The sequence below is a fragment of the Morus notabilis genome, unplaced genomic scaffold, assembly GCF_000414095.1.
Source record: "Morus notabilis unplaced genomic scaffold, ASM41409v2 Scaffold1219, whole genome shotgun sequence".
Taxonomy (NCBI): Eukaryota; Viridiplantae; Streptophyta; class Magnoliopsida; order Rosales; family Moraceae; genus Morus; species Morus notabilis.
The window spans coordinates 95,765-163,566 of record NW_010360067.1 but is presented as its reverse complement, the minus strand read 5'-3'; the positions used below and the strand labels follow the sequence as shown (position 1 = coordinate 163,566).

The following is a 67,802-nucleotide window of genomic DNA, read 5'->3' as shown; positions in this document are numbered from 1 at the left end:
GAGGTCGTCGGAGCAGCGGAGGTCGAAGGCGGAGGAGGAGGAGAGGGAGAGGGCAAGGAGCTCCGACTGGGAGAGGGTGGCGATGTCGACGTGGGAGAGCGAGTCTGGCTGGAGAGAAGGTGGGTCGGTGGTGGCGATAACCGCCGCCGCCATTTTCGGACGGTGGAGGAAATCCGCAGATTGGGGAGATACCGAATCGTCACTGGTTGCTAAAAAGAACGACAAGGAATTCTGTTACCACTATTCTCAGTTCTCACTAGTCCACTAATACCTGTGAGTGCATTGGGCTAATGAGCTCTTTTCTTTTCTTTCTTTTTTTTTTTTTTTTGGCTCTAATATTTTTAGAGAATTTCTCGAGTCTTATCTCTTTTTTAAAAATATAGTATTTTTTATTTTTTTTATTCGTTAAATTTAATTAAAATTATATTAAATTAAATAATAAATAAAATAGATAAATTTTGATACAAATTTAATAGTTAAAAAATAAAAAATACCGATATTTTTAAAAAAAGAACATAAAAAAAAAGTCTTGTATTTTTAAGAACTAATTTTTTGATTGGGAAAGTTAGCCGCAAATTTTCTTCGCATGGACGAAAATATCAGTACTTTAGAGTCTGTTTGATTCATGCATTTAAATTAGTGATTCTTGATTTTGACATTTAAATTTTAAATTTTTTATGAGAGAAAAATACTATATTAGAATCAAAATTATGAGTTTAAACGCATGAAACAAACGAACCCTTAAATTTTTTTTTTTTAAAAAAGGGACGTAGGAGTTCCTCTAATAGGACTAGACAAATAGACCACCTGTAATTTCATACATTTTAGTCGTCAAATCTGTATTAAAAACTTTTTATTCTACATAGTTTTTTAATCTAAAATAATTTTGACCAAATCTAACAATTAAGAATGGCCTACCAAAAAAACTCTCAAAAAAATATACATAAAAATTTTCGACAGAAATACAAAAAAAAAAAAAAAAAGTATTAACTACAAAAATTTTCTTTGAACTATATGTCATCTAACATTTTATTCCTCGATTTTTAATTGTAATATCACGCTGTAAATATTTTTTTTTGTTAGTTTGAATGACGAAAAGTACACATGTCACACATTATTTACTGAAGTATCACGTTGAAATTACTAGTTTACGTATCTTTTGGTTTTAGGGAATTTTACCCATAACCTATTTTAATGCAGATTAAGGGATAAGAATCTCTTCTTCTTTTTTTCTCTCTCTCTTTTTTCTTGTTACAAGCTCTCTACTTTCAACAAAACATACAAATTCTCATAAAAAAATAATAAAAAAGTAAAGTAAAGTTCCCATATATCTACCAAAATCTTTATCTAACTTTGATGTGCCTCTTATTCCTATCATTGTTGTTGCATGCTTTCCATTAATAGAGCTCTCAAATGGTAACAAGGCAAAGAGGGAAGTTATATACATATATATATATATATATAATAAAAAGGACACAAATGGGGGAAATTGTTTTTTCATTTCTCTCTTTTAAATTTGGGGAGACGGATAATGCCAAAATAGAATTGGAAAAAAAAAAAAAAAAAAAAAAAAGGCTAGTCAGTTTATTAAAGAAGGTAGCTTATGAATCAGCTTATCCACACCAAATGAAAAATACTACAGAGCATTTTTGCTTTTCCTCTTGATTTATTACTCTCTAAACAATTAATCCAATAAAACAAGTATTCAAATATAGCATATTTAAAAAAAAAAATGTTCGTAGTGTGACAAATTAGGCAATAAATTACTTGGTATAATCAATGTTTTAGTTATTAAAGTCTAAAATGGAATTAATATAGATTAATAATGGTAGCTAAGATATTTTGAAGAATTTGTCAAGTCATTAGATTGTTTTCAAAACATAGGATACTTTGGACATTTGCACAATAACATAGATAAGTGTGGCATTTCGAATAAACACACGGGTATTCAAGGTTTTAAAGATAAAAGACGCAAAAAGAAAATAAAAGAAAGTGATATAAATTCATAAGGAAAAAAATTGAAAACTGATAAAAATGATTAAGAAACTTAAAAAAAAAATACACATACACATAAAAGCAGCTGGTGAAAATGGAGATAGAGACACGTTTAAGAAAGATAATTTCAACACAATTGGAAAAAAGAAATATTTATAAAGGTAACATTTGAAAAAAAAAAAAAAAAATTTGGGATACTGATAAAACAACATTTTTAGATGGTAAACCCTGTACGGCTGTACCACGCATACGATACTGACAAATCAACCTTTTGTAGTGATTTTGCACATTGATTCTCTCTTTCTCTCTCTCTTTCTCCCTCTCTACATTTTTTGATAGGGTTCATAAGATTGTTGTTATGCCACCCTCCTCCCTCCACTTCTTCCCTTAAGCCGAAGTCTCTCTTCGGCCTTGGCTTGGCCTTTGGATCTCTAGCCTGGGGTTTGGTCGCGCACAATTGAGATTTTCAACGGAGGAGATTGCGGCTGAAGAATTATCTACTAGGTAAGAGTGGTTTATGGTCTGCGATTTATTTGCTCTAGTGGGCCGAGATCGCAATTGGCCTAAAGGAGAATCGGGGAGCAAAGGACGGGAAGAAATCACAAAGCTCATGCCCTTAGAATGATTTACCAACTATGAGAAGCTACATCAGAATTATAAACTCATCCATACAACTGATCCAACTTTCATCCGGTTTGAAAATGGACGGTGAAAACTGTCTTTAAACTACCTGATGAAGGTTCCAGCATAACTCTGTCTATGATAATCAGACCAGTATCTACAGAAAAAGAAATTCATGTTGATTGCTTTACAACAGGTGGGTCTAAGATTTTCACAAACTAAGTTGATGGCCACTTCATAAGGGATACTGATCCCTCTGTGTGTGGTCCAGACTGTGATTGTTGGATGGACCTCGAAGATGAAGAAGATTATCGTTCAAGTAGTAGAAGGCTTCATCAGAAACAGAAGGTTCTTTAGTGATGGTCGTGTTTGCTTACATCGAGTCATGGCGATATCTCCACTTGTTAATTTTGCTTTTGTCCAATAAGTACGATGGGATCTCCGGTGCTTCAATGTCATGTAGTTTATTTTTCTTAAGGTTTTTCTAGCAAGAGTTGTTTCCTTGCAGTGTTTTTAATGGCTTGGGTATTATAAGTCCTTTCCTCCCGACCAATTAGAGTTTACTATTTTTTTTTGTTTTGTCATTTGTGGATTTTTGTAATCTTTATGTAGTAATATTGGTGGATTTTGTGTGTGTGTGTTGTTTTTTTTTTTTTTTTTTTGTGTATTTTTGTGATTTAGTTTCCCGGTTGGTCGCCAACAGTTTTCGATAAATTAGGGCAATATGGGCTGGTAACTCGGTGGTTACCAGTCGGTGACTCAATTGGTTACAACATCATCGCAAATATTAGTTGGTATCTCAGCCACATACTGGTATTGTTGGCGAATATTGACTAGTACCTCAAGGATATATTTGGTATTATAAATAGAATGTGATGATGTGGTCGTGTTGCTGCAAATATTTTTTTATCGCATAAGTTAATTCTAAGCCTAAATTTTGTGGTAATCCTATAAATCCCTCTTTCTTCCATTAGTATACCGAACATTAATTTGGATTGTGTTCATGGGTTCAATACCAAACGGTCTCTTAGTTGGGCATTTGTCTGCCTCTTGGGAGAGGGCAGAACGGAACGATGCCATTTCTCTATCCTCATCTTTCCTAAACTGAGAGCAGAACAATGTCTTCCGGCCTATCAAAATTCAGGTCTCGTTTTTTTCGTTGATTCGAGTTTTATTACAGTAAAAAACTCTCAGAAACAGTCACATTTAACTTTTTTATTACAGTAATAAGTTCTCACACAATATCACATCTCAACTCAAATTAAAAACTTAAATTAGCGAACCTAACGGCCATGCCCGCAAATGTGCTCTCCGAAACAGTAGCCTGGTCTCAAGACAACAACTTCTAATCCAGTTTCCGCAATTTTTTTGGTTTTTATTTCGTCCTGTATCGTTGTCTATTGAGCTTTTTCCTTTCTGGTAGTTTTCTGCTGCTCAGTTGTTGGTCTTTTTTTTTTTTTTTTTTTTTTTTTTTTCCCTTTTTTTTTTGGTTTTTTTTTTTTTTTTTTTTTTTTTTTTTTCCAGTTTCTTCATGGTTTATTTGTCTCTAGTTCATCGTTTTCCTACAAAATTGCCTTTCTTGGGAAGAAAAGCTTTAGGCCACGAGCTTTAACCAATAAAGCTGGTTTATGGAGAAAAAAGCTACTAATTAAAGAAATTTTTTAGCACGAAATTTTCGTGGAAAAAAAAAACACCAATTGATAGTAGACTAGTAGGGTCCGTTTAGTTCGCTGATTCGAGTTGAAACGTAATTTTATGTGAGAACTTTTTACTGTAATAAAAAAATTAAATGTGACTTTTTTTAAAAAATTTTTACTGTAACAAAATTCGAATCGATAAAATGAACGGACCGTGATTCACGTGGCTATATTTTGATTAAATAAATAAAGAAATATGAGTTAAGTCAACTGTAGACGCCTGATTAGGTGTCCATATTCTATAGACCCAGTCTAATTAACAATTTCTTTAAGTAACTTCACTTGTCATAATTGCAATTACGTAACGACTCAACTGAATGGGAAGGAAAAAAAAAAAAAAAAAAAGCTTATTTTCTCATTTGAAAATGACGTTCAAATTTTCCACGATACAACTAGAATAAATAGGTATCTTTTCTAAACCTAACAAAGTTAATGAGATCTTATAATATTACTAAGGTATAGAAATTTAATTACCTAATCAATAATGTCGGCATAATTTGACCCGTTAAACATTATTTCAATACATTTTAGGCTCCGTTCACTTTATCGATTCGAGTTTAGAATTTGAGTTTTGCTACAGTAAAAAGTTCTTAAAAACAGTCACATCTAACTTTTTTACTACAGTAAAAAGCTCTCACATAAAATTACATCTCAACTCGAATCAGCAAAGTGAACGAGTCCTAAAATTAGACAAGTGATTTGAATATGCTCTCTTTTAAGATGCGGCTGAAATAAGTAGGGCGCTATTAAGCAGTACGTACATGGGATTTGTGGTAGCCCTTTGGCGCCTTACATATCTGGTTATCTGTCACGTCCAGTAGTTATTATGGCAGATATATGTGTACGCTCTGAAATATGAGGATATCTGATGCTGCATGCAGAAGCTTAAATTGGAGGCGGGTACGTATGTCTACCAATGTGAAAAACGTTTATCAGGAAAAGAAGAAAAATTCACAAACAAGGGACGTTTAAACAATACTATCAATGCTTATGGAATGAGAACCACACACTGTGGTACCTGCATCGACCACCATTAGTAATGTTGAACGGAGGACAATTTTTCAATTTCTCTTTCCTTGTATTGATTATGACATATCTTTAATTAACCCGACATGCCAAAGTCCGATTGGATGTTGGTTAACCTTTGAATTTTTGCTCGCATGTAAACCTGAAACACATGGTGCGATCCATTCATGCATGTGCTTTTATTTTTTGCTAGAAAATGAGTCTGAGAAGGGGGCTTGGCATACCTGATCTCTAGATGTTATCAGCGGGGTTGTGTTCATATCTGATAAGAATACTCGCTGAAAGTTCCCATTTGATGGGAAATGTGTCGCCTCAGTTGTACTGAATGTGCTAACAATTTAAATACGTAGAGGCGTAGGTAGAAGCAGAGAAAGAAAATTGAGCAGAGGCAGGTATATAGGGCGGTGCGTTTAGAACTCGTTTTTAAATGATTTTATTTTTTAAAACGTTTTCAATCTCAGACAAAAATAATTTTTGTAAATGCGTTTAATAGTTTTATCAAGAGATTATTTTCAGTGTAAAAAAACCTATTAATGTCTCTATTTCTCTCTCTTTGCTCGAGAGAGGAGAAAACGAAAATAAAAAAAAAATTATTTCTCTCTCAATTTACACTAAACTAAAAAATCATTTTCATTTCTGTTTTTTTGTCTTTATTGCACCAAACGCCGTTTTAAAAACTTTTTTATTTTTTTTCTTAAAAAATGTGAAAAATAAAAACAGCATTAATTCTAAACACAGCCATAGTTTCAGATAAGGAAGGACAGACATATAGTTTTAAATCTTTAGGAGGACAAACTATAAATTTTAATAAAATTAAAAAAAAAATTCAAGTTGCACGACTGCCTATCCTCAAAAAGGTGTGGATCTAGCCCTAAGCGTAGACTCAGACGCACTAAATCGTGTATTATGCTGGTAGCATGGACGGAGCCACGTTTAATCTACTAGGCTCACATTTTTTATTCTTGAAAAAATTTACTTATGTCCTTGTTATTTTAACAAATAGCCCCCACAACAATTGAGAAAAGCCTCTCAAATCTTTATATATTTCAATTAGCCTCACAAGAATTAAGAAAAATTTAAGTTTACTCCAACTAAAATCTACATAAATATACATTAAATTAAATATAACCCCTTTAAAATTACAAAAGTCAATTTGTTTAAAAAAATATATTCAGGTAAAAATTTAAGTCCCACTGAATAAAAATCCTGCCTTCATCAGTGGCTGGTAAAAAAGAAGACTTCATGGGTGCGTTTGGAATTTGTTTCAAAATAATTTTAGTTTCAATTAAAAGTAGAAACGAGATTGTTTTGAGAATCATTCTGGGACCGATTCTGAAATTGTGTTTGGTTAGTTTTTTAAGCGATTATTTTGAGTATAATAAAAAAGTAAAATCGTGTTTATTAATTAATATATTATAATATTGTTGATAAGTACTAAAAAATAAAAACAGAAAAGTGAAAACAACTTTTAACTCTTTTCTAATTCTTTTACAAAAACCATTCTCACTGTTTTCATTTTCAAAACATTTGCTAAACAAACATCGTTTCATTTTCATTTTTTACTTTTCGAAATACGTAAAAACCGTTTTAAAAACAGTTCCAAACACACACCATATTAAAACAGTCAAAGAACCCACCAACACTTCAACGTATGACTATAGACTCAGCCACGATAATCCATCGCTAGCTAAGCCACCACACTCGTGGCATCCGTATCCATATGTTTTACTATATATACACTGCTAGGACTTCCTTAACAATACAAACAAAGCAATACAAAAACAAAGAGAACCTTTCTTTGGATTATACTAGTCTCCATATCTATCCTAATATGGCTTCTGTTCTTCTTCCCTCTAGTGTTCAACATTATAATAGAAACAATTCAGAAACTGATAGGAGCTCTAGCAGCATAGACATAACTAAAGCTGTGGTCGAAATTGAAACGGTGAATCGAATTCCGAACCGCGGAAGTAGAACTACCTCCGGGGCGGCGGTTGAAACGGCGGTAGAAGGCGGAGTTTGCTTGACGTGGGAGGATCTGTGGGTGACGGTTTCCAGTAGAGCTGGAAAGAACCGTAACAGACCGATCCTTCAAGGTCTAACGGGCTATGCCCGGCCAGGGGAACTATTGGCTATAATGGGTCCTTCTGGTTCTGGCAAGTCTACTCTTCTTGACGCATTAGCAGGTAAAACTATCACGTATGCTATATTATTCAGTTTACCAAAATCTACACCTAATGGTATACCAAGAACACCATACGTGAGAGTTTTCCTAGAATTTAAAATATATATTTGCATATTAATAAGCTAAAACTTCACAAGAACCGATGTAAGTATGGCCGTGGGGTGTAATATAATGGTTACTTTGTATGACAATACTTAAGAAAAGTGCAATATTCGTTCGATCATGAATCATGATAGATAAATCTTTATCAATGTTATATTGTATATATGTATATTTTAGTTTATATTTGTATACATACCTACGTTATAATCTGATTAAACTGGCTATGCGCCGTAACTACACTGTATAAATAACCCTCTTTTTCTTGACACAGCGTACAAATCAAATAATTATAAAAACAATGCTAGGACTCGCACCACTCACAATAGAAAATAGGTCCCGCAACATGAGATTTATAGGTGGGATGTAATATACTTTCTATTAGTGATGGTTCTTAATTTTTTAATTATAAAATGTTGGATGACGGAAAAGTTTATCGAACTGCTGAAAATTGGGTTGCATTTGTCTAGTGCTACCTAAGAACAAAAAATAAATCTTTTTGCATCTTTTGTCAGAAAAACATGTATGAGATGCCATTGTGTTACCAGTTTAAAGAAAGTGTTAGTAACTTATTGTGTCTTGTTACTCATTTTGCTTTCGATAACATAAGTAAATATACAAGTCTGTGCATTGAGACCTTTTTAAAAATAAAGTTTGGAAATTATGCGATTAGAATATGAAAATTAATCTGTTCAAAAAGAATATGAAAGTTTATGGCCATTCTATGATTTGCTACTTGAATTCTTTTGTGTGAGATATAAAAAAGTATGAAGATAAATTTATATTTGAAAGATTTTTTGCTGAGTATATTTAAACATTGAATTTAAAAAAAATAATATCACATAGAAATTTGCCATTACTCGAAAGTTGATACGACCAACAAATTAACCACGAACCATGTCGATAAATAAAAAGAACAAATTTACCGTATCAACACTAAAAACAAATAATGAGTAAAGACTGCATATATAAATGATCAAGCAAAGACCATATATGTAAATGATCAAGCATGATCCTTTTCCAACCTAGAAATAACTGTTGGCGTTTCTTTGGTACTTCTTTTTTTTTTTTTTTTTTTTTTTAAAAAAGAAGAGAATTGGTGCTACTTATAGCACGTTTGTGGCAATGAATGGAACGACATATTTATTTTCTGCTGACAAGCTTGTAGCCGATGAAAGCGATATAATTAATGGCTACCACAAAACAAGTTTTTGGAAAATTTGCTTTTCACCCCTGCCCCGCACTAATTATTGAGACAAACATTAATTAATGAAACATTCAATTCAGCCCTCAGTCGGTTGGAATCGATCTTGTGTCGCTTTATTACTGCTTTCTTTATTATTGCTTTTTTTTCGTCAATTAAAATTTCATGATTTTAACTGACTTAGCATAATCTTATTGAGAGATACAAAAGAGGGCATATTAAGAGATATGTGAGCTCAATCTTTGTAAGTTGTATTTGTAGAAAAAATTCCCAGCAAAAAGAGTTGTTTTCAACATCATTTGTATTATTCTTAGGGGAAAATATTATTCCGATACTATGTAATTTATTATTTTTCCAACTCGGTACATTATTCTTTAGAAAATCTCATTCAGATATATACCATGTTTTTTTTTTTTTTAAGATTATGAACAGGATGTGCTGGAGATTATATTTTTTAGATATAAAATGATGAAACTCTCCTTTTAAATTTTTTTATTTGTTTGTGATAAGAGGTGGATTTGACACTATTTTGCCTTTAATTTCTTAGTTTATGCTATGTTTGGTAGGAAGGAAAGAAAATAGGATAGAAAGGAAATATAAAAGTGATGGAAAATAGCAACAATGGAAAGGAAATTGATTTTCTTTTATGTTGTTTGGTATGAGAAGATGGAAAGAAAATGAACTTACCTTCACTTGTTTGGTATTAGAAGTTAAATTGGGAGGAAGGAAAAAATCTTACTCGTAAATTACTTTTATACCCTTAAATTTTTTGCTTGGATGTTGATGGAGAAAATGGTAGTTTAGTAACTTTGCTCACTTTAATGGGTTGTCCCCATTTTTCATCTCATTTTCTGCCCACTTGTGGAAAGAAAAAAAATGGTGGGGCCTACAGGTATTATTTTCCACTCCATTTTCTCTTCCTTTCTCTTTTCTCTCATACCAAACAATCTACATTTTCATTTTTCCTCCCAAAATCCCTCCACCTTCTTCCTTCCTTCTACTTTTCTTTCCTACCAAACATACTCTTAGTTATTTGATTTAGGCGATATGTTTCTTAGGAATTTATTTATTTTTCCATTTTAATTATGATTTAAGACTAAAAGGGCAGAATTGTTATTTCATTTCTCAAAAGGGGTCAATTAACCTAAATGATTTTCCAAATAAGAAAGTACCAAATCGAAAAAAATATCAAAACACAGGTACTAAAATGATATTATCCGTATTTTTCTTTTTTGGAATGATCATTTGTTTTTATTATTATTTTCTCTTATTTCAATTTTCGTCCAGATCAGGGCAATTTCTTTGCCGAGCCAGTTCAAATTGCTTCAACTTCAATCCGTATATTGTTTTGCAGGACGATTGAGTTCAAAGACAAGGCAAAGTGGGGAGATTCTGATAAATGGACATAAACAGACTCTGGCTTATGGTACTTCGGTATGACCAATGACAATTATATACAGAAACAATTTCTATTAAACCTTTTTTTGCTGCCGATTACGAATCAATTTCTGTTACACAAACACCATAAATTGAAGCTTTTAAATTTTTAAATTTTTTTTTTTTTTAAGTTAGTGTAATCCATTCAAAAGAAACCATTACATAAAAACTAACTAACTACGAAATTGAGGATTTGAAGGCTTGGTAAATATTTAATTTTTGTTTAGCTAGTAATTAGATAGAAAAGAAAACAGTAAAAATCCTCACATAATTAAGAGCAATTACTGTTTTTTTAATAAAAAAAGTAAATAAGGAAAAAGGATTACTAATAGTTACAAGATAGACATCTTATGGCCCGTTTAGTTCACTGATTCGAGTTTTTAATTCGAATTGAAATGTGACTTTATGTGAGAGCTTTTTACTATAGTAAAAAAGTTAGATGTGACTGTTTCTGAGAGCTTTTTACTGTAACAAAACTCGAATTCTAAACTCGAATCGGTAAAGTGAACAAAATCTTAAGTTAGGGCCTTAGCGCCGCCCCAGAGAACAAACCCTCCAAGAAGTCCACTTGCCTTTATTAATAAAAAATAAAAAGAAGCCAAGTCAAAGTGAAAGATTACAGTCTGAGGAGAAAACGCAACCAAAATAGGATATGATGTTGTTCAAGTATTAGTAGAAGTATGGAAAAGAAAATTTTTAACAAAATAGACGTATTATACACGTATGTTTACTTATGTCTGCTGTCTTAGTGCATGCGGTTCTTTTCGTCTCATTTAGAGATAGCTACGATTGGTCACCATTCTCACACTTTTTACCGTCAACGCATATATATACCTCTCATCTAAAATGAAAAAAAAAAAAAAATTAAAGGTATGTTTAGTTCGCTGATTTGAGTTTTTAATTCGAATTGATATGTGATTTTATGTGAAAATTTTTTACTGTAATAAAAAAGTTAAATATGACTGTTTCTGACAGTTTTATATTGTAACAAAACTCGAATTTTAAATTCGAATCGGTGAAATAAACGGAACCTAACTTTCTAAACCAGAGTCACATAATTTCGGGGGGATATAAACGGAAATCAAACAGATGAAAAAACAACTTAAAAACAAATTTCTTTGTTTGGACTGATGGACTCAGGCCTATGTAACACAAGACGATACTTTGATGACAACCTTAACGGTGGGGGAAGCAGTACACTACTCAGCTCAGCTTCAACTCCCGGATTCCATGCCGTTATCGGAGAAGAAGGAGAGAGCGAACGGGACGATAAAAGAGATGGGCCTGCAAGACGCCATCAACACTCGCATCGGCGGGTGGGGAGCGAAGGGCATCAGCGGCGGGCAGAAGAGGAGAGTCAGCATCTGCATTGAGATCCTCACGCGCCCGAAGCTTCTATTCCTTGACGAGCCGACGAGCGGCCTCGACAGCGCCGCTTCTTACTATGTCATGAGCAGAATCGCTGGCTTGGATCAGAGTGACGGAGTCAGGAGAACAATTGTGGCTTCCATTCACCAGCCGAGCTCTGAAGTCTTTCAACTTTTCGACAGTCTTTGCCTTCTTTCTGCTGGTAAAACAGTGTATTTTGGTCCTGCTTCTGAAGCAAATGAGGTAAGAGCCACACATTATTATTTTTTATAACAAAAAATTTTGTTAGAAAACTATGAATTGTTAAAGTTAATATTTGTACCAAATCCAATATCCAGTGAATTATTAAAGAGAAAATTTGATACACGAACAACGTAGTTATTTAATTGTAGAAAATACTTGGTATCCCAAACTTTCTCTTTCTTTCTTTTTTTTTTTTTTTTTGATAATTAAGCTTCCCCTAAACTTTCTCTGTTGGATTATATGCAGTTTTTTGCTTCAAGTGGTTTTCCTTGTCCGACTCTCCAAAATCCATCAGACCACTTTCTGAAAACCATAAACAAGGATTTTGAACAGGTAATGCGTTATTTTTAGAAGCCAATTAGTCTAATGCCACATTAATTAGCTTAATTAGAAATGTTGAAGATCTTGAGTACTAGTTGTTTTCTTTTTCTTTTGCTATATGTGTAAGAGCTCAATATAGTACTGTTGTTTTAAAAGAAAGAGAAAAGTACATGGTTTGTCATAATTTTGCGTAAATTATTATTTATACCATTTTAAATAATTGAGTATCATTGTTGTCTTTTGTTTTCTTTTTATTAATTGAAAGACAATGGTTTATTTTTTAGTGGAGTGGTACAAATAATATTTTTACCACATTGACTGCTATTTATGGTTTTTTCCTTAGAGAAATATAGTTGTGTAATGCTGTTAGTATTAGCAGGATATTGAGAGTGGAATGGTTGGAGTTACATGCACAGTAGAAGAAGCCATTGATACGCTTATGAAGTCTTATAAAGCTTCTGAAGGTTACAAGCAAGTTCGAAGACACGTAGCTGACATATCCAATAAACAGGTATATATACACACACACACATATATATATATATCTAGGTACAACTTGCAAGGTATATAACTTGTAGTTAATAAATTTATTCAATATTGGCAGGGCAATGATCGACAAAAGAATCCCTCACTTACCATATATATTTACATTTATTGAGTCTTGAACTTAAATGTTTAGAGACCTAAATCCCTTTACTTTTCATTAGACTTTTGCTAAATCCTTCCCTTAATCAGTTTGTTGAACTAACAAGTTGCCTACTAACTAATGGACATCAAATTTATAGCGAGAACTCATAATTAATGTGATTTTTTTTTCTTTCCTAACCCAAGGATCGACATCCTTTTTGTATTATATGACAAATGCAACAATGGATAAAATTAATTAGAAACTCTAAAAGATAATTTATATTACTCTAGTTCGAAATATTCCATACTAATAAAAAGTCTCCAAGATCTAAATTATTGAGTGACATTTGCATTGATGATGAACAACAGGATTATCGTGCAGTGGAGATCAAGATAAGAAGCCATGCTAGCTTCCTCAATCAGTGTTTGGTTCTTACAAGGCGATCTTTCAAAAATATGCATCGGGATTGGGGCTATTATTGGTTGCGCATAGTTATATATGTCTCACTTTCTCTAGGTCTGGGCACTCTGTATTACGAAATTGGCTCTGATTATGAATCCATTCAGGTACAAAGTGATTGGATTTTAGTCTTCATTAAATTAGGTTCACAAGAAAATTGCTTAGATATTTTTTAATTTATATTAATTTTTATGCTTAATTTATTGTTTCAGTCAAGAGGTTCACTACTCATGTTTGTAGCTTCATTCTTAACGTTCATGACCATTGGTGGATTTCCTTCCTTTGTGGAAGACATGAAGGTATGTTTTCTATTTATTCTTGTTGTGTAATTAGTATTTCTTTTTTTTTCTTTTTTTTTTTTTGGACTTGGGAGTAATTGGCCGTTTTTAGGGCATTTTTAATAAATGGTTGAAGTTTTGTAAAACTAAGAAATGGATATTTTCTTTATTAATTTTAATGAACAAATAGCTGGTGTATCAGTGATAAATTATCATTATTAAATTGATGATGAACCGCTTTATCAGTGATAAATCATTGTTAAATTGATGAACCAATTTGACACTGATTAATTACAATAAAAAATTACCATTTTACTTTAAAAAAAAAAAAATCAGCCATCTATAAAAAAGTGGCCAAAAAAACTTAAGAGCGTGAAACACCGCCCCCCCACCCCCCACCCCCAAGAACAAAGAATATCATGAAGCATTAAACTTAATGTCAGAGCTTTATATTTATATAGTTCCTACATTAGAGTAGTGTTAAACATAGTGATCTATGATTTGTATGGACAGATTTATTGGTCTAAAATTATATTGTTCTTTTTTCCCTCTAGATTGGTTTCTCATATAGTTAGAGATTCACATGAAGATGAAGTATATTCTTGTGTACGTAATAATTTGTTGGTCTTAAAGTTCGACGTGAAAATGTCACTATGCGTAATTATATTCAACACATTCATAATATGTACAATTTGATGAAATTTGTAGTTGTCACACTTCATAATATGTTACATTTGATAAAAAAATTTTGAAAGTCATCATTATATTTCTAATGTGATCCAGGTATTTGAACGAGAAAGACTAAATGGACACTACAGCGCAACAGCATTCGTGATAGGCAACACACTTTCTTCTCAGCCATACCTGCTGTTAATTTCCCTTATTCCCGGAGCGCTAACCTATTATCTCCCGGGACTTCGAAAAGATTACCAACACTTCTCCTACTTCATCTTGGTTCTCTACGTTTGCATGATGTTGGTAGAAAGCCTAATGATGATCGTCGCGAGTCTCGTTCCAAACTTCCTCATGGGAATTATCGCGGGCTCCGGAATTCAATGCTTCATGATTTTGGGAGGCGGCTTTTTCCGATTGCCCGGAGATCTTCCCAAACAGTTTTGGAGGTACCCTTTGTTCTACGTCGCTTTCCATCGGTATGCTTACCAGGGTTTGTTCAAGAATGAGTTTGAAGGGTTGGTGTTTCCAAATAATGAACTTGGAGGAGGAGCCACAATAACTGGAGAAGAGATTTTAAAGAGTAAATGGCAGGTAAATATGAGCTATTCTAAGTGGGTTGATCTTGCGGTGTTGTTGGGAATGGTTGTTTTCTATAGGGTTCTGTTTTTGGCGATTGTTAAGACTGCCGAAAGAGTTAAGAGTTTTAACATGTCTTTTCCGACGATCCGACGCAATCACAGCATACAGATTGTGGAAAATCCTATAGCTACACCATTGCACGCGGAGAAATAGCGTGCAATATTATTTCATGCATTATTCACGTATATTTTTAAGATGCAAAAGTATGATGAACCTAGGGTTAAGGACAAAAACATGCAGACAATGAAGCTAGTTTGTAGGGTATATGTACTAATTTATGAAATGGGGAGAAGAATGTTAATATCTTTGTCGGTTAAAACGTTGAAGAGTTTGAAAATGTGTGCGCATAAGGACTAATGATGTTTTATCTGATTAATATTGTATTTTTTAACGTTGTTTATGAATTCAATTACGTACACGAATTCACATTTTTCGACTTCATCTGATCGTAGAGACATCGGCGATGTCCATAGCTACGTTTGAGTGAGCTTGGCGCGTCGGCTTAAATAAGTGTGCATTATCTGATAGTTCACTAGGCCTTTCCTAAATTGTTGGTTCACAATCTTGAGTAAAAGCAAGTTGACACAGCGGAATGAAATGAACGCGATTTTATCGGCCTAATCCATACAAAGAATTCTCAAATCCACCTAAAGAAACCCCATAAAAGAGAAAATTCTCAAATTGAAGAGGAAACTCAATTCTAATTCAATTATCAAAATATTCAAAGTCCCCTTTATACAATAACTCAGTGGCTATTTATAACTCACATAGAAAACGATAAAAAAATAATGACTAAGATAAATGACATAATAATAACAAAACTAAACTATAAAACTAGAACAAACGACAATATAATATAAAAAAACGACTATTAATACTCAAATCTCCCCCATCACAAGTCATCTAATTGATAGATTGCAAAACACTGCTTTTCTCTCCTATTATAGAATAACTTGATCCGGTCATAGTAGCTCAAGCCACTGCTACAAGATTGAGATTAGATGACATCCCTTTAATAATGTCTCATGAAAAAACATCCTCTAATGCACTAAAAAAAAAAAAGCACGCAAAATTTTTGGTGTATTGTCAAGTTGTTTGTGTCACTCGTAAACATCCTCTAATGCACTAAAAATATGTGGCACACAAATTTTTGGTGTCTTATCAAGTTGTATGTGTCACTCAAATCTTTCGAAATGGACAAGTATTTTTGTTAGAAAGAGCGTTCAATCACTATTATGCACATTTTAATTACAAAATAATAAATTAGTAACCACACGATCCAAGTCAAAAGGGCAGCATATGAATGTACTCGTTTTGATTGAGATTCAGATTATTCTTTGATACATAGGAATTACCTTGTAATTGTATACCCCACATTTTTGCAGATTTTATAGTTCAAACTAATATATTTCGAATCATAATCTAAACAGACCCTTATATTATCTCTGTCTAATTGCCTTGAGCGTTATACCAATGGAAAAATAAATTTTTAATTTTGTTTTATAAATTTAATTTCTTTTCTTATTCATCCATTCTAATTTTAACGCAAATTTAAATTGTTTAAACAGAAAATATTGTAACTAAAAAATTTAACCGCAATTCAAACCTAAACCTACGAAATAAATAAAGTTGTAGACTGTTCTATTATTAATAGCTCATTTATTTGTTAATTTCATATATGTTTGAATATAAATTTAAATTTCTTTTAAAAAAAAGGTATTGTATATAATAAATAAATTTAAACTATACTTCAGACTTACAGCTGCCATTAATTAAAGTACTACGAATCTAGATGAAAAATATCTCCAAATTCATTAAACCTTTTTCTCTAACTGTTGAAAGGAACATAATTAGTTCGTTAACGTTAGCAGGAATAGCTAGATATATTTGTGGTAGCCGTTTCAAACTTGGCTATGACCTGTCACCTATAGTACATGATGTGATGTCTATGCTTTAAAACACGTGGATTTCGTGTCCACGATTAAGATCAGAAATATGGATCACAACAAGACTAAAAAATGATATGAATTTCACGAGTTAGAGTTGAGTAAAAAAAAATTTAGGTTAGAATTGAGTCGACCTGAAATTAACATAAAAAATACGGATTAATTTTAGGTTAGATCCGCCTAATCCGAAGACAACACAAAACTTATAAAAAATTAAAAAATATATATATTTCATCACATATTTTAGATTTTATTATAAACTTGTAATATCATGATAGTTATATTAAAAATCATATACTATTATTTACTTAAGTTTGATGGATGTTATTATATTTTAACGTGATAAATTTTAATTTATTTCTAATGTGTAAAAAACTAAAGAAATATATATAATTTTCATGTCAATTTCGGTACACCGGTCAATTTTGTGTCACGGGTTATTTTCGTGTCGTATCGTGTTTGTATTGCGATTTTTAAAAAATATTGTGTCACGAGTCATGTTCAGGTTGACTATCAATTTAATAAGAAAAGACTAAAACACAAAATAAAAATGATACGTGATACGAATTGCCACCATTACTCACGATTCTCAGCTGTGCACATGAATAATTGGATAATGGTACACGTTTCCTTCAATAAGAATTATTTTGGTCAAATATATATATTTAAAGGATTGTTATCATTTTCAATTCGTGTTTCCAACTTTAAAAACATTCATTTTACTCTTTAAATTTTAAATTATTCACACTTAATATCTTATGTTGTAATTTATGTTAAAAAAATAGAAAAAAAGTAATACAGTTACGTAATCTTTTTATTTAAATTTCTGTTAAAAATAAACAGATAAAAATCATGTAGCCACATGACTTAACTCCTTTTTTCCTATCTGATTTCAATAAAAACTCTTACAAAAAGGCTTAAATGGAATAAATTCAAAATTTAAAAAACAAAGTGATAATTTTTAAAATTTAGAAATAAAGTAGGAATAACCGTAAAATTTTGGAGCACAAATGAATTAATTCTAGAAATATATATATACTCATATATGGATAGAATCTATAGAACTGTTAAGATTTTTATCCACTCGGTCTACTAGTTTTATATATACACATTATTTTAATTTGATTTCAATCATATATTACAATGTTCAAAAAACATATAATAATTTTAATGAGGACACAATAAAACATAAACGATCTAAATATGGACATAAAAGTTTCCTATTATAAAGTAGAAGCACGATTTTATTCTCTTTTTTCCCATTAAATAGGGACCTTTTTCTAAAACTTTACATTTGAAACAAAACAAAAAAATGTAAAATCTCAATAGGAGCAGCCATGAGACCAACTGGGACAAAGGTAGTGCCCAATAGAAATATTTTACTTCCCTTCCTTAAATTTCAAGTGAAAAAAAAAAAAAAAAAAATCCTTCCTTAAAAACTGCTACAAACGTGACATGTGTAAACAAGATAACAATGTTTAATAAGTGGGGGAGCTGTTAAGCGCTGAAAGAGGTTAGTCGTCCTGACCCTCACCGATATTTTTTTTTTTTAATAAATAACTTTAAAAAAAATTGTAAATTTTCCGTGCTGGCCCATTAAGATTAGGTTTTGTATGTACAGCTCCATTGAATTTTATATTTTTGATATATATATATATATGTATGTATTTTATTTGCTAATCATATATATGTATATATTTAATAATCATTAAAAAATATTGTAGCACAAGTATTCATATTTTTTATATTATTTTTTTTTTCAAAAAAAGTATATATTTACTTGAAGATGAAGTAAAATATTGGGTCTGGCAGTGGTGACACTTCCCGTAGCGAGAACCACAAATTACATTTTCTACTATTCACCACAAATTATTTATTATTTATTTATTTATTTGCTCATCAATCACCACAAATTACTTAAAAAAATCATGTGTCCTCTCCGTAAAAGGGACCCGTGAGTCCTCAGTACTCTATCTATTACATAGTGAAACATGGTTGGTTTTTGGCAGTAAATGATACTAAGGAAAATGACTAGTAGAACTTTCACTAAAAAATGATACATTTAGTTTTATCTTCTTGAATTTTATTTATTTGAGTATTTCTTTGATAGGACTAAAAAAATAAAAGTATTGGTAATTTTTGTACTCTTTAACCGTTATATGTATCAAAACCGTATGTTCTACATATTTTTCCAATCTGATGTGATTTTAATCAGATTTAACAATTAAAAATTGAACTTACCAGTAGATCGATCTACCGGAACAGGTCCTTATTTATTCTTTTTAATATGTAAATTTATTGTTGTTAGACAATAATATGGATAATACAAAGAAGAACAATATATAACAACTTATTGCAATAACAAAATATTGAAATTGTTACAACGCAAATTCAACCTTCTACCAAACTTAGAAAACCGAATAGAACGGATGATGTCGAGACACGTGAATCACGCTTTCCTTAAAATAGATTTGTCCCCTCCGGCAAGTGCTTGAGGTAACGTTGGACGTTCGTCTCCTAGGATACAACGACAACGACAATAGAACGACGCACTATCGGAACCGTCTCAGTGAAGTAGAACTGCACCTTTCCTCTATCACCAAAAGCACACTATAAAAGAATTGCAAGAGAAGAGCTAGAGGATAAGAGAGAAACCGTGGGAGGAGAAGAATGTGTGTGTATTCTTTCCTTCATTTGGAGAACCTTTTATATAGGTTCTAAAATTCAGGTGTTATACCATGCCATAATGGTGTATAAATCCAGAGGTTAAAAACACCTTTATTCTCGGATTAATGGAAATTAAAAACAGAGGTTACAGCTCTTGATGAACATGCTCCAAGGTATGTTCATATTCATAGTTTTTATGCTCATAAACGCACAATAAAACCTGATTAATGCTGCAGTTACCAATCTGAATTTATTTAAAAATAAATTATGGATTTAAGTTGGAAAAATAAAAAAGAAAACTAAGCCCGCACGGAGTGGGCTTTTTGATCCAGCATTCATGTCCGCATGTCGCGGGCACACACATTGGGCCATTGGGAGCACAAATGAATTAATTCTAGAAATATATATATATATACATATATATATATATATATATATACTCATAGATGGATAGAATCTATAGAACTGTTAGATTTTTATCCACTCGGTCTACTAGTTTTATATATACCCATTATTTTAATTTGATTTCAATCGTATATAATAATGTTCAAAAAACATATAATAATTTTAATAAGGACACAATAAAACATAAACGATCTAAATGTGGACATAAAAGTTTCCTATTATAAAGTAGAAGCACGATTTTATTCTTTTGTTTTTCCATAAATAGGGACCCTTTTTCTAAAACTTTACATTTGACAAAAAAAAAAAAATTAAAATTAAAATCTCAATAGGAGCATGAGACCAACCGGGACAAAGGTAGTGCCCAATAGAAATATTTTACTTCCCTTCCTTAAAATTCAAGTGAAAAAAAAAAAAAAATCCTTCCTTAAAAACTGCTACAAACAACGTGACATGTGTAAACAAGATAACAATGTTTGATAAGTGGGGGAGCTGTCAAGCACCGAAAGAGGTTAGTCGTCCTGACCATCACCGATTTTTTTTTTTTTAATAAATAACTTAAAAAAAAAGTGTGAATTTTCCGTGCTGGCCCATTAAGATTAGGTTTTGTATGTACAGGTCCATTGAATTTTATATTTTTGATATATATATATGTATGTATTTTATTTTCTAATCATATATATGTATGTATTTAATAATCATTAAAAAATATTGTAACACAAGTATTCATATTTTTATATTATGTATTGTTATATTAAAGAATTCCACACTCCACGTCAACGGTTAGATGGCTCCCACATAGACACTCGCCACATGACATTATAAGTATTAAAAGGTCGGACTAGTGGATCACAAGGAATCGTATCTTCCTAGAGACACCAACTCTAGACGCCGACCGTAAATAGGAGCTAAAACCCAAAAGAGGACGACCGCATTAGGGAGTGCATCATACGGTCGACCTTATTCTCCCCTCATGAGCGAAGACCGCTTCAAGGAGTACTAAGGCGCCGACCACACCCACGTTCACGCAGTGTGGCAGCTTTTTAGACATGTGGCAGACATTAAATGCATGTAGAGGTAGTGGAGAATGTGGGAGACCAGCCAACATCTTAGTCACTAAAGGGTACTGTTACGAGGAGTGGCAAGACCGAGCCCAAAAAGCTTGGCGGGAAATAGATATGATTGTATATATGAATAGGAAAGGTAGAGAGAGGGAGGGGAGTAATTTCTACGAAAGAATCACTCACAAGCTTTCTATCTCTTTCCCCTCTATCATGAAAAAGAGCATTGTAATACCTCTCAAGGAGGTTTTCTCTGGAAGATTGTAATTTCTCCTAAAACGATTAGTGAAAAATACTTGTAATTTCTCCTAAAACGATTAGTGAAAAATACTCTCACAGTGGACGTAGCCTAGCATTTGGGTGAACCACTATAAATTTCGGTGTTCTTTTCCTCTTTTTAGTTCTAAATTACACTTTAAATCCACGTATTAACACTAAAGACTCATCATCACTCTGTTGACGAATTTTTACCGTCAACATTTATTTTTCAAAAAAAAACAAAATGTATGTCTTTACTTGAAGATGAAGTAAAATATTGGGTCCGCGGCGGTGGCGAGAACCACAAATTACATTTTCTGCTAATCACCACAAATTATTTATTATTTATTTATTTATTTGCTCAGCAATCACCACAAATTACTTTAAAAAATCATGTGGCCTCTCCGTAAAAGGAAGGAACCCGTGAGTCAGTAGTATATTGATTACTTAGTGAAACATGGTTGGTTTTTGGCAGTAAATGATACTAACGAAAATGACACCAAAGACATTTAGTAGAACTTTCACTAAAAAATGATACATTTTGTTTTATCTTCTTGAATTTTATTTATTTGAGTATTTCTTTGATAATACATTTAGTTTTATCTTCTTGAAATTTATTTATTTGAGTATTTCTTTGATAGGACTAAAAAAATAAAAGTATTAGTAATTTCTCTACTCTTCTACTGTTATATGTATCAAAATCGTATGTTTTGCATATTTTTCTGATCTGATATAATTTTGACCAGATTTAACGATAAAAACTGAGCTTACTTGTAGACCGATCTACCGGAGTATGTCCTTATTTATTCTTTTTAATATGTAAATTTATCGTTAGATTATATCTGAAACCACATATATTTTTCCTTACACTTGAAATGCTTTGATTTCTCATAATGTCACCATCTATTTTATGTCCTTAATAAAAAGAATAGTTTTTTTTTTTAAATGATCAATAAAAAGTGTCTAGTCATCCATATTTAATGTTATTTTTATCTATTTATTTAAGAGAGAAAGAGGGAAATAGGTCAAGATTTGAAATGAATTAAAATTAATAAGTCAATAGTTTACATAAGTTAATAAATAGGCCAAATTACTGTTTTCATTCATAACTTATTTGGTTATGAACCATAACTTGACAAATTATTCATGGTTTTTGTCCGTAACTTGTCTGGCTATGAACCATAACTTGACAAGTTTGTCCATAACTTATCTAGTTATGAACCATAACTTGACAAATTATGGCATATTAATTTCTATAACTAAAAATTAGCCTATATACTTTCTTAAGATTTTCATATTGACTTATTTTCTACTATTTCCCTTTATTTAACAGAAAGACTAAGCTTGACACAGTACTTTTTTAATCAAGGAATTAAATTTGATACAACTTTTTATATTTAACATTTTCAGTGATATAACCAATATTCAATTTTAAGACGTTTAAAGAGAGAAGAAACTCCAGGCAGGTTTCACTATATCTTTGTTCATGTTATATATACTTACAAGGTAGGGCTTCCTTTTTATACAAAGCAGGAAGAACCCTTCTTTTCTATTTGTAGTCTCTTTCTCTCTCATACCAATTGATCATCCATGGCTTCTGTTCTTCATCCCTACGGTTTCCAACACAACGAAAACAGCACAGAAACTGGCCCCGGCAACTTAGAAATAACAAGATCAGCTGCTGCAGAGACAGAGATTGCAATAAGTCCAGTATTTATGAACCGTAGATCGAGTCCTAGTTCTCAGGTCGCCGAAACGTCGCCCATGGATGGCGGAGTTTTCTTGACATGGGACGATCTTTGGGTGACGGTTTCCGGTCGAAGAAACGACGAAAAACCAATCCTTCAAGGTCTGACGGGCTATGCCAAGCCAGGGGAGCTCTTGGCTGTCATGGGTCCTTCTGGTTCTGGCAAGTCTACTCTTCTTGACGCATTAGCAGGTAAATTATGAATTGGCTTTTTATATGTAGACACAAACACACAAATGTATGCATCTTGAAAACTATGTGCATATTCATAGCTAAAAGAATCTCAAGATATTGACTGTGGTTTTTCACTTGTTCCCCCCAACTGATTTCAGTGCACGGTGATGGTGGAATATGCAATTCAAACTATAGATTTTCGATTAATTATGTTTGTTTAGTTTTTCAGTTTATCAAGCCTCAAGAATTGATCGAAATCGTCGGACGAAGGAAAGATGAAATTACGAAATATATAATATCAGACCTTGGAAACCTTTTCTTTTACTTCTTCTTCTCCTTCTTCTTCTTTCTTTAATTTCTTTTCTGGGAAATTGCGTCAACCTCTAAAATCTTCAGTTATATATATTGTTGCCTTCTTAAAGATAAAAGAAATTTTGCATAGAGCTTGCCCTGAACTTAATTCGGATGCAGATATCACCAAATTATAATTATATATGCTTATATTCCCATTCCGTGTGTCATCACGGGTATAAAGTCATTATGTAAAGAGAAACAAAATGACAAAGTTATGTAAAGTTACCATATAATAGTTAAGAAAGCTATTCAAACAAAAAAATCTTACCCCCTTATCAGGTCATTTTGGAAAGAAAACAAAATGATACAAAATGACAAAGTTAAAAGTTATCATAATTGTTAAGAAAGCTATTCATACAATTCTTACCCCTTTCTAGGGTTAAATATATGCATTGCAGCATTTGTGTAACTTTATAAATTTGTTAGAGTTAAGTATTCCATCGCAGTATTACACATCTTTGGTTTATTTATAAATTTGTTAGAGTTAAGTATTCCATCTCAGTATTACACATCTTTGGTTTATTTTTCTCTCGAGTAATCTTTGATCTAACTTTTAAGAAAGTGTGTATTTTTTTCTTTTACTTTGCCTTTTTTTTGGGGGGGTGGGGATGGGGATCGTTTGGAACAAAAAACTGGCCGGTTTGACTATTCAGAAGAGTTATTTAAATTTTTAGAGGAGCCTTTAACCAAAGCCAGTGGAATGTAGCACTACACTAATATTATGTTTGGTAGGAGTGATGAAAAATAAAAAGGAAGGATAAATACCTTAGTGAAGGAAATAAAATAATAGAAAAGAAAATATCAAATCTAATGTATTTTAATTATACAAATAAAAATATAGTGAATAGTTTAAAGTTAAAATAGTTATTTTACATATCATTTGTTAAATTTTTTTTCCTTCCACTTTTCTTTTCAAAGTTGGAAGGAAAGGAAAATGGTAGGCCCCATTAATTCACAACTTCTTTCCTTCCCCATCTCTTCTCTACCGAACTTAAAATTATCTTTTCTCTCTAAAATGTTTTCTCTAATTTCTTTCCTCTCCCTTTTCTACTCTATTAAACATAGGTTAAGTAGCGGATCCTTTAATTTATTGGGAAAACTTAAGTGAAAAAAAAATATTTTATATTAGAAAAAATTAAAATGATTAATATAATTACTACATAGTTATGCTACTTTTAAAACAATAAAAAACAGTGTATTTCAATTCCACTCTTATACACCAGCCATGTAGTATAATTTTCAGTAAAATTTTAGAGTTACACAATAATATGCAAAAGGTAAAAAATCTAATATTTACTAATAAATTATGTTCATTATTTCGTTATATTTAAACTATCCATATTAATTAATTCAAACATATATTCAGAAGTATAAACATAAATGGATATTTGTAACGTCTCGCTTTAGCAACCGTTAGCTGCTGCAACTAATTCGATTAAGTTTAAAGGGGAATAGACTCATAAAAAAATCAATGGAAACATTCCATACGTTTTTATTAGATATATTATTGACACTTAATTTTGTCAACTTGTCAATTTTTTAATAATAAACCAATAACGAAGAAAGGATATACAAAACAAAAAATGTTTGTCAGAGGCTAGGCATAAATTTTTGAAAAAAAAAAAAAGTATGGACAACTAAGAGATCATATTGTAATATTTTGAGAACATACAAGATATATTTTTTAATTGACAAAATTGGTGAATTCACCCTTTAAATGTATTGTTCTAAGATTTTTATTTTTTATTTTTATTAATACTCTTTTTAATTAATATAATTATTTAACTAAAGGGTATTAAATCGAGTGTATCAACTTTTTCTCTTTATAATTTTCAAAAGAATTTAGCGGGCCACTGTCCCATGGACCTTATTTGGATCCTACACTAGATGAGAAGCTTACAAGCCTATTTAGTTTAAGCATTTAAAACCATAGTACTTATTATGCTATAGTATTTTTCTCTCATAAAAAAAAATTGAATAAAAAAAGTTCTTGTTAATGTGTTTTCTCACAAAATTTAAATTTAAAATCAAAATTACTGGCTTAAACTCATGACCAAACAGGCCAATAATTTTTCTTCATTCTTTTCATTCATTTTTTTTTTGTTATTTTATTTATTTATTTATTTGTTGCGTTGTTAAGCAAATAGAAGCAGAAGCCGTGCCCTGGCTGAAGTATCTGTCATATCTACTTTATGACAAGAAGCTAAACGTAAAGAAACAAAAACAAAAAACAAATGCTGCATTTATTTTCATTTTTTTTTTAACTTTTGATTTTCATGATCAAGAGGCCATTTCTTTGCCGAAGCAGTACATAACTTTAAACTAAATTCCGTATATTTATTTTCAGGAAGATTGAGTTTAAAGATGAGGCAAACTGGGGAGATTCTGATAAATGGACAGAAACAGACTCTTGCTTATGGTGCATCGGTATGATATAATATAAAATCCAACGTATGAAATTTTGCTTATTCCGTTTTCGCCGATAGGAAATTAATATCACACACAAACACACACACATATATATAAGCCTAGTCTCCATTCCGGTGCCGGCATCTAATTTTTTTTAGGCTGGGAATGTTTATTAGTCAAAGAATATGGTCAAGTGTTAATGACAGACTAAGGTCTCGTTCACTTCACCAATTCGAGTTTTCTTACAGTAAAAAGCTTTCAGAAACAGTCACATCTAATTTTTTTGTTACAGTAAAAAGCTCTCACATAAAGTCACATCTCAACTCGAATTAAAAACTCAAGTCAACGAACTAAACGGGACCTAAGACTCCGTTCATTTCACTGATTTGAGTTTTACTACAGTAAAAAGTTCTTATAAACAGTCACATTTAACTTTTTTATTATAGTAAAAAGTTCTCACATAAATTCGCGTCTCAACTCAAATTAAAAACTCAAATTAACGAACTAAACGAGCCATAAATGTGATAGAAGGCATTTTCTGTGAGATTGACAGGAAGTGATGCAGGTGGGTTGTAGGAGGAAGGCTTTATTTTATTAGGTGGGAGGGCATGAATGTAATTGACCCCGTTTTAAATAATTTGAACCTGTACATAAAGGGAAGGACAACTCTAACAACAACGACAATGTAGCATTTAGGAGACGTTTGGTTCATGGATTAGAATTATGAGATTAGAACCATTTTTGATTTACGTGTATTTTTTGTGAGAGAAAATACTGTAACGAACTATAAACCATTATTCGAATCGGGGTACGAATCCCCCAACCAAACAACTCCTTAGTTTCAAACATGTATATTTTACATGAAAAAAAGGAACAAATAACGTATTAAAATGTACATCACCTAAAATGTAGCATTTCATATAATTAAATTGAAATGTCGTTTCATAGTAGGAAAAAGGGCAATTGTGGTACGGTCTTTTTTGTAGCGCATGATATTTGCTTTTCAGTTTTAATGCCCGCACATGAAATAAAAAAAAAAAAAAAGATTAAAAGAGTAAAAAATAAATGTAAAGAGTAGTTTTGGGTATAGGTAGGCATTAACAATTTCTTTCTTTGGACTTGATGAACTGAGTAGGCATACGTAGCACAAGATGATGTTTTGACGACCACCTTAACGGTGGGAGAAGCAGTAAACTACGCGGCTCAGCTGCAACTACCCGACTCCATGTCGGCGTCGGAGAAGAAGGAGAGAGCGGACGCGACGATAAGAGAGATGGGTTTGCAAAGCGCCATCAACACTCCGATCGGCGGGTGGGGAGTGAGGGGCATCAGCGGCGGGCAGAAGAGGAGAGTGAGCATCTGTGTCGAGATCCTCACGCGGTCGAAGCTTCTCTTCCTCGACGAGCCTACGAGTGGGCTCGACAGCGCCGCTTCTTACTACGTCATGAATGGAATCGCCGGCTTGGATCAGAGGGATGGAGATAGGAGAACTATTGTTGCTTCTATTCACCAGCCAAGCTCTGAAGTCTTTCAACTTTTCGATAGTCTTTGCCTTCTTTGTGCTGGTAAAACGGTTTATCTTGGTCCTGCTTCTGGAGCAAATGAGGTAAGAGTTTTGAATGGATATTTTTAGTTGTGTTGCAGCAACAACAACAAGCTTTAATCTCATGTTAATTAAAAACGGCTATATAAATTTCACTTTTTCACACAACTTTATTTAAAATTAGACTTTTTTGAAAATTTAGATTTAGAATGTCATTTTTAACTATTTTGGTCTGTATTTTAATGGATATTTGTAGTTGTACGAATGGCTAAAAATATCGTTTTATTTATAACTTAAATCATGTCATGTTTACATACCTGACAGTTTAGCAACTTAAAAAAAAAAAAAAATAGCACATATTATAGCATGTGTCATTCTATTAATAAGAAATAAAGACTTCAATTAGTAAGAAATGTTAAGAATCACATATTCCAGAAATGATTTTTTTGGTGGTATTTAGGTCCAATTTGATGCCAAGGGATATCTGTTTCAACATACTCCGTCTGACTGTTTTCAGTTTATTTGCTTTTTAGCTTCTCTCTATTTTTTTTTTTTTTTCAGTTTATTTGCTTTTAGCTTCTCTCTATTATGTTTTTTTTTTTTTTCAGTTTTTTTTTTCTTTTGGTCATTCTTTTTAGTTTTCTTTTCTGAGGTAAATAACTAATTACGAATATTAGGCTCTAACATTGTCTAATGGAATATGTAGTTTTTTGCTTCAAGTGGTTTTCCTTGCCCGACCCTCCAAAATCCATCCGACCACTTCCTGAAAACCATAAACAAGGATTTTGAACAGGTAATTACTCTCATTACAGTTTCTTCCTTTCTCCTGTCACATTTTTTTAGGTTAGAAACGAGGATCCCCATGTGATGAACACTCGAAATATTTTTTCTTTTCTAATTCAAAACGTGTTTCTAATTTTCGTTTTCCTCAAGGGTTGAAGTGATCAGAATAAATCAAAACGGATAGATTTTGGAGTGAGCAGTTTTTAGAGTGAGGATTCTGAATTTAGAATAAGTTAGTGTTTTAGAATTAAAAGAACCAAAGTCAATGCAAACCCATTAATGTGTTTTAAAACTAAAATGATTTGTTATAATTCACTTGTAAACCCTTTTTAAGTAAATTTTGAAATGGTAGTTGTAATATTATGACAGGAAAATATTTGTTATTAAAAAAACAAAATAAAGTTTCGAATATTGAAGATAATTGATAGAAATTATAAATAAAGTGAAAAATTGAATATATTATTTTACTTTCAGCAAAAAACTGAACTGTGCAGTTCTCATAGTAAAGTTAAGAATAATTAGGATAATTATTGTAATATTAAGTAAATAAATAATAAATACAGGCTGTACTTTTTATCCAATATTTTGAGAGTTATAAATATTTATGAGCACGATAATAATTTTGATATTATCATCAAAATTGGGGGTCCAAATTCGATTGTAGGGAATGAGATTGTCATCTCATTTCTCAATTTTAATTTTGTGTAGAATCTAACCCTATTTGAAGAAGGAAAAAAAAGTAAGTAAATATAGAACCCCACAGTAAATAAAACATGCTTTTAATATATTGTGATTCCTTAGAGAATTAGTACTTGCGACAGGATATTGAGCAAGGAATTGATGGAGCAGTGCCTAGAGTACAAGATGCAATTGATACTCTTACAAAGTCTTACAGAGCATCTGTAACTTACCGGCAAGTTCGAACAGAAGTGGCCGAAATATGTAAACAGGTAATTAGTTAAGTGCAAGTTAATTATAACATCTTTTCTTCCGTCTTAAACCCAATGAGCAGGTTGATTATGGTTTGCAATCAATTCATACATGTATTTGGAAGGATTATTAGCATAAAGGCCCCTTACATTTTTTTTTCTCTTTTGTTTTTGATTATATTGATCCCTAAATGATCTTCAAGTAACAGTTTGTTTTTTTTTTTTTTTTTTTTTTTTTTTTTTTTTTTTCCCCCCTTTTAAAAAATTAAATTTTTTAAAAAGGAGAAAAAAAAAAAAAAATTTTTTTTTTTTTTTTTTTTTTTTTTTTTTTTTAGTCTTTGCTCACCTTGTAATAACTTAAGATTTTACACACACAAAAAAAAAAGGCCGCATTAGGCACAAAAATTATAATTACGGATTTTGAAGGAAGCTAAAGATAATATCAATTTTTTGTTTTTGATATTACAGATAATATCAATTTGCACCCTATAATATGATTGTTTTTTGTAAAATGAAGTTATTTTGTAATGGCCATTGTGGTTCTTTATTAAATTTAAAAATTCATCATTCAGTTTTTGACTAGGAACCAAAATTCCAAAAAGATTAAGCGCCATAATATAATCGGCAAATAAAAACAAAACAAATCAAAACAATAGGTATAAGTTGTCTTCTTGTAATTATAACAAAATAAGTTACGAGGATGATAGTTCAACATGGCTCTCAAATTTGAAAATGGTTCACTTCACTTTTACTGGGTTGTTTCCAATCACTTTAGAACTAAAGCAATTTCATAAATACCTCTACAACGATTGATTTTGTGTCAATTAGTTTCGATCTTTTGAAAAAGTGGGGCCAGGTTGACATAATACTAACATTTCAGGCAAAAAGTTTACTTACAATTTGTAGTTTGGGGGTTATTTTGAAGTAAAATACATAGTTTAAAGGGTAAAATGAATGGCATTTTAAATTTGAATACATAATTAGGAGGCATTTTTAAAATTAACTAACTAACCCTTTTCAATTTGAGCAGTAATGTAACATTGAAACAAGGCAATTACTACTATTTTTTTTTTTAACTCGTAGATGGGAATTTAAGCTCAAAACCTCAATACTGAGGTGTGTGTTGGCTAAGTCCCCAATACCACAATTTATTAGAACTGTTTACTTTTTTTTCCTTTTTATTGTTGGTCCTACTTCAAGCTCATATTCTCTAAATGATTGGCAAATCTGTATTTGCATTCATATTAATATTAATTAGTGACTATTACTAACATATGATTCTTAATCATGTACGTCAGGATTGTGGTGCGGTGGAGAAGAAAAGAAGCCACGCTAGCTTCCTTACTCAATGTCTTGTTCTTACACGGAGATCTTTCAAAAATATGAACCGTGATCTGGGATACTATTGGTTGCGCATAGCTATCTATATCCTAGTGGCTCTAGGGTTAGGAACTATCTACTATGATATTGGCACAAATTACGGGTCAATCCAGGTATACAGCTTATAATAAAGTGGAATTAAGAAAGAGAGTTACAATTTTCAACAAATAAGGTTCACCTAAAAAAAGATGAATCTATTTTTAGTTAATTAAGGCGATGTTTGTTTTAAGGATTCTGTCTGGTTTAAGATCATAGTTCGTGGTTCTGCTACAATGTTTTTCTCTCACAAAAAATTTAAATTTAAAAAATCAGACTCATGAACCATGATTCTGAACCCATGAACTAAACATCACTTAAATATTAATCTGTGTGCTTTGTCATTATATTGTTTCAGGCAAGAGGTTCACTGATCATGTTTATAGCTTCATTCTTAACTTTCATGGCTATTGGTGGATTTCCTTCCTTTGTGGAAGACATGAAGGTATTGCTTTCTATTTTGTTCTTAGATATGCTTAAGGTTTAACTTTCTTACGTAGAAAATTATATATTAAGTTCTATTAAGTATATTAAAGTTTTATGCAAGTATGTAGAGTGGCACTTCTTCTATAGGGTGAGATATGAGTGATGATTAATAGCTTCTCTTCCTCGTAAAGCTTTTTGTATCACGGGCCTTGATTACTAATGTAGTGGGCATGTAGAAACCCATGGATCACAAATAGTCCTTCTAATTCAAATTAAGGTTGAGGGATCAAGATGAGAACCCCTCAAAGCAAATATGCAAAAATACTAATTAGACTATCACTAAAGTGGTAGCCTAATTGTATTGGGTTTATTCCCAAGTCTTTTTGTAGATTGGAAGTCTCAAGCTTGAGTTCCATAGGAAGTGTTTGAGACTATTCATAGGCTACTAACTCAATGTCATTAGCTCCTCGTTGGATTAAGGTGACACGTTTTATTTCTAGAATAAGTAGTTATGACTCGATATGAATATTCGAGTGTGTAGAGGGCACATGATCACATCCCATGGGGTAGCTACGATTATTTGCCCTTTGCCCATATATTTATTAAATTGATAAAATCTACTTATTATTTTAATGGAGAATTGATGTTCACTTTAATGGTCTTCAAATATCCATGTCTTTACGTTGTAGGAGTTCTGGAGGCGTTAACATGATTCCACAGTACCACTTTTACTCCATTTTTTTCACTTTAATAATTTTCTTACATCCAGATCATTTGTGTTGAGAGAGTTTCAGAGACGTTAAAATGCTAGAAAAAAATAGACCATTTTTTACTCCAACTTTTCAGTTTAATAATCTTCTAATATCTAGATCTTTAACAAATATATGTGGGGAAGAACAACCGGCCATGGCTATCCTCTTAGAAAGATTGTAATATGTCTCTCATAATAAGTCACACATTTTCAGACCATTTAAATGCAAATGGAAGCATTTGGGACTGCAAAGCACTGCAACGCATGTAAAATGCGCTGCAGCCCGCGAGACGACACCAAACAGATGTTGTTTGTACTTTGTACATCTACAGGCGCGGTGCTGCAACGCGCGGTTGTCGTGCTGCAGCATGCCCTTTGCTGCTACTAGTGTGTTTTCACTAGTAAACCCACTGCAGCGGGTTTTTTCATCCGCTGCAGCCTAGATAGAAAAAGTATGAGTGTGTGATTTGTAATTCGAATTGTTACAACCATTGGTGATATGTTTTAATATATTTCTGAATACCTATTACCAATAGACATATATATTGTAATAGATACATTAATACATGAAGAGATACCTTTACAATGAAAAAGGTACCTTTATGTGAATGTTATGATGTTTAAAGAGAATGTGTTCATTTATGAAATGACACATATATTTTTATTAATTATCCAGAAAATTTACAGACATTATTTATGTTCTCGAACACAATATTATTACAATATAAAACTCATTAGTAAACTTTGAAAAGTGAGTGCAAATAAAACCTTAAAAGAAAGTATTTCTATACGTCTCAAACTCAGAAATTATTTGCTTTTTTTTTTCCCTCTACACTCAAATTCTTCAACAACGTGACCATGGAGGCCACCAGAACTATATACATTTTCCCTTTTAATAATTAAAAGGGAAAATTAAAAAAATACTATTATTTAATTAAAATAGAGAGATTCTCTCTAGTATGACTGGTGTATCGGTAGACTAAGTTTTTTAACTGTTGGATCTGCGTACTTTTAATTTTTACGTGATTTTATACAGATTTAACAGATAGAAAACCTACCATACCGGTATGTTGGCGTACCGGAAAAGGTCTCTATTAAAATATTTATGATTTAATTATCTAAAATAAAACATATATATTAAGATTAAAATTAATTATTTAATTTCACAATAAGTAATTAATCATTTCAAATCTTAATCTAAATTAGGTTTCCAATTATCCACAAATAGGATAATTATCATAATTTATATTTGATTCATTTTTTACATTTAATTAATTGATAATTAATTCGTTTTGAAAATCTCTTGCAATTGGTGCCCACGGCCACAAGTCCCAGATGAAGCACCCGTGCCAAGTCCCCCAGTGACTGTGGCACACGTCCCATCCACCCTGGTGGCTAAATCCCGTGTTATTTTGCTGTGACGGTCAAAAATCAGCCCAATATCTTCACTAGAAATTTTGTGAGCTAGCTTGGGAGTTGATGGACATATGTTATTTAGTTACAATAATAACAAATAATTAATCCCTAATTAATTAATTTTTTAATTATTAACATTCATGCTACTCCACCAAAACTTTAAAACTGAACTCTCGATTATATATAGAGTTATATAACTTAATTCGTTTTATCTATATTCCCCATAAATTATCTATAATCGGTTTAAAATTACATTTCGTTTACCTTGTTGATTATTATCTTAAAGTTCTGTTATTTTATACTATCAAAAAATTCCATAAAAGCTGCTCATGTACAAACATAGTTCCTTTTTTACCTCCAATATTGGTCCATTTTCGTGTAAAGTAGGCACCATGCGTCTAAACCTTATAAAATAATTTTTAACCAATAGATACATCAACACATATTATATTTTACCCTTGTTGATTGAGAACTGTGTGTGTGCGTGTGTCTATAGTTTAATAGGATTACTGCATATATGAATTTAAGAACGTCACAAATGACATTATCTCAAATAGTTGTATACTAAAAAAAAAAAAAAGTTTAGGGTTTGATGTACTAAAAACCCATTAGTGAATAAAAGTAACGGAAATAGTAGGAAATATGTCAATATAAAAAGCTTAAGAAAGTATATAGGCCAATTTTTAGTTATAAAAATTAATAGGCCATAACTTGTCAAGTTATGATTCATAACCAGATAAGTATTATAAACAAGCTTGTCAAGTTATAGTTCATAACCAGATAAGTTATGGACAATAACTTATCAAGTTATGATTTATAACCAGACAAGTTATGAACGAAAATAATAATTTAGCCTATTTATTAACTTATGTAAACTATTGGCATATTAATTTTAATTCATCTTAAGTCTTGGTCTATTTCTCTCTTTCTCCCTAAAAGTAATTGGAATCGTTTTCTAACATTATATTTCATTGTGCGATCCAGGTATTCGAACGAGAAAGACTAAACGGACATTACGGTGCAACATCGTTTGTGATTGGCAACACACTTTCTTCTCAACCCTACCTGTTTTTGGTTTCGGTAATCCCCGGGGCATTGGCCTACTTTCTATCGGGACTTCGCAAAGACCATGAACACTTTCTGTACTTCGTCTCCGTCCTCTATGCATCCATGATACTGGTGGAGAGCCTAATGATGATCGTTGCAAGCATCGTCCCAAACTTCCTCATGGGAATAATCACCGGTGCCGGAATCCAAGGCCTTATGATCTTGGGAGGCGGGTTTTTCCGACTGCCGAGGGATCTTCCCGTCGTTTTTTGGCGATACCCTTTGTACTACGTCGCTTTCCACAGGTATGCTTATCAAGGGATGTTCAAGAATGAGTTTGATGGCTTGTCGTTTCCCAATGAAGAAGGTGGAGGGAGAGCCATTATAACCGGGGAAGAGATTTTGAGAGATAAATGGGAAGTCGATATGAGTTACTCTAAGTGGGTCGATCTGGCCGTGTTGCTAGGAATGGTGGTTTTTTATAGGGTCTTGTTCTTGGTGATCGTTAAAACTTCTGAGATATTCAAGAGTATGATCAGTGCAGCCTTTGCAATGGTGAGGAACAAACGACAGAGAATATAGGTCAAGGAGAATCCTTATATATTGCATAAATAATATAGTCCTTTTATATTACAATGTTAAGGCCAAGGGTAATATAAGCAAAAGCAATTAGTAGTAAATTTCAAATCTTGAACATGCTAGAGTTTCGAGTATGGAAGCTATTTCAAGTCATTAAGGGGGTTAGCTTTATGTAAAAAATAATAATAATAACTTGTTGAAGCTTCTATCCTTTTTGGTATATCAATGTGAAACTTTTCTTCTATTCGATGGCTTGTACTATTTTATAGACTTTTATCCTTTTTTTACTTTTATCTACATATATCTTATTTATGATAGGTATTATATTTTACATATTTATTTGTTTATTATATTTTGCATAATTGACGTTAATCATCTAATTATATTGTATAAAAAAGTCTTCTACAAAAGAGGACTATTACATTCCTAAAATAAATTAAAAGGGCTCGTGAAGCAGTGACAGAGGCAAGCTCGTGACAAAGGAATCTCAAGTGACAATGGCCATGAAGGCCTGAATCGGTGTTGATGGAGAGCCGATGAGCTTTTCTTTATTGTTTAGATGTTTTTATTTTATTATTATAAGGGTATTATAAGAAAAAAGGCTATTTTGCGTGAACATCGCATCAATTTTACGAGTTTGATAAATTGATCTTTTAACTTTTTTTTCTTGGTAATTCACCTTTTAAACTTTAAAATTTATTGCAATGTTAGTCAAATTAAAAATAAAATTAAAAATTTAAACTGTATGAGTGTTTAATAAGGGTAATTATTATCTTTTTATATTGAATTGACCCTCATATACATATCACGAGTGATTTTTTTTTTAAAATTAGGAATTAACCATTTTAGAGGACAAATTGAGTCCTCGAATTTCAAAGAATTTTTCATTCATGAGGTGGCAAGAAGTAATAGTTTTAAGGGTAAAAAAATAGAGAACTTAAAAAAAAAATTTAAGGCAAGAAGTAAAAGAAAAATTGTTAATAAAGAACCAAAATGGAAAAATAAATAATTTTAAAACAGAAGGAATCAAATTGAAAATAAAAATAAAATTTTTGGGAAAAAAGAGAAAAATAAATAAAAGGTTAAAAGAACTAAAATGAAATAATGAATTAGTTTTAAGGTGAAAAGTAAAAAAAATAAAATAAGGAAAAATAATGCACTTTTTCAATCAAAACTTGATCTAATTTTGATTCAAAGTGCACTATTTAAAGTACACTTTCTCATTCCTAAATATAGAATCATAGAACTAAAACAATATACTTAAAATCCAAAAAAAAAAAAACAATATAAAAAAAAAGGCTATTTTCCCACATACCCAAACAATAATCCATCACAACATATGTCATATATCATATACTAAAAAAAAAAAAAAACGAGAAGAAAAATTATAGAATTCATCATTATCCGTGCATAGACATAAATTCTTACATCTTACTCTTAATTAATACATTTAACTAAAATGATAATGTAATTCGTTAACTAAAAGATATTAATAAAAAAATATTGATAAAAATTTAAGGAATTATTTAGTACATATAATCAAATTTAAATAATAGTTTTATTATGAGCCCGTTTAGTTCGCTGATTTATATTTTTAATTCAAATTAAAATGTAATTTTATGTGAAAATTTTTTACTGTAACAAAAAAATTAAATATAACTATTTTTAAAATTTTTTTACTATAATAAAACTTAAATTATAAACTCAAATCGATAAATAAATAAAATTTATAATATTTTTTCTCTTATAAAAAATTTAAATTAAATAATTTTCACTAATATTTCCCTCACGAAAATTTGAATCAAAACTCAAAATCATAATTCAAATACAATTTGCCAGACGGGCCAAAAGACTCGAGGGTATTTATTTCATTCAGTGGCCTTCGCTTATTTCTTTCTACTCTCTCTGCCTCTGTTGTGCCTTCGAGAGAGAGAGAGAGTGAGAGAGATGGAACACGACGACGTCGACATGACTGGGGCCGATGGCACGGAAGCTGTACTTCTTTACCTCTTTTCTTTTTTCCTTTGGAATTTTGATCATTCGATTGATTGGATTGATTTCAATTTCGTTCGTAAACCTAAAACCCCTAAATCAGTTTGATTCAATTTCAAAAATGGATGATTTGTTTGGAATAATCGGCAGGAGCTTGACGACATGAAGAAGCGGCTGAAGGAGATGGAGGACGAAGCTGCCGCTCTTCGCGAGATGCAGGCTAAGGTCGAGAAGGAGATGGGTTCCGTACAAGGTGAGTTTTCTCTTCTTTGTTGTTGAATTATTCCCTTTTTCAAGTTTATAGTTAGGGATTTATGTGCATTTTGCTCGTTGAAATCTGCAATGTCTAGAGAGAGGGGGGGAAGGGGAATTGTGCCCTAGGTTGTTGATTGATGTGTGAATGCCAATATTGAAGCTAATTTCATTAGGCAAACTCTTTAGGTAGTTTTAGGGATACGATTTTCATACGGGGCCCTATCATGATGACGAGTTCTTTTGTTTATTATTTCGCTGCATTCACAATCTGTTTTTTTAACTCTCTTTTCTTTTTTATGTGCAACATTATGAATTCCCTATACTTATACATCCATTTGCGTATAGATTATTAAGTATATTGCAACTATATATTTGTGTTTCTAATTACATATGTGTATATATGTGTGCTTGCAATTCGTTGGAGGACATTGGGCAAATATGTTGAATGTTCTGGCTCAATAACTAATAGGTACTAAGTTGGACGATTTGTCTAAGCCCCTGTCTTGTTTTGAGTTATTGAATCGTTGTTGGGCTATATTTAGCCAGTCTGTGAACAATTTTTTAATGTGATTGAAACAGATGGAAAGGTCGGGACTTAGGATAAGAATCGTAAAGAAGCTTCTTTTTCGATTGGAACGGAATAATATCACTTGTTCTCTTGTTCTTTATTTCCCTGTCTAATTCCTTATATCATAGTGCCTATAAATTTACAATAGTATCAATTTAAAAAGTATTTTTCCTTGCTTCTCTGACTGATTTTCCTGTGTAATTAGAGCCATCAACTGCAGCTGGAACACAGGCAAATAGAGAGGAAGTTGATTCTCGATCAGTATTTGTGGGCAATGTGAGGCTTCTTCCCTTGTTAATTTTGTGGCTCTTGAGTGGTTATTATGGAATTTGTATTTGTTTTTGTTAGCATATACATGATATGTTAAAGTTTCCATTTAGCTTCTGTTGTGGGTTTGTTTGTTTGGATTTTCTTTTGGTGTGCGCATGCGCACGTGCATACATCTAGTACAATACTACCTCTGATTTTTTTGGTTATCAATTATCATACACATGATATGTTAAATGTTTCCTTTAGCTTTTGCTGATTATTTTTTTTGTGACTATATCACATATAGTATAGTACGGTATTACCTCTGGTCGTTTATTTATTTTTTCCCAACCATTAAAGGCTTGTATGTTACTTCCATTCAATTGCGGTGTAGTGGTCTTTTTTAATCTTCATATTGTTGTACTTCTTTTACTTATGAATCTTTCTTTATAGGGCTCTATATGGTGCCTACTGCCTTTACTGGCCTTAAACTAGTTAAAAATTAATGGGCACTTGAGTCGGTTATAACGATTCATTCCTTACCTGGGCTATGCTCGAGCCAAATCAGTTGTGCATGGTCTCAAAGAGGCTCATATTCTAAATATTTGTTAAGGCATCAAACCAGATGTTTTTTGCCTTCTAAAAGATGTAATGGTTGCTGACGTTGTGTTTCTATAACCTTCTAGTTGTGATGGGCTTAGTGCAGATTAGTTTCTGTTATATAAAGAAGTATGCTAATTTGAATTTTCCACTCTTGAGATGTTGTGTTAGTATTCATTGGCTAGTTATGACAAAAGATGGAAAGGTGAACTGTTGAAGGTTCTTTCGGGAAGAAAATTTTTTGGAGGAATGATAGAAGGAGAAGATGGTTCGTGGTGGTATTCTATGAAATGCAAAAACAATGATTAATTAGAAGTGAATGTTGAGATGTTTTGAAGAGTTAGAGTGGTAAATGAGGTTGTACAACATTGATTGATTTTCCCTATGTAACTTTCTTCCATGATAAGATCTTTTCATTTCTGATAAATTTATACTCTTTTTGCTTGTTTGTTCTCTGGGGTGAGAAAGGGCCTAGGATGAAGAGAGGAACAAGTGTTTTAGTCTTCAACCTTGTGGTCATTCACATGTCCATGATTGATATTCTTTTAGATCCACTGCTGGTTTTTCAATGCTATACTTGAACAAGACAATTATAGAGCCACTCATTGAGAGATATCATGTTACTTGATGCATCAACCATGAGTTATGCCACCTCTGATACGGTTATAACGGTAGTATATAGTCTTCTCAAACGTGATGTGAAATAGTTGTAAGGCGGCTTATTTGTATACGTGATGGCTGTAAACAAGTTATATTGTTTGTAAATATGCTACAATATTAGTAAGGTAATCTGAAGTATGAACCGAAAAGAATCAATTCCAGGAGAGAGTGAAAGTCAATAGTACTTTTAGAAATTACTAGAATTTCAAAACCACAATCTTTGTGTGCGTTCTCCACTGCTAACTACTTATATGCCTTATTCAAAACGTTTCTTCACCAGAACTTGAACCATCTTTTTTCTTGCAGCCTTTGTTGAGATGTCTATTACTGTTCTTGGTGTAGCCTTATTGAGAAAGTTGAATTTATGGTTTTGGCCTTGGAATTTCCCCCTATTTTTTAAAGGATGGCCATCATTGAACCAGTCTCCATGTTTGCAGCTCGTTGGTTTTGTTTTGAATCAATTCCCTAATGAAAGGTCTCTGAGATCACTTGACCAATGGACTACATTGATTTGTGTGGTTTCCCTTTTTGGTTTTTAGCACTTTATTCTCACTATGGAGTATGAAAATTTACATGTTTCCTTCTTTGAGTTTTTAGCATTTTTTAATCTTTGTTTTGAGCTCGCTAATTGTGTTGCATCCAAAAGGCGTCAATTACACTATAAAATCTGATTTGACATCTCATATTCTCATGTTTGAATATGATGACAGGTCAGGCTTCATTCAAGTTTTCCAATAACGTTATCTTGGGTTCGAAACTTTGCATAGAATAAGGCTTTGGTAAATAAAAATAAAGTATCTAGGAAAGTCATGCAAAACAGGAAGAAATTTTGTGGGCGTGTGTGTGCGGTGGTTGTGACTTGTGAGGAGGGGGGTTGACAATTATAAAAACAAAGAAAGAAAAAGAGATGACTATTAGTGGAAAGATTTGAACACATTCAGAGAATTTGAAAGATTAATTCGTTATGTTTTGGGAGAAAGCATTCTAGAGCAAACTAGACAGGAATCCTAACCAACTTTTATTAAGCAATAAATGGAGGTTTAAATTTGAATGCAAGTATCGGTCATAAAGTCAAGTTCTTTGGTTGGGATGAACCAATTAAGAAGGCGAACATGCATTGAAGACTTGCTTACTTCCAAAGGCAGATCTTTTGATGGTGGTTAAAGCTCAAGGGGTTTATGTGTACATTTTTTCTTATGGTGAGGGGTCTCTGGTCCTTCTTTCTTTTGCTACTTTGGATGACTAGGAATTTACATATTTCCTGTGAATCATTGTTCGTTATCTTCTGTGATAAGATTACCTTTACATTAATCTGTCACTGATAGTAATTGCTAAGAGAAGCATATGAGAGCAGGAATTTTTCTCATAGATATTCTTAAAGCTAGTCTTTTTTTTTTTTTTTTGTTCCTACAAAAAGGTGTGCGGAGGGGTGAACAACTTTTAGGTCACATCATTTTGTTGTCAAGCACCAGCAGATTATTACTTTTTTTGGTGTGCATTTGAAGGACAAGTTTAGAGGAACAACACGAAATATATATACTGGATTGCTTGGTATACATATTATTTGCTTGCCATGTTTATACTTGGGTAAAAAAAAAAAAAAAAAAATTGACACTGAGAATGTAACTTCTAACCTTCTAGCCTTCTAGGCATATAAATGACCGGATGGTAATTTCTAAACATATAGTTCTCAGCTAGCAAATTTATGATGAAGACCTACTTATAGGCTTTCTTAGTTTATTGTTGCATGAGGCTGGAAAAAAATCGTGACCTTTTTCATAAAATGCACTTTGATGGGTATGCTCATTGAAATATTTCCTTGTGGTTTTGGTAAAAATCTTTTGAATGTAAGTTTGCCTGGAAAATTTTTGTGATCTGGAATCCTTGTGAATTTCATTTGAGGAGGGTAACTGAGAAGGAGGTTACTTGCATTCTTTTAACTGTTAATTGTTGCTATAACTTTTAGCTCAACCTCGATTGTTTTCTAGCCTTGGTTGTTATTTTGCCATGATTAAGTTATTTACGGTGTAAGTTGCATATGCAGGTGGATTATTCATGTACCCCTGAAGAAGTGCAGCAGCATTTCCAGTCATGTGGAACTGTGAACAGAGTTACAATTCGCACTGACAAGTTTGGCCAACCAAAAGGTTATGCTTATGTGGAATTCGTCGAAGTAGAAGCTGTTCAAGAGGCCATCCTTTTGAATGAATCTGAGCTACATGGGCGCCAATTAAAGGTGTTAGCAATTGTTTGTGTTTTTTTAAGGGCCCGTTTGGAAGATATACTCAAATCATGATTCTTGATTCTGACGTTTGAAATTCAAATTTTCTGTGAGGAAAACACTGTAGCAGAATCAATGATTTGAGTTTGAGTATATGAAACAAACGGGCCCTAAATCTTATACTTGTGAACAATATATGCTTTAGACGTGGCAATGAGTTGACCTTTCTATCTCTGATTGCTTCTATATTTCCTTTTCAACTACATTAGCTCTTTTGATTGGTTTAGGTCTCTGCTAAACGGACTAATATTCCTGGGATGAAGCAGTACCGTCCTCGCCGACCAAATCCCTACATGGGCTTCCGAGGAAGGAGTCCTTATGTACCTCCTCCTTTTATGTACTCACCTTATGGATATGGGTATGCCTCGATAATTGCCTTCTCCTTTTTGATCGATAAGAGACATTTATCCTGTTATATGAATCCTGACATTCCGCAATTTGTTTTCTTTGCGATTGTTATTGCAGAAAGGTTCCAAGGATGAGAATGCCCATGCGCTATAGCCCCTACTTCTGAATCTTTAATTTTGCCTAGGCAGGGGTATCCAAGGCGGATTTCCTTTATTTTCATGGATGTTGATTCAAAAAAGTCCATTTATGTGAGTTTCTGTAGGTTAAATGTGGATATTGTGTGTGAATTATACATTCTGTCGAGAAGATGAAGAAGAATGTAGTTGCACCAGTTATGCAAGACTTCTCCGTATATCCCAATTACTAAAGTCTTCAAAAAGGACCTTTTGACAGCCTTTGCCGCGCTGTATCGCCTTTGATTAGTTGAGGTGCTATTAGTGAGTCTGATGTGAACCAAATTTTGATTGGTTGTCTTGACGATAATGGAAAAAAGAGAAGATGGGAGTATTGAACGATTATTTTTGTGATTTGTCTTCAATTTCATGCTCTCGTTTACTTTGGAGGGCGAGGATTTTAGGCCATGGCATGTAAGTTAAATGGTGTTTGGAAATGTTTTGGTGCCATTTATTTCGTGCAAGGAAAAATCTCCCTAAAAGCCTACCCTGTCTTCTGCCGCTATATCATCCCCGACAATGACGTCATCTACCTCTTTTCTGCCTCTGGCAATCGAAAACAGCAAAATAACCATGCTTCTCGTGGGAGGCCTGTAAGAGTTTTTATTTATCACAACTGGGGGGTAAATCTCTTATTTACTTTGTTTCTTCAGAGTAACTTGGCTATTTACTGGAGTAAATTTATAATTTACGTCAAAACAGATATGGATCGTGAGGAGAAAGAATGAAACATTGTTAGGAGGCTTTTGCTTTTGAACAAGAAATTGGTGAGAAAATTAGGTAACATGCCACAACCTACACGTATTAGTATTTCTGCAACAACATATTTGTTTTAAGATTTATGCCCCTTTAACCAATTCCAACACTTTTACCATTCATTGAAATTCCCAATTGCTCTCATTTTTAACCTTTGTTTCTATAGAGAACCTAGTAGCTTATTCTCTCTTCTCTTTATGTCTCTTCGTCTTGTTTGCCTTTGCACTCTCTTCACCAATGAGCCAAGGCGCACCAGATGTCAAATGTATCTCGATCTCACGGGCTCCGCCGCCTTATTGAAGCTCATAAGGCTCTTATCCTTCCCTTTTTGCCTCCGCCTCAATCCTCCAATGAACGACTTGAATCTCTCAAACCTAAAGCAATTCAAGTAGAAGTTCTTGGAAATCTTTAATCTCGCCTCACATCGCACCCTTTGCCATGTATGAACGTAGATAAGGATTTGGAGAGACTTGAACTTCTCGGATCTCGAGTGGTAGAAATAGATGGGCGCTCAATATTGTCGTAGAAAAGGAAGTCAGATATCATTTGTAGGGGAAATTGTTGAACATCTCTTTACCAAGCATTTTAGTTATTAATTGGGATATTTAAATTTTTTATACTGTGCACTTAGAGATCATTGAAAAATTATACACCGCATTCTGAAAATGTTGCTACCTTTTATCTTGTCAATTTTAGGTTAACCGATATTGTTTATCAGTTAATTGTCTATTTTGACTTTTCGAGAATTTCTTTTGGATTGTTGATGTATTACTTCTATCCTGGAAACAAAATTGATGAATTCTATTTAAGGTTATTTTGAGGATTCCACAAATTAAAATAAGCAATTGACTGAAAAACAATATAGGTTGAGCATAAACAATTTAAAGTTATAAAAGCATAACAATATAAAATGCAAGGTATAATGTTTTTATAACCTCAAGATGCTGGGAAATAAAAAGGTAAATTTCCCTTATGAATTGGCTTAGCAAGTTATTAGCTATACTAATTTTTTTTTTTTTTTAAAGAAGTGAAGATCTAAGTTAGATTGTGGGACCACGCATGATGAATGTAAAGAATGACAATTAAAGTTTTCTTTTTCTTGTAAGATTTAGATCTCGTTAACAAAAAAAAAAAAAAAAAAAAAAAAAAAGGAGAGAGGAGAAGAAATTCAATATTCTCTTTTTATTAAATTAACGCTTTTTTTTTTTTGAGAAAAAAAATGTCATTTTATTAATCACGAATTAAGTCATTGAGTACAACGCAACTAATAAAAAATGGGATAGTATCAACCCAAAACTTATTTGCAAATCTAGTAAAAGCGAAACTAGCTAACGTGTGGGTTACAAAATTCCCCTCACGCGGAGTGTACCAAACAGATCTACAACAAGCTTGAGAGAAGACATGTCTAATGTCTTGTAAAATACCTGCCTCCAAAGCCCGAACAGGTGGGGAGTGAACCACATTAACCGCATTGATCGCATCCAACTCAACTACCCATTTCTCAAATCCTAGGTTGCGAGCCAACATAGTCCCTTCCCTAATAGCAATACACTCGGCCATGTGAGGAGAGAAGCGGCCAAGAAACTTTGTAGAAGCTGCAGCAAGAACTATTCCGGCCCTATCTCGGGCCACGACACCAATCCTAACATAATCCACAAAACTAAGTACCAATGCATCAACGTTAATTTTAACCAAATCTCCTTCAAGTGGGCGCCAAGCATGTCTCACTATTGGAGAGCCATGCCCATGACTTCCATCTACTTTTCTACAAAAATTATAATCACTATACACATTTCCAATTCCAGCACGTTCTATTATTTCCATGGTAGAGTAAGCTTTCCCATTAAAAATACACTGATTACGGGAATACGAAAGACTCCATGTAAGCATGCAGAAGAGCTCAAAACATTCATTATTAACTTGCTGAGATATGAACAAACAAAAAGCATCGAAAGGCCTACCTCTGAAATTACAGAGCACTTCCCAAATGGACCTAGAAATCCATACCCCCCGAGCAGCTGCACACAACCAGAGAGCATGGGTAGAGTCCTCTGTACCTTCCTCACAAACTGGACAGACTATCGGGCATGAAATCCCACGCGAGCGCAAGTTATCCTTGACAGCCAATGCTCTATGAAAAGCACGCCACATGTGAATCTTAACCTTTCTCAGACTGTGACAAGCCCACAACTTTCGGCACCAAGTAACGGCAGAACACGGTCCTAAAATCTCTCCACAACTTCGTCTCGACATCTCTACCTTATAGCCCGAGCGCACCGAATAAACTCCTTTTTTGTCAAAATGCCACGTTAACATCTTATTAAGGAGACACCGCATGTAAAATTGACCCAACACACTTCTGAAGCTTAATTTGACATAAAAAGTTAATCTATTAGGTCTTAAGTCCTTCTGTGTATATACACATATACTTTTGTGTAAACCACTTCACATTCTCATCAACTTTTCATGTGAAACAACACACACATGTACTTTTCTCAACAATCTCCTCTTCATGTGTGTGTTTACCGAGCTCTCCCTCAAATTAAAATTTCAAGTAGCCGGTACATTCAAGCATCATACTCCAAATGGGAGCCAACTCAAACATGAAAAAAAGAGCCGAAACCATGCACCAAATGCTCCACCATCCGCGCATCTACGGGAACACCAACTCTCCAAGGGAGGCAACGTGAAAACTGCAACCGAGTGTGATCGCTTGACCCATACGAACCATCGGTTCTGATACTATGTTAGTTTACCAAAGAATCAAGTTGGGCTCTTGAAGTGTGTTGGGTCAGTTTCGCATGTAGTGTCTCCCCAACAAGTGATATTAGAGCGAGAGGTCCTGAGTTCAAACCCCTGTAATTGCACTCTTTATCCCCATTTAAATTGTCATCACGTGTTAGATTTTTAATATATTTCAGGCTTAAATATTCACGTGTTGGGCTTTCCAATTAATTTACCCACACGATTGCCAATTGTTCAACCCACACGTGAGGGGAAGTGTTAAAGTATAAAATTATTGTTGACCCACCTCCTATTAGCTTAAACTTTTAGGATAGATTGATAAACTAACAAACATATCAATTCCACCATGATTCCGGAGGGGTAGGCTGTGGACTAGCTCCTTATCAATCTCCCACAAATAAGAGCCAAGAGCCATTGGAGACCACATTCAATTGACAATAAGATCCGCCACACGGAGATCTCAAGTTTCCTAGGATGGTATAGTAATAGCCCGGAAAGAATAAGGTCTAGGTAACCATGGATCATCAAAACCTTTACCTGTGTACCATCACCTATCCACCGCTTAATTCCTGATTGAAGAAGCTCCCTACCCCAAATGATGCTACTCCAAAGATAAGGAGGCGTTGTGACCCACTTGCGCCGATAAAAAATCCGTATTAGGAAAATATTTAGCTTTCAAAACGACTGCGGAGTAGTAATAAGCCGCCCTTGCCAACGAATCCCATCCCACCATCATGCTTTGGTCGACATAGCAACTGCCAACGAATCCAATGCATCTTCCCGTTCCTCGCATCCCCCTCCCCACCAAAATCTAGCGACGAGAGATTGTAAGTCATCACAAATGGTGGAAGGTAATCTAAATACACTCATAGCATAGGTGGAGGTAGCCTGGGCGACGACCTTTATTAGAATTTCTCTACCTCCCACAGAAAACAATTTACCTTTCCACATTTGTAGCTTCTTCCATAATTTCTCTCGAATTCTATTAAAAAGCCGACATTTATTACGCCCCACAAACGCAGGAAGACCGAGATAAAAATCATGAGAAGCACCTCGCTCCAAACTCAACAAAGATAGAATTTCTTCTCTCCTATCTTCATCCCAAGTTCGGACTAAATGTAATGGATGTCTTCTGGAAATTAATCAACTGTCCAGACGCTTTCTCATAATCTTGCAACACCCCTTTGATGGCTTGACAATTCTCCACATTAGCTCGATAAAAAATTATACTGTCATCCGCAAAGAGAAGGTGCGAAATTGGAGGAGCTTGCCGAGCACATTTGATCCCAATCAGCTCCCTTTCATGCTCCGCTCGCCTCAGTAAAGAAGAAAAACCCTCCGCACAAAGCAAAAATAGATAAGGCGACAACGGACAACCCTGTCTTGTTCCTCGAAAAGGAATCACTCGTCCTACTGCTTACCATTTTTCAGGATGAAAATTAGGTAGTTTCTACACAATCCATCACCTTATTAATCCAATCTCCTGAAAAAACCCAACTTACCCATGATAGCACGTAGGAAAGACCACTCCACTCTGTCATAAGCTTTACTCATATCTAACGTAAGTGCCATATGACCTTCACGCCCCATGTCTTACGTCGAAGCGTATGCATGGTCTCAAAGGCAACAATAATGTTATCTGTAATAAGCCGGCCCGGAACAAAAGCACTCTGCTCAACCGAAATGATTGCAGGGGGATAGGAGTTAAGCCTATTAGCGAGTGCTTTAGTTTCTATCATATAAATAAACATTACACAGGCTAATTGGCCTAAAATTCAAAATCTTCCACGGTGACAATCTTCGGAATAAGGACAACATACGTTTCATTAAGAGGTCTGATAGATTGTCGGCCCTTCAAAATTTGCAAGCATACCTGGGTGATCTCTGCACCAACGAGGGCCCAATTCTCTTGAAAAAAACCTGCGTGAAAACCATTGAGACCAGGAGCCTTCCACGCTCTCATACTGAAAAGAGCAATTTTAGAGCGCGTTTAGAACTTATTTTAAAATAATTTTATTTTTTATATGAAAATAAAAATAAAATGTTTTCAATTGCAAACATAAATTATTTTTAAAAAACGTGTTTAGTAATTTTATCAAGAGATTATTTTCAGTGTAAAAAATTCATTAATATTTATCTTTTTCTCTCTGCTCGAGAGAGGAGAAAACGAAAATAAAAAATGTTTCATTTCTCTCTCATTTTATACTAAACTAAAAAATCATTTTCAATTTTGTTTTTATTTTTATTGCGTCAAATATCGTTTTAAATACATTTTTATTTTTTCTTTCTCAAAAAACATGAAAAATAAAAACAAGATCAATTTTAAATACGGTCTTAATTTCTTTTGTCAAAAATAGGGCATCTAAATCAGCCCTCATAGAGTCTGAAATCCGCGATCGTCAAGAACCAAATCCATATGCTCCCGATCATGCAAAATAGTGGAAAAAATATGATTAAAATAGTGTTCTATTTCCACCACAAGCTCTTCCTTTTCCGTCACCCACACTCCCAACGAATTCTCTAATCCCTTAGAGCCCGTTTGGTAAAGGGATTTGTTCCCTGATTCGAATCATGATTCGTGGTTCGTTACAGTATTTTCTCTCACAAAAAATACACGTAAATCGAAAATAGTTCTAATTACATGGTTTTAATCCATGAACCAAACGGGCTCAATCTCATTTTTGTCTCGTCGCGAGGAAGCTTTCGAATGGAAAAATTTGGTATTCTGATCTCCACCTTTCAACCAATTAGATCTGGCTCATTGCTTCCAATAATACTCCTCCAAAGCTAGGAACCTATCAAGCTTTGTTTCAAGCCTCAGAATGTCATCTTTACGATTGCTCCAATTGGGGAGATTATTAAGGGTTTGTTCATTTTACTAATTCAAATTTTTAATTTTAATTTTATTATAATTAAAAATTCTTATTAATTTTTTCTATTATAATAAAAAATTTTCATATTAAATCACATCTAAATTCAGATAAAAATTTAAATCAACGAAATAAATGAGATAAGTTTCTAAAAATTTATGCAAGGCTGGCACTTTTTTTGGAATGCTACCAAAAGTATGCTCACCCCAACTCTGTAATTTGTGGCGGCAAGTACTGAGTTTTTCTAGTGAACAAACATAATTTATAGCCGAACTTTTTTTTGTTAGATTTTACATTGATCTATCACGGTCCTGTTCATTTCACCTATTTGAGTTTAGAATTTGAGTTTTATTACAGTAAAAAGCTCTCAGAAATAGTCACATCTAAATTTTTTACTACAGTAAAAAGCTCTCCCATAAAATCATATCTCAACTCGAATTAAAAATTTAAATCAGCGAACTAAACGGGCCCTTAAAATGTGCTAAAATTATAAATTGATTCTTTAATTTAATTGAAGTTATAAAATTAATACTTAAATGAGAATTATGTCATTTGATTGACAACATAATAAAATAAAAATAAACTATATTTTAATAAAAATATCCTTAATTAATAATATTAAATAATTTAATATTTAATTAATTAAAATAGTAAAAAAAATTTACTTGGAGGATAAAATTTAAAAACTACATTTTAATGGTAAAAAAAATAATATTTGATATTTTTATGTAATAATAAATTATCACATGCCTAAATATAATCACTTTTGGTATCTACTATGATATGTATCGAGTAAAATGATCACTTTAATTCCTGTCAATAATAAAAATGACATAATATATCATTCAACAACATATATAATTCTAAAATATAGTCATACACCAAAACTAATAGATTACCTATATACAACATCCATCATCTGCCAAGTGAAGCAAGTTTCTAGTTAATACAATTTAACAAAGTGAAGCATAATCCTAGTTAGTTACAATATCAAAAGAGAAATGCATAGCACATATATTACAATATCAAAAGATAATCTGACTATGCTTTTTCACTGAAACTAAACAACCACTCCTAAATATCACCAGCAAGAAAACCTCTAGCCCACTCATCTCTTTCATCATCAGGGATACTAAAAAAGTATGAAACTAAAGCATCATCTTTTACCATCATCTGAGCTACCTTATGTCGTTCCATTTTGTTAATGGTTGTGGTCCTCTATAGCTCATCTCTAATTTGGCTATGTTTTTCCATCATGTCTTCACCGATAGCCCGACTTAAACGTTCACTTGCCTTTTCAATAACACCAACAAGTAAACTAGATGATTTTTCAATGGCTTCATAAGCCTCTACATTGTTTGTACTCTTCTTTGTTTTTAGACGACCCTTGAGATTGAGCTTAAGTTTGAGGAACAGCCGATGCTTGTGAGAAAGACATTGATTGTGCTTCATCCACATAAGTCGTATTGTGAATGTTATTGAAACAGTCATCGTCAATATTAATGTCGTCAGCTGCTTCCTTTTCAAGTTCCTCAATTACATCAGTAGTAGCTTCGACACCCCTACCAGTTGCACGATCTTTGCCGAAAACCATACACAAGTCATCATAGTAGGGAAAAGCCTTGGTCTTAAACGGTAATGCTTCCTTGTGGCTCTGAATTTAATACAAAAAAAAAGATTAAACTAGATGAACAACTTCTATTACTATTGTAACGCCCTCCATAATTAAACGTGTTTAATTATGCTAAATTGTGAGTTATTAATGTGTCTAATTTGATTTTCACAATTAATCAATGAACTTTAAATTATTTTCAGTATTTATGATTTCACCCCAAATTTTTTTGAAAATACACTTAAATTTTAATGTATTTTCCCATTTTTCCATTTTTCTATTTTCCATTTTTTTCTTCCTTTCTTTTCTTTTTCCTTTTTCTTCTTTTTTTTTTCTTTTCTTTTTTTTTTCCTTTTCTTCTTTTCCTTCCCGTGCAGCCTAGCCCCCACAGACCTCTCTCTCTTTCTTTCTTTTCTTTTCTTTCCTCTGGTTCTCCCACCGCCAGCCGCATCTCTCTCTCCTCCTTTCTCTTTTCTTCCACTGCTAGCCACTTCTCCGGGCTCTCTCTCTCTCTCTCTCCCGCCAGCCTTTCTCCCTCCCTTGCTCTCTCTTTGGGTTTCTCTCTCTCTCTCAGAAGTTTGGCCGAGACACCCACAAAAAAAAAATTAAAACGGGAGAAACTGAGGGAAACAAAGCTCCATCAACTAATTTGAGGTAAAACCCCTTGAAACCCACTCTTTGATTTGAATTTTAGACTTGAGAAAGTTTAATTTTTGTTAGATTTGAATAATTTTGAGTTAGGGTTTGGATTTGAACAATTGTTGTTAGAATTGAATTAAATTTTGGGATTTTCAGTTATTGAACTTGTTAAATTGATTGGAAACTGATTTTGATGGATTCCGGAGAATTTATTTTGAAATTGAATTTGAATTGCAGGTTTGACATTTTTCCTATTGATGCCGGCATGCTGCCGAAATTTCTTTAAAATTTTTTTTTTAAACTGAAATTAAGTAGGAAACTAAACCCATGAATTGAATTTAAATTTTTAAAGAACCCCTAAACTAAATTATAAAACCGTTTGTGAAACTTGGATTTGAGTCAATGCATACTAATAGAAAACAATTAAACATGATTGAGCTCAATTCATTTTAAGAATGAGAAATATATCCTAAGACACTGCTTTTGTGATAAAGTTAGTGGAGAAGATCGAGTATTAAAGCATTAAAGCTTTTGGAGGTTAGAGTGACGAGAAGTTAGCCACAAGTTTGACATCCGAGAGGTAGGATATTCTTACCCATTTTCTTGTTAGCCTGTTTTAAAGTGTTTTGGCTAAAAAATATTTTCAAAAGATAAGAACATGTTGATAAAGAAAAGAATTTTCAAGACAATAGCTTGATTTTCGCTATTGATCTCATAATGGATTGATTTCAAGTTTTAATGAACAGTTTCGTAAGATAAGATACATTGCGAACTAGTAAGCCCGCTGATGGCATAGATAGGATATGAAGATTGTGTCCTTAGGGGCAGAACCCGAAACCCGTACGAGCCACTACGGTGGCGTTTGACCTCACTTTGGTCATGAGTAATTTAATTACTTAAATTACTTGTTGGTTGCCTGTAATATGAAATTTCAGTTTATTTACCTTTCAGAAAAAGGTTGTTTGGTTCCGATTGATTATTTTGGGCCTGACTATCTCATTTTATTTACTTACTTATTTATTTAGTTTTATAACTCTTATCCTACTAGGCCTTTCGCGCATTTTTCATATGTTTCAAAATGTATTAACCCTACCCAGGTGACGCTAGAGGTAGCGCAAAATAGGTGAGGAATTCAATTCTAGAAGAAAGGAAGCGGTGAAGCATTTTCCTTCACTATCAGACTTATTAAGGCATGTATTAACTATGGATTGTAAACCTTAAACATAACTAAACTGTGGTTGATGCCAATTATTTATTTTTCTGTTTTTAATTATGTGTGCACAAATTGTAACCCTAGGGACGCTGGAGGCTGACTTTTGAAGTCGATCTTAACAGTGATTGTGTTTTCTAGAGTCTGCCTCACCCTTTCTAAAAACTCAATTTCGTTAAAATAGCGGGGCTTGTTTGGAAATATCTGAGTGTTTTGGTTTTGAAATCAAATTTTAAAATGTTAACGATTTAACCACCCTCTTAATCAGGTTTAATTTCTAAGCAAGCCTCCATGTTACTAACCTCTGTTTGGGGGCGTGACAAGCTTGGTATCAGAGCCAATGGTTTTGAAAATTCTTAGGGATTTGTGCATACATTAATGACATCAGGAAACTACTAAACAATCTAGTTTCTTTTCAGTTAAGAGAATGCCGCCACGTCGTAGAGCCGTTAATCTGCCAGCCGTACTGAATGAGGGAATCATGGAGGCGATGTATGCCGCATTTCAGGGAATGGCTACTCGAGCCAATAATGACCATCCAGCTAGGGACAGGAAGGAGGGGGATTTTCGTGAGTTCAGACGTGGGTCAATCCATACATTCAATAGTAAGGGTGGACCACAGGAAACAGAGTATTGGTTTGAGTCCATCACCAAGCACTTGAACACAATGGGAGTACTGGGTAGAGTTTGCAGCCTACAAATTTGAAGGGTAAGTAAGTACTTGGTGGAAGCAGACTATGAGACTTTTCAATGAACGGTACTTTCCTCAAAGCTACCGCGACGAGAAAGCGATGAAATTTATGGGGTTAGAATAAGGAGATATGACCGTGAGGGAGTACGAGGCTAAGTTCAATGACCTATCCCGTTTCGCACCAACCTTGGTCGAATATGAGCACATGAAGTGTCTCAAATTTGAAAAGGGTCTTAAAGGCAATGTCCAAAAATCGTTGGTAGCCCTTAGAATTCGTGTCTACCGAGACTTGATGGCTTCAGCGATATCGGTTGAGCAAGATAACTTGGCCTATCTCCAAACTAGAGAAGCTATGAACAGAGCTTCAGGAAGACCTCAGCGGAATCAAAGAAGGAACCGCAATCGAGGGCAAGCCAGTAGGGAAGCGATAAGTGGGAGCAGTGGTTCTTCAGGAAGCGGAGGAAGTGGACCCTACAGGTACACATGTCATAATTGTGGACAACCCGGGCACTTAAGAAGGAACTGCCCCAGCAGGAATCAGTTGTAGTCCTAATAGCCTCAAAGGGACAACACTTATGGGCAGGCCCGACCTCAGCAATTTGTGCCACCATTCCAACCACAGTTGCTAGCTCTACCACAAATGCAATTCCTTCCTGCACCAGTTTACCGACCACCGAACTATTCTCAATTTCGACCTCAGACCTCGGGAACAGTGCAATCTCTTCAGATCCAACAGTATAGGCCGGGAAATCAGAGGCCTAATAACAATGACAGAGGGAAAGGAAAGGTACATGGACGAGCTTACTCTATGGCAGGGGGAAGTTCTGGAGCTCATGCCAGAAATCCAGTTGTTGAGGGTATGATACTCATCTCACACTTAATTACACGAGTCTTATTTTACACTGGTGCTACGCACTCGCTTATTTGTGATTCTTTTGTGAAAATTTTAGGTTTGATACCCAAGGACTTAAAGACTCTAATGTTCATGAGCTCTCTATTAGGGAGTGTGGAGGTGACTAGCATATGTAGATCGTGTGTGATCACGATCGGATGTGCGAAATTAAGGGCAGACTTAATTATCCTTCCATTGAACTTGTTTGATGTAGTACTTGGAATGAATTGGTTGTCAAGATACGGGGCGATTGTTGATTGCCACCTTATGAGGGTTACCTTGACTACCGGTTTTGGCACGATAGTAACATATCAGGGAGGTGTTAACCCGATTGCAGAGGAACGACTATTGAAACACAGCGTTGGGGGACGGCACAACCTAGCATGTGTCTCATTTCTTTTCGCTTTAGAGGGTGAATCCGACGTTACCGGAGAAAATACTGAAATCCCAGTAGTGAATGAATTCCCGAACGTATTTCCTGACAAATTGCTTGGTTTACCACCAGACCGAGAAATAGAATTCTGCATCGATTTACTTCCAGGAACAACACCTATCTCCATCGCTCCTTACTGAATGGCGCCGGCCGAGATGAAAGAGTTGAGAAAACAACTCGGTGAATTAGCAGAGAAATGATACATCAGAAACAGTACCTCCCCATGGGGTGCACCCGTGTTATTCGTAAAGAAGCACGACAGATCTCTCCGCCTGTGTATCGACTATCGGCAGTTGAACAGAGTCACCGTAAAGAATAAATACCCATTGCTAAAGATCGATGAGTTGTTCGATCAGTTGGGTGGATTGCGGTATTACTTTAAGATCGATTTGAGATCTGGATACCATCAACTCAAGGTCAGGGAGGAGGACATTTCAAAAACTACTTTCAGAACCCGGTATAGGCATTTTAAGTTTCTAGTTATGCCTTTTGGGTTGACGAATGCTCCGGCAGCCTTCATAGACCTGGTGAACCGAGTTTTCCGGCCTTATCTAGATCGATTCGTGATAGTTTTCATTGACGACATCCTGATTTATTCAAAGACCCAGGAAGACCATGAACAACATTTAAGGATCGTTCTCCAGACTCTTCGTGAACATCAACTTTACGCGAAGAATGAGAAGTGTGACTTTTGGTTAACGGAAGTCAGGTTCCTTGGACATGTCATATCTGGACAAGGAATCTCAGTAGATCCTTCGAAGATTGAAACGGTGCTGCAATGGGAACGACCGAAGAACGTAGCTAAAATTCGAAGCTTCCTAGGACTTGCGGGATATTGTCAGCGATTTGTAAAGAACTTCTCGAGCATTGTTGCCCTAATGACTCGATTGACGAAGAAGGAAGTCATATTTGAATAGGATACTGACTGTGAGCACGCTTTCTGAGAACTAAAGACCAGATTGACGTGCGCACCAGTTCTAACCATACCAAATACCGGGGAACCGTATGAGGTGTATTTTGACGTGTCAAGACAAAGACTTGGGTGTGTTCTGATGCAAGAAGGATGTGTTGTAGCTTATGCATCTCGCCAACTGAAGCCTCACGAGCAGAATTATCCAACTCATGATTTGGAGTTAGCCGTTGTGATTTTTGCTCTCAAAATATGAAGATGTTATCTCTATAGAGTAAAATTCTAGATCTTCTCCGATCATAAGAGTCTGAAGTATCTGTTCACTCGGAAAGACTTAAATCTGAGACAGAAAAAGATGGATGGATATATGGAGGATTATGACTTCACCTTACAGTATCATCTCGGAAAAGCCAACGTGGTAGTAGATGCTCTCAGCAAGAAGACTTCAGGAATGCTAGCATCTTTGGCTTTAGAGGATTGAAAATGGAGTGAAACTGTAGGTGATTATGATCTTCAGTATTTTGAGGATTATAACCAAGTTATACTATACAACTTGGTTTCTACGCCAACTCTTATACAATAAGTCAAGCAGAACCAATGGCAGGATCTGCATCTTCAAGGAGTTTGGACTCGAGTTCAGAATGGAGAAAAACTGGATGATTGGAATATCCGAGAAGATGGAACGCTCTATTTTAAAAACTGCCTTGTTGTTCCTCAGGTGGATGAGATAAAGAAGACAGTCCTTCACGAGGTTCACAAATTAAGGTTTGCTATTCATCTTGAGAGTACCAAAATATATCAGAACCTCAAAAGGCAGTATTGGTGGAGGGGTATGAAGATGGATGTTTGCCAATACGTGTCAGAATGTGAGACTTGTCTTCGAGTCAAAGCTGAACATCAGAAACCTGCTGGAGAACTGCAGCCTCTTCCTGTTCATGGATGGAAGTGGGAACACATTATGATGGATTTTTTATGGGATTGCCGAGGACTGAACAACGGCATAATGAAATCTGGGTCGTTGTGGATAGGTTGACGAAGTCCGCGCACTTCATTCCGTTTCGTGCGACATATTCCAAGAAAGTTCTGGCAGAGCTGTATTTGGAGCACATTATTAGACTTCACGAAGTTCCATTGTCCATCACCTCAGACTGTGATACTCGTTTCAATGCGAAGTATTTGAGAAGTTTCCAAGAAGCCATGGGAACCGAATTGAATTTCAGCACCACATTTCATCATCAGATTGACGGACAGTCTGAAAGAGTTATTCAGATTCTGGAGGATACGCTTCGTGCTTGCATTCTAAACTTTGGTGAAAATTGGAAGAAGTATCTTCATTTAGCTGAATTCGCCTACAACAACAATTATCAGACTAGCATTGGAATGGCACCATTCCAGGCATCGTATGGCAGACCTTGCAGATCGCCAGTTTGTTGGCTCGAGCTTGAGGATCGACTCACTCTTGGACCGGATGACATCCAGGAGAACAACGAGAAGATAGTTGTTATTCGGGAACGATTGTTAATAGCTCAGAGTCACCAGAAAAGTTATGCTGACAGGAGACGTAGACCCTTAGAATTCCAAGAAGGCGACTTTGTCTTGCTAAGAGTCTCTCCGCGCAAAGGGATCACTCATTTTAGTGTGAAAGGAAAACTCGCGCCAAGGTATATCGAACCGTTTCAGATCGTGCAACGAGTCGGTGTCGTCGCTTATCGTCTCGCTTTGCCTTCGGAATTGTCTCATGTGCACGATGTATTTCATGTTTCTATGCTTCGGAAGTGTCAACCTGATCCAGAAGCCATTGTGCAATGGCACGACGTACCGATTCAGTACGACACGACTTACGAAGAAGCACCAGTTCAGACTCTCGATCGGAAAATGAAGAGTTTACGTTATCGCGAGATTCCGCTAGTGAAGGTGTTGTGGTAACACCATGGCATTAAGGAAGCAACATAGGAACTCGAGGCAACAATGCAGGAATGATATCCACATCTATTCACATCCTGAGGTAACTTCCAATTTCGAGGATGAAATTTCTTAAGAGGGGTAGAGCTGTAACACCCTCCAAAATTAAACATGTTTAATTATGCTAAATTGTGAGTTATTAGTGTGCCCAATTTGATTTTCACAATTAATCAATGAACTTTAAATTATTTTCAGTATTTATGATTTCACCCTAAAAGTTTTTGAAAATACACTTAAAGTTTAATGTATTTTCCCCTTTTTCCATTTTTCTATTTTCCTTTTTTTTCTTCCTTTCTTTTTTTCTTCTTTTCTTTTTTTTTTTCCTTTCCTTCTTTTCCTTCCCGTGCAGCCCACCCCCCACAGGCCTCTCTCTCTCTCTCTCTCTCTCTCTCTCTCTTTTCTTTTCTTTCCTCTGGTTCTCCCACAGCCAGCCGCATCTCTCTCTCCCTCTCTCTCTTTTCTTCCACCGCCGGCCACTTCTCCGGGCTCTCTCTCTCTCCCGCCGGCCTTTCTCTCTCCCTTGCTCTCTCTCGGTAGTTTGGCCGAGACACCCACAAAAAAAAATGAAAACGGGAGAAACTGAGGGAAACAAAACTCCATCAACTAATTTGAGGTAAAACCCCTTAAAACCCACTCTTTGATTTGAATTTTAGACTTGAGAAAGTTTAATTTTTGTTATATTTGAATAATTTTGAGTTAGAGTTTGAATTTGAACAATTGTTGTTATAATTGAATTAAATTTGAGGGTTTTCAGTTATTGGACTTGTTAAATTGATTGGAAACTGATTTTGATGGATTCTAGAGAATTTATTTTGAAATTGAATTTGAATTGCAGGTTTGGCAGTTTTCCTATTTATGCCGACATGCTGCCGAAATTTCTTTAAAAACTTGTTTTTAAACTGAAATTAAATAGGAAACCAAACCCATGAATTGGATTTAAATTTTTAAAGAACCCCCAAACTGAATTATAAAACCGTTTGTGAAACTTGGATTAGAGTCAAGGCATACTAATAGGAAATAATTAAACATGATTGAGCTCAATTCGTTTTAGGAATGAGAAATATATCCTAAGACATTACTTTTGTGATAAAACTAGTGGAGAAGATCGAGTATTAAAGCATTAAAGCTTTCGGAGGTTAGGGTTACGAGAAGTTAGCCACAAGTTTGACATCCGAGAGGTAGGATATTCTTACTCATTTTCTTGTTAGCCTGTTTTAAAGTGTTTTGGCTAAATGATGCTTTCAAAAGATAAGAACATGTTGATAAAGAAAAGTATTTTCAAAACAATAGCTTGATTTTCACCATTGATCTCATAATGGATTGATTTCAAGTTTTAATGAACATTTTCATAAGATAAAATACCTTACGAATTGGTAAACCCACTGATTGCCTAGATATGATATGGAGATCGTGTCCTTTGGGACAGAACCCGAAACCCGTACGGGCCACTACGATGGCATTTGGCCTCGCTTTAGTCATGAGTAATTTAATTACTTAAATTACTTGCTAGTTGCCTATAATATGAAATTTCAGTTTATTTACCTTTCAGAAAAAGGTCGTTTAGTTCCAATTGATTATTTCGGGCCTGACTATCTCATTTTATTTACTTATTTATTTAGTTTTATAACTCTTATCCTACTGTGTCTTTCGCTCATTTTTCCTATGTTTCAAAATGTAATAACCCCACCCAAGTGACGCTAGAAGTAGCGCTGAATAGGTGAGGAATTCAATTCTAGAAGAAAGGAAGCGGTGAAACATTTTCCTTCTTGACTTGTGGCCTAGCTAGTAAGTCACATCCTGACAACCTGCTATGTAACTTTTTCTCAAGAGCGTGCAGATACCCAGCCTTGAAAGTACCTTCCGCTTTATATGTTCCCTCGTTATGTAACTCCATTAAAGCCTCAATTAAGAATTTATCCTTATCTTCATTCCGAAACCTGTTATTTTGACTTGGACCTCTAGATTTGGAAGTGTCCATCCTAACAATAACAAAAAACAAATATGTATACAATTACGAATCAACATCCTCTATGATATATAATTAGTAACTTGCAAACACTATAGATAAAAGCAATTCAAAGCGACGCATATTAATCGAATGTGCCGGATAAAACATGCAAACAACATAAATTTGTCCTAATACAAGCAAATAATACAAGTTCCATTACAACTTCCAAGGGAAAAACACATAGACAATTGTCATGCATTCCTACGATTCCTCCGGTCATTAAACATATCTTGTACTATAGTATTCCTCCTCAACGGCCGTTATCAAATCATCATTATCTTCTACTTCTTTATCTTCTTCATCATTCTCACACTCATCTTCTGGTATTGGATCTGAAACGTCATTAGGCATTTCGCGCCTCATAAAATTATGTAACAAACAACATGCCAAGATAATGCGATTTTGAGTTTTAATTGGAAAGAACGATAGACTACGAAGAATCGCTCAACGTCTCTCAAGTACACCAAAACATCTCTCAATCACATTCCTAGCATGTAAATGTTTCATATTAAAATACTCTTGTGCATTCCTAGGTTGTGTTCCATCTTTTCATTCCTTTACATGGTACCGTTGGCCATGAAATGGAGCAAGGAATCCTTTACAATTGGTGTATCCAGCATCAACAAGATAGTAACATCCTGTTAAAAGAATTGATAAATAAGATTTAAATGTAACAACGAACGATGTAACAAAGAACGAGTAAACTACTTTACTAGTAACAAACAAACTTACCCTACGTAGGGCATCGCGTAATACTCTACCATTAGCTGCAAATCCTTCCCATCCAGGCAACACATATATAAATTCCATATCTCGTGTGCATACTCCTAAGACGTTTGTTGCTACAGCTCCATGTTGATTACGGTATTTGAGTCTCTCTGTCATAGGCACTCTCACCCTAATATAGGTTCCATCTAGTGCACCTAGGCAATTCTATAATAAATAAAAGATATAATTACTAATTACACCATGGGTGCTGCCCATTTTAAACATAACACAGAAATAGGTACGTGCCTGAAACCATTTCCACCTCTCATCAGTTGAGTTATCTGCAACCGGCGCGGGTCTAACGAATAACACTCCATGAAGTCGAATGATTGAATGCAAGACATTGTGAAATTACTTACTAACCGTTTGTCCAGATCTCATAAAATGGGATTTTATAACTCTATTTTTCTCATGGTGAGCAATGGTATGTAAAAACATAGCCACTTGCTCATCTACTTGCAAATACTTAGACGCTTTCAACCCACCCCTAGTTTCTAGCAATGTGCACAAAGTAGTGAAGGCATTTCTATTCATCCTTAATTGATCTCTGCATTTGACATCACTTGCGTAAGCTAGTTGATGAACATATTGCCTATGAACAAACACGTCAAGCACATAAAGTTGTCTCTGTACAAAGTTTGATTCTATATCCTCCATCACCACTATTTCCATCAATTGAAAGAACTGTTGCACTACATGCATAATATTCAACCAATGTAAAAGCAAAGCAACTATCTTCCTCTTTCTCAAAGTTTCACTTTTGACTAATCCTAAGCGAGCCATTATCCTACAACAAAACAACCAAAAGTATGACACACTTGAATGGAGGTTGATACCGTTTCCAAAGTTAAGAAAGTATACAAATGGAATAACCTAAACTTTTTTTTTGGGCGGTGAATATGGCAAGCGTATGATCGTGATGCTGCAAAGCAGACAATGCATAAGTTGGAAATGGAAAAAATATATCAATAACCAAATAAACAGATGGTTTGCAGCTTTTTTTTTTAGTTTGCAGCATAGCATTTAAACGCATGCTGATGAGTTTAATTTAATAATAGCAATGACCCGCCGGCCACCAAGTCATCTTGTAGTGCTTCAAAGCTCAAGAATCCAAAACAATTAAGAAAAACTTATACATAAATTATATAAAGCAAATTATACAAAAAAGCCCCAACTATTTGATAGAGCCGTAGGAAACAAAAAATTCAGTTGTCTCTATTTTTTTTTTTTTTTGTCTCTAAGAACTTTTTACATGCAGTTGGAGAACATAATCTACAACATATATGTATTATATTAAATACAAAAAAAACAATCAAAAACAGGCCAAAAAGATTATCATATACATAAGCATCACAATCCACACAGTAGCCATGAAATGCGAAATTGAGTGAGGGGAAGGAAAGCAACCTAAACGAAGCCCAAATGATTTGACTGGTTGAAAAACTTAGAGGTGTAACAGAGATAGTTTCTAAGCTGAAAATGAGAACATGAAAATTACATGAGTCGAGAAACTTTAAAGCTCAATCTCGGTTAAAAGTAGGACATGAGTCGAGATAAAAATTGACTTGTGGCAACTTGTGCATGACATAAAATTACAAACACACAACATGTATAACTGCTGCATTTCATCGAATTCCCATTGCTTTCAACTCTCGAATACTCATCAATAACCACCTAATACAACCACAATCGTTCCAAGTGCAAACCTCACCAAAAAGAAAGTTCCAAGCAGGGAAAACCATGGGGGTAAGCCATTCTGGGATGAATTGGGTAAAAATTCACTGCCTTTCTTGCTTTCCTATTCTCGTGTAAGATTCTCTCTCTTCCTCTCATGTAAAAAATGTGCACATTTTGCCCATAATCAATATATAGCTCTGCTCTAAATATATACATAAATCTGTCAAATAAACTGATTCTTGCAAAGAATTTCAGGCAACACATATATACTTCTCAAGAAAATTCAAAGGATTCCTCTTTACTGATCAAAAGAAACTTGTGCTAAACAGAGGTTTGAGAACATACCTGCGAAAAAAGTACTTGCGCCGACGAGAAAAGTACTTGCGCGGGCGAGAACCTCTTCGTCTCGGTCGGAGATTGAGGCGCCGGTGAAGCTAGATCCAACACCTTACGTCGGCGCGAACCTCTTCCTTTCGGTCAGAAATCCGAATCAGATGAGGAGATTGAAACGAAAAGGAGACGCAGAGATTTGAAGGAAGGAAGAAAAGGAAGCGCGAAGGAGAGGAGCGGCCGCCTGAGGAGATCCGGTGGGGCTCGATACGAACGAACTGGTCGAGGAAGTAAAGGGAGCTAGGGCTTTCTCTCTCTCAATCGGGGAGATTTTGGGAAAAAATTGATTAGGCCTGAATGGAAAGGCCTTTCCTTCGGCCCTCGAGTGAATCACGATTCACTCAAATTGAGTCCGTTTAGTACTTAGATTCGTTTCTCCTCGAGTGAATTACGATTCACTTAAATTGAGTCTGTTTAGTACCTAAATTTGTTTTCTATTTGAATCAGAGTTCATAATTCGTTACAATATTTTTTTTATAAAAATACGTGTAAATTAAAAATAATTCTAATCACATGATTTGAATTCATGAACAAAATATCATCGTAAATGAGCTTTCCGCAGGAAAGCTCTTTCTGAAGGTTAAAATGGAACTAAAAGTGTGTTTAGTTTAATGATTCATGTTATGGTTCGAATCATAATTCGTGACTCGTTACAATATTTTCTCTCATAAAAAACACACATAAATCAAAAATGATTCTAAATCTATCAACAAAACGTCTTTTAAATGATGAAATTAAATGGAATAGTCTTTTTTTTCCATTTCATTCTTTCCAACCAAACACATCCTCAGATGATGAGATGAGATTGGCACAGAACAGAACAAGAAAAGGAAAGAGAGGACGATAATAGTGAAAGAAGTGCAAATTCGTCCTTAGGTCCCTCACACCACACTAGCATACTCTTGCGTGTGTCCTTGGTTAATGCTTACTGCGGGTGTTAAAAAAAATAATAAATAAATATGTTGATGAAACCTAGCTACTAATATAAAGGTCGTCCGTTTCACAATTTGAGTTAAGAATTCGAGTTTTATTATAGTAAAAAATTCTCATAAATAGTCACATGTAATTTTATTATTACAGTAAAAAACTCTCACATAAAGTCACATCTCAACTCGAATTAAAAATTCAAATCAACGAATTAAACGAGCCCAAAATAACTCCGTTAAATGGGTAGTTAAATGGGTATGTAGGAGAATGATACTATAAGACATCAGTGGTGTTTAGCACTATTTATTAATAAAAAGTAAGTCATATAGTATGGGATTTATAAGTGACATTTTTTATTAGTGATGGTATATAGCATTAGCAGTGTTTCTAAACATTTTTATATATTTTTCTTGAGATAAATATAATTTTTTTATCTCCTTTGTTTTAACTTTTATTTTTTTTTAGTGTATCTCTCTTTTTTCGTTGGGTTTTAAAGTAAATGATCCATTTTTTAATTAAAGGGTTGTTCTTTTGTAACGAAACTCAAAAAAAATTTGAACTCGAGTTACAACTTTATTTAAGTTCAAGTTCTTTTGTAAAATTTGAATTTGAACTCGAGTTTAAGGCTAAACTCGAGTTCAAGTTTTTCCTTCAACTCGAGTTTATAAATCGAACTCAAGTTAATGAACAGTATTTTTCTATTCTTAAAAATGTCATAACTTTTTCGTTTTAATTCTGATTGAGATGATTTTTTTTCTATGCATTCACAACGAAAGACGAATAAAACCCCACTCATATACCTTATTAAAATTTTTCATCACTATTGAGTTTTTATTAAAATACTATCTAAATACAAATTTAAGTTTTGACCTACCTAAACACAAACTCAAAAAGATTTTTAATTCAAATCATAACTCAAACGTGCACATCTAAACACAAACTCAAGTTACAACTTCAACTCAAGTTATAACTCAAACTCAACTCAAAATCATTACTCAAATCACTCTAACTCAAAAATGTAAAAAAACAACCCCTAAAACATTCGAGTTTTATTAAATTAAGAAAATAAGTTTTTTTAAAAAATAGTTAATCAGTAATTAATTAATTTGTAACTTATTATTGATTAATTTAGTAGTTTTCACTAATAGACTAATAGCAATCCATGAATAATAGATAAAATTTAATAATTGACCTGTCTATTATTGATAATTGATAAACCATGAGTAAATCCGTCATTAAAAAAAAACAGCATTAGGAGTGAATTTCATTCCATTATCATTCTTATTACTATTCCGGCACTGTTCTGACCGACACAACCCAATATCAAGTAATCAGCAGTCATACAGAATCCGTCAAACTTGTTCCATTATTTCCCTCAACCAAACTGGTCTGGTCTGATTATGGCTTTGGCATCATCAAGTCCAATCTCCTCAAAATCCCTCCTCAACCCCACAAAGCCAATCCCATCCTCAACCAATCCCCTCCACCACCGCCCTTCTTCTCTTCCCAACATCCGAAAACCCATCTCCGCCGTTCACTCAAAGTCACCGAAATCAGCGACGATCCCGCCCCGATGGACAATCGACGGCTGGAAAGAGAAGAGGGCCCTCCAGCTGCCGGAGTACCCGGACGCCGCCGAGGTGGAGTCGGTCGTCAAGACTCTGGAGTCTTCCCCGCCGATCGTCTTCGCCGGAGAGGCCCGAAGCCTCGAGGAGAGGCTCGCGCAGGCCGCCGTCGGGGAGGCGTTCCTGCTCCAGGGCGGCGACTGCGCCGAGAGCTTCAAGGAGTTCCATGGCAACAATATTAGGGACACTTTCCGGGTTCTTCTCCAGATGGGCGTTGTTCTCATGTTTGGTGGCCAAATGCCTGTTGTTAAGGTATTCAATTCAATTCGATTTTTGTTTTTTGTTTTCTGGGTTTTTGTTTGAGTTTAACATATTAGAACTTAGAGCATGTGTCAATTATAAATTTAATTTTTGAGTGTAAAATGTACTCTTTAATATAATATTATTTATTGTGTCAATTTTTTATATGCTATATTTTGTGACAAATTTTTCACACATATGAGAAATTTAACATTTAATTATTGTTGGTTGAAATTTTTATTTTTTTCATGTAATTAATGCAACTTTTACATTTTTTAATTATTTTAAAAATAAAAGTTTACTTTTTCAATTTTCAAGCTTAATAATTATAAGAAAAAATAAATTTAGCATTTCAAATAGCATCATGTATCGTAACAAAAATAAAAATAAAATACCATATCATACTTTTTAATGTTAAATATACAATTAACGATAGTATTTGCATTGGAGGTGGTGTTATGTGATACTATTATGGCAGTGTGTGATTTTCAAGGTTGAGATATGAAAGTGTGATCGGTTAAAATTTAGTGGTGATGCATATATTATTGGGGCTTGATTGTTTGCAGAAGAGCTCTGTTTTAAAATTGACTTTGGTAGAAAGTTTTTTTTTTTGTAAAATAACCTTTTAAAAATTTTAAGATCTATTTGGAAAGTATACTCAAATAATAATTATTGATTCTGACATTTGAAATTTAAATTTTTTGTGAGAGAATAACATTGTAGCATAATTAATGATTTGAGTTTGAATATATGAAACAAACAGGCTCTTAATTTGAGAAATGATTTATGAATGACCCAGTGTGTCTATTTCAGATTGCCCAACCGAGTGGTTCCCTCCATTAAAATTGAAAATGGTTATTTTGTTAATATCATTTTTTAGGGTAGTCATTTTAGAAAACGTATCGTTTGGATAAATTTTTGCATGGCATATAATCTCAAATACAATGTTTTAAAAAGCGCTTGAGGCGCGCCTCGTGGCGAGGCGCTCGAAAAGCATCTCAACTCCTATGCCTTACAGGGTAGGAGTTGAGGCGTGCGCCTCAGCCACTTGAGGCACACGCCTTTGAGCGGCGCCTCAGGCTGTTATTGAGGCGTCCGTCTCATTGGAATGGGGATTCTGGAGGGTTTTTTAAACCCAAAAGATGCAAGTCCAACAGTTTTAAAAGGCCCAAAGTAGTCAAGCCCGAAATGAGTAAGAAAAAACCTTAAGAAAAGAAGCAGACCAGCCGGCATAGCCGATCTCTTCTTCTTCTTCTTTTTCTTCTTCTTTGCACCTCACCTCTCCTTCACGTGCATTATGAACCTTATGATATTAGGATTTGATAATTATTTAGTCTTTTTTACGCTTCTAGTAGTGAAATAGACTTTTCTTTATGTGGATGTTTGGTTAAATTTCTTATTTTTAATGGTTATTAAGTATGGATTTAGTTTTTGTTATTATTATTATTTTTTTCAATTTTTTTATAGGCATTTTTTGAGGTTTACGCCTCAAAGCGCCTTGAGGCTTATGCCTCGCCTCATAAAGGCAAAACGCCTTGAGGTCCGATTCTGCCTTTTAAAACCTTGGTCAGATAAGGTTAGGTATTTAAATTGAGCAATGCCAAATAATCTTAACTTTTTAATACCAATTCGCGTAGCAGTGAGCTGTTGTCTTTGAACTCACAAATGTAATCTTTTGATATCAATATATGTGACAGTTTTTCAAACATCCACTTATAAAAGAATAACACGTAGATTAGTATTAAAAAGTTAGAATTAGAGTTGGGGTAGCTTATTCTCTTGTTAGAAGAGCTGGTGGAAAAATGACTCACTGAAAATTCGAGTAGAATAAAGCATCGTAAACTCCGATCGGATAAGAAGATGTCAACTTCTTATAAGCTAGCAAGGGTATATAACCATAAGCCGAAAGAAAGGCAACAGAGCGTTTTCTTGCTCGTTAGCGCTTTCTTTTGAAATAAGTTGAGGCTTTACTGATATATAGGGCTTTTCCCAACCTAGGTTAGGGGCCCCTATTAGTCAAGTCAAGCAAGCTTTGATTTGACGCCAGCTGAAAAACGGATGCGCGCTAGTAGCGCGGCTCGTTTCTTCAAGCGGAGCTCGCTGCTTTTCATTTTGTTAGGAGTAGGTGCTTGCCCTTAGTTGGGGCTGCTGTTCAAATCTCTTTTCAGCTTCTGCCTAAAGAAAATGGTCAGATCAATCATAGTTAAAGGAGGAGTTTCACGGGAGAGAGTGGTTGTCAAAGACTCAAACGACTTCAGCAGACTTTCCGGTCACTGATCACGATCAGTCATTTTGACTCTCACTGCTACAAATTCTTTGATAATCTTCTCCATCTTGTCTAAGTGCTGAGACACGCTCGTCCCCTCTTGCATCTTGCTTGGAAAAAACCGTTGCCGAAGAAACTTAATGTTTACCATTGTCACTGACTCATAAATTCTCTTTGGAGTCTCCCCGATTTCTCATGCGGACTCAATGTCTCCCACTGAAACTAGTACCTTATCCTTGACCACCATTAGCACAGCTTCGAAGAACTTTTTTACTGTCTACAACTATGGATGCTGTTCATATGCTTTCTTTTGTTGTTTGGCTACAACAACATCAACTTGATTGAAGAAGCCATTAGCGCCAGATCTGCGGGCTTCTCTTTTCTCAAGAATGAAAAAAAAAAGAGATCCTGTTCTTTGAGAAGCAACTGCATTCTCATCTTCCAAACATCTACATTTAGAGGTTCCATTTTGCGATGCTTGACAATCGTATGCGTTAATGCAGTAATCATATCAGCAACCATAGATCCAGAAGATTGTATCGCTACCATATCCGCAACTAACTATGGGCTTTTCCCTCTCGATTTCTGGACACTAAGTGCTTGCCAAGGACTTTTGACACGGGATCAGCCAGATCTCATCTGGACTCCACATACTGACTGGAAATATTCCATCAGTCAAGATCCCTCTCACATACATCAGACACACTAGTCTGGATTACCTATTGTAAGACTAGCTGTACTATCTCACATGGCAGCCTTATTGTCACAATTGTTGCCGGCCTAGACCATGCGCATGACTTAAAGACCTCGACCACTGAACTCGATCAACAAATAAAACAAGGGGGAATCTCGAAATATTAGAACATAAAATAAATCTATCATTCGATCCAGAAAAAAGCCGGTTTTAAAAAAAAAAACTATAATCCGGGGATCCTATGCGAACTCTAGAAACTGAATCTTCCAGGCTTGAGAACGAAGCGAGACTAATGGTCCCAATGGTCAAGAGACCTTCGACTGCAGCTAGTTTGCGGAGAGTTGCGTTAGCTTGGGTTCCTTCCTTGGCTGCTTCTCCTACTTGGCAGCTTTTCTTTGAGTAAAACTGCTTCTTTTTTTATTGGCTTTTACTACAGGAATAGCCTGAATGTAATCCTTTTTCTAAAAAGTATATCAGATTCAATGTTGTATCGGGGAACCGGGACATTATTTATTTTCTAGTAATTAAGTTCTTGTTTGTCAATGTTATTCCTTTTGTTATTGTTATTGTTGGTGGTA

The 67,802-nt window shown here is 34.1% G+C and overlaps 6 protein-coding genes across 7 annotated transcripts in view; 4 read left to right on the top strand and 2 right to left on the bottom strand.

Annotated features, from left to right (window-relative positions):
* The window catches only part of LOC112091165, an 8,271-nt gene extending 8,003 nt beyond the window's left edge, over positions 1-268 (bottom strand). Inside the window, 1 exon segment of the mRNA XM_024164106.1 lies at positions 1-268. This exon segment is cut by the window's left edge and continues 106 nt beyond it. Within this exon segment, the coding sequence (XP_024019874.1) occupies positions 1-153 (153 nt within the window). The 5' untranslated portion in view covers positions 154-268.
* Positions 269-7,115: 6,847 nt separating this feature from the next.
* Positions 7,116-15,303, top strand: LOC21400192 (ABC transporter G family member 11). Of its 2 annotated transcripts, none has more exons than XM_010095840.2 (8): positions 7,116-7,525; positions 10,182-10,261; positions 11,405-11,875; positions 12,122-12,208; positions 12,576-12,707; positions 13,193-13,390; positions 13,496-13,582; positions 14,345-15,303. In XM_010095840.2, exons 1-8 carry the CDS (start codon positions 7,171-7,173, stop codon positions 15,026-15,028), a joined length of 2,094 nt encoding a protein of 697 aa, XP_010094142.1. In that variant the 5' UTR covers positions 7,116-7,170; the 3' UTR covers positions 15,029-15,303. The 2 variants fall into 2 exon arrangements, with proteins under 2 accessions (XP_010094142.1, XP_024019898.1); XM_024164130.1 differs by having other exon boundaries at positions 12,573-12,707.
* A 7,353-nt stretch (positions 15,304-22,656) lies between these two features.
* LOC21400191 (ABC transporter G family member 11) lies at positions 22,657-34,989 on the top strand. The gene is made up of 8 exons (XM_024164131.1): positions 22,657-23,148; positions 25,832-25,911; positions 27,029-27,499; positions 28,143-28,229; positions 29,041-29,169; positions 30,447-30,641; positions 30,923-31,009; positions 34,142-34,989. The coding sequence occupies exons 1-8, from the start codon at positions 22,800-22,802 to the stop codon at positions 34,784-34,786; spliced, it is 2,043 nt and encodes a 680-aa protein (XP_024019899.1). The 5' UTR covers positions 22,657-22,799; the 3' UTR covers positions 34,787-34,989.
* A 1,668-nt stretch (positions 34,990-36,657) lies between these two features.
* On the top strand, positions 36,658-42,254 carry LOC21400190 (polyadenylate-binding protein 2). The gene is made up of 6 exons (XM_010095838.2): positions 36,658-36,778; positions 36,926-37,028; positions 37,804-37,874; positions 41,152-41,343; positions 41,616-41,746; positions 41,854-42,254. Exons 1-6 carry the CDS (start codon positions 36,731-36,733, stop codon positions 41,900-41,902), a joined length of 594 nt encoding a protein of 197 aa, XP_010094140.1. The 5' UTR covers positions 36,658-36,730; the 3' UTR covers positions 41,903-42,254.
* A 750-nt stretch (positions 42,255-43,004) lies between these two features.
* On the bottom strand, positions 43,005-44,918 carry LOC112091171. Its single transcript, XM_024164121.1, has 2 exons — positions 44,090-44,918; positions 43,005-43,039 (listed from the first exon to the last, which is right to left on the bottom strand). The coding sequence occupies exons 1-2, from the start codon at positions 44,916-44,918 to the stop codon at positions 43,005-43,007; spliced, it is 864 nt and encodes a 287-aa protein (XP_024019889.1).
* Positions 44,919-63,651: 18,733 nt separating this feature from the next.
* Positions 63,652-67,802, top strand: part of LOC21400187 (phospho-2-dehydro-3-deoxyheptonate aldolase 2, chloroplastic) — a 13,899-nt gene continuing 9,748 nt past the window's right edge. Inside the window, exon 1 of the mRNA XM_024164104.1 lies at positions 63,652-64,276. Coding sequence (XP_024019872.1) covers positions 63,800-64,276 — 477 coding nt within the window. The 5' untranslated portion in view covers positions 63,652-63,799. The remainder of the gene's footprint in view (positions 64,277-67,802) is intronic.

Bases quoted from the DNA above. Each gene is read 5' to 3' on its own strand.
- LOC21400190 (XM_010095838.2), top strand. From the start codon at position 36,731: ATGGAACACGACGACGTCGACATGACTGGGGCCGATGGCACGGAAGCT. The intron at 37,029-37,803 runs GTGAGTTTTCTC...CTGTGTAATTAG, and splicing joins GGAGATGGGTTCCGTACAAG to AGCCATCAACTGCAGCTGGA. The intron at 41,344-41,615 runs GTGTTAGCAATT...TGATTGGTTTAG, and splicing joins TACATGGGCGCCAATTAAAG to GTCTCTGCTAAACGGACTAA.
- LOC112091171 (XM_024164121.1), bottom strand. From the start codon at position 44,918: ATGTCGAGACGAAGTTGTGGAGAGATTTTAGGACCGTGTTCTGCCGTT. The intron at 43,040-44,089 runs GTATTTTACAAG...GAATTGCTTTAG, and splicing joins TGTTCGGGCTTTGGAGGCAG to GTTTGAGAGATTCAAGTCGT.
- LOC21400192 (XM_024164130.1), top strand. From the start codon at position 7,171: ATGGCTTCTGTTCTTCTTCCCTCTAGTGTTCAACATTATAATAGAAAC. The intron at 12,708-13,192 runs GTATATATACAC...GATGAACAACAG, and splicing joins CTGACATATCCAATAAACAG to GATTATCGTGCAGTGGAGAT. The intron at 13,583-14,344 runs GTATGTTTTCTA...AATGTGATCCAG, and splicing joins CCTTTGTGGAAGACATGAAG to GTATTTGAACGAGAAAGACT.
- LOC21400191 (XM_024164131.1), top strand. From the start codon at position 22,800: ATGGCTTCTGTTCTTCATCCCTACGGTTTCCAACACAACGAAAACAGC. The intron at 25,912-27,028 runs GTATGATATAAT...TGAACTGAGTAG, and splicing joins CTCTTGCTTATGGTGCATCG to GCATACGTAGCACAAGATGA. The intron at 28,230-29,040 runs GTAATTACTCTC...TACTTGCGACAG, and splicing joins TAAACAAGGATTTTGAACAG to GATATTGAGCAAGGAATTGA.